This window comes from Camelus ferus, chromosome 16, assembly GCF_009834535.1.
Source record: "Camelus ferus isolate YT-003-E chromosome 16, BCGSAC_Cfer_1.0, whole genome shotgun sequence".
Lineage (NCBI taxonomy): Eukaryota > Metazoa > Chordata > Mammalia > Artiodactyla > Camelidae > Camelus > Camelus ferus.
In genome coordinates, this window is record NC_045711.1 from 8195482 (window position 1) to 8267356 (window position 71875).

The 71875-nt window shown below is 43.0% G+C and overlaps 1 protein-coding gene and 1 long non-coding RNA gene across 4 annotated transcripts; one reads left to right on the forward strand and one right to left on the reverse strand.

Moving 5' to 3' along the window:
- Nucleotides 1–19859: 19859 nt before the first annotated feature.
- On the reverse strand, nucleotides 19860–30337 carry LOC116669283. Of its 2 annotated transcripts, XR_004326643.1 has the most exons (3): nucleotides 29307–30337; nucleotides 21630–21815; nucleotides 19860–20502 (listed from the first exon to the last, which is right to left on the reverse strand). It is a non-coding gene; the product is annotated as an uncharacterized LOC116669283 (long non-coding RNA). The 2 variants fall into 2 exon arrangements; XR_004326642.1 differs by lacking the exons at nucleotides 19860–20502; nucleotides 21630–21815 and adding an exon at nucleotides 25943–26659.
- MMD (monocyte to macrophage differentiation associated) lies at nucleotides 28914–55138 on the forward strand. 2 transcript variants are annotated; one of them, XM_006178146.2, is made up of 7 exons: nucleotides 28916–29220; nucleotides 36382–36463; nucleotides 40300–40460; nucleotides 43721–43795; nucleotides 45416–45517; nucleotides 47427–47496; nucleotides 53227–55138. In XM_006178146.2, exons 1-7 carry the CDS (start codon nucleotides 29195–29197, stop codon nucleotides 53425–53427), a joined length of 717 nt encoding a protein of 238 aa, XP_006178208.1. In that variant the 5' UTR covers nucleotides 28916–29194; the 3' UTR covers nucleotides 53428–55138. The 2 variants fall into 2 exon arrangements, with proteins under 2 accessions (XP_014409166.1, XP_006178208.1); XM_014553680.2 differs by lacking the exon at nucleotides 45416–45517 and having other exon boundaries at nucleotides 28914–29220.
- Nucleotides 55139–71875: the final 16737 nt, after the last annotated feature.

The following is a 71875-nucleotide window of genomic DNA, read 5'->3' on the forward strand; positions in this document are numbered from 1 at the left end:
GTCCAGTTTTCCCAACACCATTTGCTGAAGAGACTGTCTTTATTCCATTGCATATTCTTGCCTCCTTTGTTGAAGATTAGTTGACCAAAAGTTTGTGGGTTCATTTCTGGGCTCTCTATTCTGTTCCATTGATCTATATGTCTGTTTTTGTACCAATATCATGCTGTCTTGATGACTGTAGCTCTATAGTCTTGTCTGAAGTCTGGGAGATTTATTCCTCCAGCCTCTTTCTTTCTCTTCAGTAATGCTTTGGCAATTCTAGGTCTTTGATGGGTCCATATAGATTTGATTATGATTTGTTCTAGTTCTGTGAAATATGTCCTGGGTAATTTGATAGGGATTGCATGAAATCTGTAGGTTGCCTTGGGCAGTTGTGACCATTTTAACAATATTGATTCCTCCAATCCAAGAGCATGGGATATCTTTCCATTTTTTAAAGTCTTCTTTAATTTCCTTCATCAATGGTTTATAGTTTTCTGTGTATAATTCTTTCACCTCCTTGGTTAGATTTATTCCCAGATATTTTATTATTTTGGGTGCTATTTTAAAGGGGATTCTTTCTTTACTTTCTTTTTCTGTTGATTCATCATTAATGTAAAGAAATGCAACTGATTTTTGAACGTTAATCTTGTAATCTGCTACCTTGCTGAATTCTTTGATCAGCTCTAGTAGTTTTTGTGTGGACCTTTTAGGGTTTTCTATATATAGTAACATGTCGTCGGCATATAGTGACACTTTCACCTCTTCTTTTCCAATTTGGATCCCTTTTATTTCTCTCTCTTGCCTGATTGCTGTGGCTAGGACTTCCAGGACTATGTTGAATAGGGGTGGTGATAGTGGGCATCCTTGTCTTGTCCCAGATTTTAGTGGGAAGCTTTTGAGTTTTTCACCGTTGAGTACTATGCTGGCTGATATATGGCAATCTTAACAGTTGTTAACTCTGGATGTTGGGGACTTGGGTGATTATTTTACCATTCTCTAAACTTTTCTATATATCAGAGCTTTTTTAAATTAAAATTTATTTTTAAAAAATCTAAGTCAAAATTACAACAACAACAAAGCATAAGTGATGTTTACAGAGTGTGTGCTATGTGCCAGGCAGTGTTCTCAGACTTTATATTAGCAGTTCATTTAATTTTCACAATATCTCTAAGAGATAGGTTCTAATATTCTCACTTTAGCGATGAGGAGCATATTCAATTATACAGTACAGCTCTCTCAAGGAAAGAACATGGGGCCATTTCAAGGCCAATTCCTGACAGTGAATTTTCCACTTATAGTAAATGCCAAAAACAGACATGATGCAAGTTCGAGATGAAAACCACCTGTATTCCAAATTATTTAGTGCTCTCCTGACGCAGGCAACTCACGTCTTCCATTTTCACCCCTTAAGCATTCACTAATGCAGCTCCTGATACAGCTAAAACTCCATCTCTTAGGAAGCTGTTTAATAAAATGACCTAAATTCTGCCAGAATCTTGTTCCGTTTTTAATTTTAGGGGTTAACTTGCTCTGTTTTGACAGCAGGAAAAGGAAACAGTCAGGTGGGCTCAGCACACTTGGCCTTTGATTCCACCTCTGCAGCTAATAGCTGGGGGACTTGGGGGTGTAATTTTACCTTTCTGGGCCCTTTTCTTGTGAAATGAAGAGTTTCGCCACAAAATGTGTAAGATTCTTTCCAACTTAGCCTTGCTGTAAACCAGACCTTAGGCTGGTCAATTTCACAACCAATCTGTTCTATTCTGTTCAATTATGGAATTTTTTTTTAAGCAAAGTTGCTCAGGGTTGAGCAAATCACTTCCCTTCTAAAGTTTTATGGTTCTATTTAAACAGTGTCCTCCGTGGCCGCTCTGTGACCTCTTTTTTTACCCCAAGAGTCTGTTTATCTGATAATCAAATGTAGACACCCCTGGAGATCTGAGGCAAGAGCTTCAAGGTTCACACAGTGAGGCATGGTAGGGGGACTTTAAATTGCAGGCCTGTCTCTGAGGTCAGAAATGGTCTGAAATGCTAGGCTCAGTCCCAGCCTTTTTCCCTTCCTCACTTCATATTCCATCAACAGTAGGAAATGCACTATGTATATCTTAAACTACCGACGGTCAGGAACTGTTCGATGGGTAAGTGGAGAGCACAAGAATTTTGCTAAAACCCCTTTAGTCTCCAAAACTGACCAGTCAAAGAGCCTTTCCATCTCAAGTTCAGTGAGAATGACCAAGGCCAACTTCTTCAAGTGCTTAGAGGTGATATAGATTCTAATCCTCTACCTGAATTGTCAAATGGGTTTGAGTTCTACAAATTTGACACAGGTCTGCAGTTTCCCTCAAATTTCAGTGGAACTCTCCAAGCCAACTGCAATACAGATGAAGATTCCGGAATCCACGATGAGAAGAACTGCTGTCTCATCCACCTGCCCACCTTCCACGCATCTTGCTGCCACCAGCCTCACCCCGGCTTCCCCTTGGAGTGCTTCCTCAGCATTTGCTAACTTAGGAAAAAACATTTTTTTTAGCAAAAGTAATTTTGCATTGATTTTTTTACATTTATTGCACACAAACACTAAATATATACGTATATGTATGTACATACATATATATATGGTAAATGGAGGCATTTCAAATTTTATCGGAAGGGATTTAAGGTGCCAGTATTGTTTGTTGCCATTGTTAGTTTTAAAGATATGTACTGGGTATATTGTTGACTTCAAGATGTGGCACTAAACCCAGAGCCCAGCAGAGTAGGGGGAGTCCCTTCTCTACCCACAGCCAGTAGCCGTGAGAACTAGACCTTGCTGGTTGCCAGGCTCGGGTGGGAATGCGGAACGTCCTTGCCCCACAAACAAGATTCTGCCATCCTTGGCTGAGAGGCTGACCTCCCTCCCTCTGCCTGGGTCATCTGACACCAGTATTTCTAAATCAGGACCAAAGGCAACAAAGTGTAAACTCTACATTCCATTCCTTCTGCAGGAAAGTCCTGTGAAAGGCTTCTTGGAAAGAGGGTGGTGGAGGAAGGTGGGGGAGCTACCCTGGGCTGCCTGCTTTCAGGGCAAATCTTTCCATCCCCCCGCAGAAGGTGACTTTGAAAGGAGACTGGTTCAGGTAAAGCATCACACCCCCAAAAGTGGTCCATATACATTCTGTTACCAAACAATTTCATTTTTAAATAAGATTGGGGAATAATGCATATTACTCACTCAGAGATTCATACTTTGCATTGATACGTTACACGTTCTGAGAAAGAAACCTGTTTATATTTAGCGCAAGATTTCCAAAAGCTATTTGACCATACAGTTTTTCAGAAAAAAACTTCCTTTTATGCAACACTTACCAACATCCGTTCTGAGGAATGCAAACAGGGAAACGCTGGTTTAATGGAAAATCATGACCTTTGGGTGTCAGCAAATCTAGATTAGAATCACCGTCTCATCCTTTATTTGCTGTGGGACCCTGGGAAATTTACTTAACCTCTCTGAGTCTCTGTTTTGCCATCTTTAAGAGTAAGCTAATAATTCCAACCTCCTAATGGCACAGTGAGAGTGAAATAAGTGAGGTTTCTACTCGGCACCTAATGGGAGTCCAGTAGATGGTAATGGCCATTTGTACAAATGACACCTATGGAGTGGAGGTTGTGAGGCACTTTCCAGACCCCCTTCCAGAATAAAAAGGAATTGTTTCCCCAGCTGCTGGGACTGCTGGGGAGACAGCCTACAACTCTCAGCCTTCTTCAGGAATTGTCCAGTCCCGTTGACACACCCCATCCTTAGGGCTGCTGTGGAGGGTTTGGGGGTCACAAAGGTCTGATTCCTCATCCTATCTGGGGACAAATCTGAAGGGCTGTCTCAGCTTCAGAGCTTCCCAAGGGGTCAGCTAAGACTCCTTTGAGACCAAAGTCAGCCTAGGCTCTCCTCCTCCCATAATCTCACTTCCCTTTCCTCCCCTCCCACCTTCCCTTCCACAGGTGTTAATCCAAGACCACTCCCTCATGAACCTCCAGCACACACATGTCCACTTCGGAGGCAGCTTCCTGAGGACCCACCCAAAACTGTGATTCTAATATTCCACCTTTCTTCGGGACTTTGATGTCTGGAAAGAGACAGCAGGGCTCAAAGAGCCTCAGCAAGACCAAGATGTATGCACCTAATGAAGTGTGAGTTCCTTAGAGAAATGCATCCTACGCCAGGCACAGGTCCTCCCCTCCCCAGAGATGTCTCTGACAGGTTCCCTCAGCAATGCAGGCGACGGTCTTGCTCATCAAAGTGTGGCCCGTCAGCATCACCTGAGCAGCTTGAAAACTGTGGGGCTTGTCAGACTCGCCCCAGACTGTCTTAGGAGGCAGTTTGGGATGACACTGGGAATTAACATTTGTAACAAACTCTCCAAATGACACGAATGTGGGCCTTCCTTGGACCACCCTTGGAGAATCAGTGCTGCAAACTTTCTTCCTTTGGCGTGGCAGGCCAGATAGCCTCTGTCATAACTGCTCAACTCTGCTGTTGCAGCATGAAGGCAGCCACAGACAACATGTGAGATGAAGGAGATGATTAGATTCCAATAAAGCTTTATTTACAAAAACAGAAAGCAGGCACATGGGGCTTTAGGCCATGTTTTGGCAAGCCCCACCTTAGATTCTTATAATTCAAGGCATGGTCCGAGGATCATCAACACGGACCCTGCTGGAAAATGCTGATTCTCAGGCCCAGTTCCAGAATTACTGAGTCAGAATCTGCAATCGACAAGCTGATTGGGTGATTTCTAGTACATTTGAGTTTGAGAAGCAATGCTGTACAGTGTCCACTGGAGCAAGGTCATAGATCTCTATCGCCATGAGCCAGTTAGCTTCTCTCTGGTCCATGATTATAGACAAAAGGTTGGAACCCAGGCTGCTCCAGCTAGCTACCTTGCAAAAGTGTGCTCCTGACAGCAGGTTGGCTCCAAGTGCCCCTGTCCAAGGCAAACCAAGTAAATTCTACCTAACTGGAGGCCAGTAGTTGATTAATGTGAAAGACACACATTTGTAAAAAGATATAATCAAGCCAATAAGGGGGCGGGGGTGGGGAAGAAACCTTCTTATCTTTGGGAGCAAGTAGTGTGGAGATCATCCTGATTGCCAGACGCAAGAGCTCATCTTCCTGACTCATGCCGTCCTGTGTTTCCAGTAGAGACTCAGTAATATTGCATTAGTCAAAAGATTTCGGCAACATCATTTAAATGACATCAAATGTCTGCTTGTGTCTGAGCGTGATTCTGAGTATAGACTTGTGCCAGCCCATCTGTTTCTCTGGAGAACAGATCCAGAATGAATTCTATTAGAAATAACAGGCTTGTTTTGGCAGGACAACCCTAGGAAGTGCATATGAAAGACCTATACACCGAAGAATTGTCCTCAGAAGGGGCAGCACCATCATAAGAGCAGATACACCTTGTCCTGCCCTCCACCCATGCCCTGACAAAAGCCCAGAGATGCTTTTTTTAGTTGGATTTAACCACTTTGTCCTCTAAAGCAGTGGTTGGCAAACTTTCTGTAAGGGGCCAGAGAGTAAATATATTAGGCTTTGTCAGCTGTAAGGTCTCTGTTACAACCACTCAGCTCCACACAAAAACAGCCATAGACAGCATGTAAAAGAATGAGGGGTAGGGGGCTTGTTTAATAAAACTTTATTTACAATAGCAGGCAGTGAGCTGGATTTGACCTATGGATTTTAGTTGCTAGTTCCTGCTCCAGAGTCTGGTCCAGATCACCGCTTCTCAAATTTTAATGTGCATAGGAATCAGCAGGGTGTCTTATTAAAATGCAGACTCTTATTCATAGGTGAGACCTGGGATTCTAAATTTTTAATCAGTTTTCATATGATGATGATGGTGGTGGTCTAGGACCATCTTTTGAGCAGTAAGAATTGAATTTAGACCAGCTCTCAACCTTGGATGCACCCTGGAATCACCTGGAGAGTTTTAAAAACACTGATACCCAAGAAGAATGACCCCAAAGCCTGATTCCCACTCTCACCTGGTCCCAAAGTTCTGGTTTCATTGGTCTGGATGTGGTCTGAGCATCCACTTTATTTAAAGCTCCCCAGGTAAGTCTGATATACAGCTAAAATTAAAAATCATTGTTAGGAGAGAAGCTAGAAGTTGGGGCATTTATGTCAATTGTTTTATAGAGGAAGAGCTATTCACCAAGCAAACACTTTCCTGAGCATTTAGCATGAACCAGGGAAGGTCATCTGCTGAGTGCAGGAAACGCAAGTGGAGTAAAGGACTTCAAGAGGACGGTGTAAGTTCAGAATAGGTTCTCAGAACACTAGGAGAAAATGCAGTGCAGAAGAGAAAGGGATTTCCCAGTGCTGTAAAGGGCTGGTTGCAGTTAGAGACATTTTCCAACTGAATAAAAGGAAGAATTTGCTGACAGTAAAACTGTCCAAAGTTGTCATGGGCTCCCATCGGAAATGGTGAACTCCCCGTCACTGGATGATTTCAACCACTGGTGAAATCAGCACTTTTCATGCACAAAATCTATGTATCAACAACCACTGAGCAGGGTGTTCCTACTAATTTTGCCTATTAGGAGTTAAATGGCCAACCTTTGCAAATGAATGACTTGAAAATTATATTTTAGAATATAATCAAGCCTGTCTCTGTAATAGCATCCCTCTTCGCTCTTTTGCATTATTGATTCACTCTGTGTGAAAGAAAAAGGCGTGGCATGAAGTTAGTGCCAGGAATTGCACACAGCCCACTAACTGTCTTATCTCATTAGCAGAGGTGGAATATCTCATACGTAGCATCACCCAGCAAGTGTGGGATAGTAGAAAAAGGGGCTTCCAACTGCTGAGCCAGATGGTACCCTGGTAGAGGGGGACCCAAGAATTGAATTCGGAGTGAGGATGTGGAACCAGCAGCAGTTAAAAGTCCTTCCAACTCTGATGTTGGGTGATTCTAAGAAAACACCTGTGCTTCTGTTTGTTCTTTTGGTTTGAAAGTAAAAGCTTCATGTAAGGGAAGAATGAGTCACTACATAAATTATTCAGGGCTTGAAGTCCTTTGGAGAATTGCTCTCTGGTCTTTGATTGAGGCAGGGATCTTCTCCCACAGCCCAAGTCTGGGTCAAGGCTGCATTTTTTTTTATTTCTCAGATGCAGAGAAAGGCCACGCGTAGATAATTAGGCCATAGATAACTAGGCCTCCTGCATGTCATCTCTTTATGATTATCAAAAGTGTTCCCTTTTGCATAGTTTGCAACAAATTGTTTTCCTCAAAGCCCAGAATTGTTGTTTAGTCTAGATTAGGTTTTGCTGCAAAAGGATTTCATAGCTAGCAAGATGCAGTGTGACACAGCAGTATGCCTGGGTTTGTAACCGAGCAGGACCCTATTGTCATCGGTGACTATATGATATCTGCAATGCTGCTTGACTGTATAATGGTTTAAAGAGTTTTTCTCATGCTCTTGCCAACCAGGGTTAGGCTGGAGAGGAGGGAGGCGTGGGTGGTCTGCCCAACCCCTTCATGGTGCTGCATTCAGGGATCATGCTTAGTGTCTTACTTTTGATCCCAGTGCTCTCCTCTTGAACCTGACACCTTGGAAATGACAGTTGGGTGTTTTATGCATCTGTTGTTCATAACTTGCCCCAACTGTACATGTCTGCAGTTGTTTTTGGCCCCTTGTGGTTTCCTTGTATCCTGTTGTTCGAAACGAAGGCCTCAGCCTGCAGCAGGAGATCCCAGGCCTCAGCCTGCTTAAAAGGCTAAAAGCATTTATCAACCTGACTTTAAATTTCACAAGCATTTCTCTAGAGCTCTTTTCCATGGGCCCCCTTCCTATGCATCCTTTGTTCTAGATACAAAAATATTAAAGGTGTTCCAGGGGTGGGGAGGATATAGCTCAAGTAGTAGAGCACATGCTTAGTATGCACAAGGTTTTAGGTTCAATCCCCAGTACCTCCTCTATAAACAAGCAAACAAACAAACCTACCTAATTACCTCCCCCTACACCCCAAATTTTTTTTTAAAAGAATCCCAAAGCAGAGGTGAACTTCATACCCAGCAAAGGCAAAGGGATCACTGCATATGCAAAAACAAGAACAACTTTGCAACAATTTGTTGCCCTGTATGTGATCTCTATGGAAACTAGGCCTGTTCCTTGAACTTTTGCTATAAACCACCCCCTGCCCACACCTCCCCTCCTCAGCAGGCTCACAGTCTTGGAAGCATTAGCCCACTTGACCTCCTTCGTCCAGCAAAGAAATAAAGCTGCCTCCTCTACTTCATCCAAAACTCTGTCCTCCAGTCTCAATTCAGTAAGCTTAATAAGGAGGCTGTGTTTTGGCAACTGGTTCATGCATCAGTTTTACGACTTTCCAGGTGGTTACCTTATCTAGGTTGCTTTCTGCTCAGTGCCAGCCTCACTGTATTAAATGAAGATAATAGTGCCTACCTCAGAGGGTTACTATGAGGGTATAATACAAGTCAAGTGCTTAGATTAGCCCCCAGCAGGTACAAAGGTGAATTCTTAGGCTACATGAGTTACTATATAATTTCTGCCTTCTAGGAGCTGACAGCAAGATACACTTAAATGGACATGTTTCTATAATACATACGGCCAACAAAACAAGAACAACATAAAACAAAAACAAAATTAGACCGTGGATATTTTATGACTTTTCTTTTTATAGGTTCTACTTGTTTGTAAAATTAAGTGTCAGCTCTTTAGCTTGGCATCAAAGTCCATCGCAATCTGATGCCAACGTTTCTATACACGTAACACATTCTTCCCCACTGAGTAAATAACCTATACTCAGACCAAACCAGGCCATTAACTGTGGGCTCAGTGGACTCTACATCTGATCTCTACAAATCTATTCACGATATTTACTTAATCTGTATATAAAATACTTTTCATTCACATTTATTGGTAAATATCTTCTCATCTTTTTACCAACCAGGCCAAACGACTTTCTCCACAAAGACTTTCTTTTTTTTTTTTATTGATTTGTAATCATTTTATGATTTTGTGTCAAATTCCAGTGTAGAGCACAATTTTTCAATTATACATGAACATATATATATTCATTGTCACGTTTTTTTCTCTGTGAGCTACCATAAGATCTTGTGTATATTTCCCTGTGCTATACAGTAGAATCTTGTTTATCTATTCTACAATTTTAAAATCCCATCTATCCTTTCCCACCCTCCACCCCCTTGGCAACCACAAGTTTGAATTCTATGTCTATGAGTCTGTTTCTGTTTTGTATTTATGCATTGTTTGTTTGTTTGTTTGTTTTAGATTCCACATATGAGTGATCTCTTATGGTATTTTTCTTTCTCTTTCTGGTTTATTTCACTTAGAATGACAGTCTCCAGGAGCATCCATGTTGCTGCAAATGGCATTATGTTGTCGGTTTTTTTGGCTGAGTAGTATTCCATTGTATAAATATACCACTTCTTCTTTATCTGGTCATCCGTTGATGGACATTTAGGCTGTCTCCATGTCTTGGCTATTGTAAATAGTGCTGCTGCGAACATTGGGGTTCAGGTGTCATCCTGAAGTAGGGTTCCTTCTGGATATATGCCCAGGAGCGGGATTCCTGGGTCATACGGTAAATCTATTCCTAGTCTTTTGAGGAATCTCCATACTGTTTTCCACAGTGGCTGCACCAAACTGCATTCCCACCAGCATTTGTCATTTGTAGGAGGGTTCCCCTTTCTCCACAGCCTCTCCAGCATCTGTCATTTGTGGATTTTTGAATGGTGGCCATTCTGACTGGTGTGAGGTGATACCTCATTGTAGTTTTGATTTGCATTTCTCTGATAATTAGTGATATTGAGCATTTTTTCATGTGCCTATTGATCATTTGTATGTCTTCCTTGGAGAATTGCTTGTTTAGGTTGTTTGCCCAATTTTGGATTGGGTTGTTTGGTTGTTTCTTATTAAGTTGTATGAGCTGCTTATATATTCTGGAGATCAAGCCTTTGTCAGTTTCATCTGCAAACATTTTCTCCCATTCCATAGGTTGTCTTTTTGTTTTACTTATAGTTTCCTTTGCTGTGCAGAAGCTTGTAAGTTTAATTAGGTCCCACTTGTTTGTTTGGTTTTTTTTCACAAAGACTTTCTTTAAAGCCCCAGCAGACAGAATGTATCTACCTTCTCTGTAGCATTAACACTTTTTGCCTCCATTATCATATTTATCATATATGCTCTTGGGTTAGAGTTATTTTGTGAAGCGCACGAGGTTTCAAGTACCTGGATAGACAGAAATTGCTCCTTATTGGTCTTTACACCATCCTTAGACCAGGCTCCACCATCACCATCTTCACAATACGCACAGTGCAGGCTACCGTGCCTTATACACTGCAGGCATTTGACAAATATGAGTGGGGTCTGTGAATTGCTGGGATGTAGGAAAGTATAAGTGGAATGGAGATGGGGAAGAATTCCTTATCCTGACCAAATGGGGAAAGAAAAAGTGGGTGGCTATAACCCAGGGGCTGCAACCACTTATTAAAATTAGATCTTCAATGTCTGAGAAAAAATTCTTGCACGTGCTTGGTATTAGGTATATTTCAGGGGCTGGCTACTCTCACACCCCCTTCTAAAAGAGCTGCCTCCCCTTCAGCCCCTGATGAAGTGGTGGATGAGTCAACTATGTTTGTTCTGCCATAGTCCACTCTCCAGCCTGGGTTAATTGGATCAGGGCAGCCAATTCACAGGAAGCCTGGTTACGTGTAGCCTCACAAAACAAGATGAGTTCAGTCAATGGCTCTTCCACTGAGAATGTCAGATTGGGACTTGCAGCAAGTATTCAACCGGGAGCTATAAACACCAGAGTTTCTGTAACAATAAAAACAACATAGCTATATTTATCCAGCATGTACTGTGTGCCATGACTAGGCTGTGTATTTAAGGACAGTATCTTACTTACTCCTCACAGTATTCCGTGAGTTCAAAGCCATTATTAGCTCCCTTTTATAGATGAGGAAATGACACAGAGAAGTTACATGATAAATCAGGAGTCAAACTTGAGCAATCTTTCTCTAGAGTCTGTGCCCTAACCTCTGTGCTGACATATTTGTTTCCCCAGGATGGGGCAGTGTGGGACAAAACATCCTGAAGACCCAGAGATGGGGCACCCCTTTGAAGGTCATGGACAAGACAAGGAGTAAGTGGAGGAAGGCAGTCTACGGAGGAAAACAAAGCAAGTAGGGCAGGAGGAGGGTCAAAGACAATGTAAATAAAAGATGATGAAGTCACAGATAGACCTCATTTCCCGGCAGCTGTAAAATTCCCAGGGGCTTGGCAATACTGTGTTTCCTGCCATAGGATTTTGTAACCCGACTGCTTATGATAAACTGACTTGTGTGTGAGCTAAATCGAGGGGGACTTTGCAGTGACAAGAACTCGTGTGCACTTGCTCAAATCCTGTGTGTTTCCGCATTGAAACACAGTTAGTTGTGGACTCAGAAGTCACAGTTATTGCCCGGCCCCCAGCTCAGCTCTACTCCAACTCTGCAGGCCCTCCCTCTCAGGAAAGAATTCCTTACTCAGAGTCAGAGGACTTGGTTGGAGTTCCGTCTCTGCCATCTTATTACCTGTGTGACCTTGAACTGGTCCTTGATGTCTTTGAACCTCAACAGCTTCATTTAGCAAATGTGCGGGGGAGGGGACAGCTAATAACAAAACATTTGCCCTGCCTCCTGCCTCCTGCCTCTAGCCAAGAATCGTGACTGCAGCTTAACTAAGACAGAGTAGGTGAAGAGGCTGTGCAAATATGGAACTTTTTTTTTTTTAAGCTTAGCATTCCTTAGGGCTTGGGTGTAAACTATGGCTTTCATCAGTGGTGCTGGGCTAGTCAGTAAAGGAAAACAGTAATGTTATCACCATCGCATTTCCCTTACTCGTGTCTCTGTTTACAAAGTCACAGTTATTGCCAGAAAATACTCACATTCCTTTGTTCTCATTGAGTCAACTCTGGAAGCACCAAGTCTCTTTATCTGTAAGATGATCTGTTTTTCCTCTGCTCTTTTATTCATGAGCAGAAACACCCTCCTGGGCTGACTCTTAGTCTTCCTCTGTTTCTCTGCTTCACCAAAGCTTACCTACTCTGCCCACTTGGGCCTAAATGGCCTCCTCCCCACCTGCAATGAAGGGGTGTCTGTGACTGCTGTCTAGGGGACCCTAATTGATTGTTGGGGAGAAACTTGCTTGGCTACAAAGAGATGGGCCAGATAGATATTAGCTTGAGAACCCAGCCAACGGTGTGATTCTCTGATACAAGTAAGATCAATTGCATCTTGTAATACAAGACACAGAGGGGTTTTGAATTTAGTGTAATTTCTTTGATGGGTTTGTTTGTAAATGAATCATGTCTCCTTCATAAATATCATTTTGTGGGGTTTTCCCAACTTCAGAAACTTTTAGTGTCTCATCAAAACCACAAAACTCACTAAATGATAGTCTTCCTTTTGTAACTCATACAGACATAATCCAAGTTTACTATAAATAAATTATGAGATAGTTGATGCTTGCTTTATTAAGTTTGGGAGTTGGGAGGGTCCTGAGACACAGGAGCCCTGAGGTAGGCTGGCAGATAAAACACAGGACTCTCAGCTGAGCTGAATTTGAATTTCAGATAAATGACCAATAAACAACTAACTGTGGATGAAGGATGTTGAGGCCCTCAAGCCATCGGCCACTCTAGCTGTGCACCCAGAGGGGATTCAAGATGGAGAAAAACAAGATACTGGTCCTAGATAGTTAAGGTACATATCAAAGGAATGATTTCAGTGAGCCCAGGTTCTTGCATCTTCCCACACATAGAAAAGCACTAAATTCATTCTTCTGAGATGTTTGTTTTCCTTTAATTAGCAGCAATGTTTTGATATTCTGACTACCCTAGTTTTGTTTTGTTTATTTTTGTTTTGTTTTGTTTTTGCAAAAACTTCTATATATCCTGGCTCCTCCCTTACCTCTTCAGAATAGTCCCTCAGAGTTATCTGAAAAGCTGTCTCCTGGGCTTAAGTCCGCTGAATAAAACATAATTCTCAACTTTTAGGCTGTGCATTTTTTCCAGTTGACACAACCACTACTAAGCTTTTCCAACAGGAACGCAGAAGGGGGCTGGGTCATTCCAGGAACATGGCCTTGGGCTGCTGGAAGCCACAGAGTGTTGGTCTCTAAGTGTAGGGATTTGGATGGAATCCTTGTGTGCCCAAAGCTCTTTGTAGTTCTTGCCTTCAAAAGTGCCTGGCACAGGAAATTGTGCTTAACAAAAATAGTCGTCCTGTTAACAAGTTAAATGTGAGCCCTAACCCCGACCCCCAACCTTGGAGCTCTAACTGAATCAAAGCCCCCTGGCCTGGTGGTCAAGGAGTTCTTTCTTGCTCAGGTTCATGCTGTCAATTATGAAACTGAGTTTGGTGCTAGCAAAACAGATGTTTATTCAATGCCAGAGAGTGAAGAAGAAGAGCTCAAGCTCTAAAGATAACTTCTCCATGAAGAGAGGAAAAGGCGGGGGGGGGGGGTATTTTAAGGGGTAAGAGGCAGGTGCAACATCAGAAGCTGAAAAAAAAAACAGAGCTTTCCAGGAACAGATGGCATACACAGGTCCTCAGGCCCCCTTTTACATGGCACAAATTGTCCCTAGCAGAGTACAAATCCCCTCTTTGGATGGGGATCTTAACATGGTAATGAAGCAAAAGCTGCTTTCAGATGCTTCCAGATTTCATCTGCACAGGTGCATTCCTGTGGTCAAGTCACAGCTGGTTTGGTGCAGTTGACCACTGTATATCTCTCAAAGCAAATATCTCTCAAAGGATAGCTGCAAAATATCTCTGCTAAATACCAGGTAGTCTTGAAACAAGCACATAGATAAACCAAGGCAATGAAACTGGGGACCTTTATCCTACTTTGCTTCCTATCTTGGATCTAGATGGTTAGGTCTAGTTTTGTTGCCAGCCTTTCTGGCATCCTGCAGATAAAACACAACTGGCTTGCATAGTCAAAAACAACTTCTGTCCCCTGGAGCTTGGGTTGCATAGCATAGGGGACCATTTCTTTATTAATTCAAAATACTATAAGATCTTTCATAATCAAACTGTATCCAACCAGAATTTTTTACAACTTGTGTGTAAACAAAGGTCTTTTGGCAGGGGTGAATTTAGCTCAGCTGTAGAGCATGTGCTTAGCATGTGCAAGGTCCTGGGTTCAAACCACAGTACCTCCATTTAAAAAAAAAGGAGGGGAGGGAGTTTTTGATGCAAACTTTCAATGTTAAAAAAAAAAAAAAGGGACTAGGAAACTTGTTTAACTTGCTTAAAATATCATTAACTCTTAGGAAATTGTTCACAAGCAATGGACATGCTGCAGTTTAAAATGAATCTCATTTTTTCACTGAGCCATATTTAAGACTTGCCATCAATGTTTTTATTGACGTAGAATTGGTGATCCATATGCACAAAATACACATATTTAAATTAGTCTATAATTTGTACCATACGTTAGTTCTTAGCTTGCCCTCCCTTAGTCCAAAATACAAACATTTCTCAGTTTCTGAATAGGTCAAGGTACTTCGTTGATTTAATTATATCTATATTGCAGCCAGTCTGAGCTGGGTCTGGAGAAGAATGTGTGTCCTATTTTTGTTTCTCTTTACTCATTAGATTTCTATTTTTAAATGGTACTGCATTGTGAGTTTAACTTAATGCCCACAGAAGCAGCCATGGATGGAATTCTATTCCTCCTTGAGTTTTCACAGATTCAGGCTTTGTATAAAGAGCCCATTTATCCTTCTCAGATTAGCTCCTTTCTCTTTACTCTGACGGCATTACCTTAGTTCTGACCTTCATCACTTCTTGGCTGGATTATTCTAATCATATTTCACCTGGTAATTCTCTTTCCAGCTTCACTCACAGTATCTTATATGATAACCCGCATGTGACAGAAGATCAGAATAAGAGTGGCGTAAATGAGATAGAACTTTACTTCTCTGGTGCTCAAAAGTCTGGCTAGAATGGCAGCTCTCGACCAAAGCCATGGGAGCCCAGCTCCTTCCATCTTGCTGTTCTGCTCAGCCACATACTCCCCGCATTGCAGTTCAGTCTTTGGGGAAGGGGACATGGATGAGGGGGCAGTACAACTTTACCTTTAAAGGCATAACCCAGAAATTGCACTTCATCTTACATCCCATTGCCCAGAACTTAGTCATATGGCCCACCCTTAGTTGTAAGGTAAGCTAGAAAATGCGATCTTTATTTGGTGCCCAGCTAAAAAATTGGGGTCTCTATTAATGCAGATAAAGAAGAGAAGGATATATAATGGCGCTGTCCAATATGGAAGCCACTAGCCACATGTGGCTATTTACATTTAAATTTATTAAAATTAAATAACAGCATAAATTCAGTTTCTCAGATGCACTAGCTGTATTTCAAGTGCTCGGTGTTGTGAGTGGCTACATGCCATGAAATTGGGCAGCACAGATAGAAAACATTTCTATCATCATTGAAAGTTCTACTGGATAGAGCAGATATAGAAAACCAACAATCTTATTGTCACCCCACCAATTCTTCACACAGAATTTCACATAAATCTAATCTCCTTGTTTGCGTGTTTAAAGAGTTTCAATGGGTCTCTACTGCTTTCAGCATAAACCCCAAATCTCCCTAGCCTAGAACATCAGCCCTTTGCTTAATCTGAGCCTTTCTTACCACCCCATCTTCATCTACTACACTTCTCCATAAATGCCTTTTACTTATATCATGTGGCATTGCAGGTCTTGAAACAAATCATGCTTTTGCACATGCTGTGTTCTCTCTGTTACTGGAAAACTGGGTTTGCCTCTTGATGGGTGTCAAGCCAAAAGACCCCCCTACCTTATCTGCTTACAAAATTCCCCCTTGATATATTTCACTGTTAAGTCTAAAGGTCTATCTTCTGTAATTGCTTTCTGCTGAGAATGGGTGTTGTAGTCTCCCTGGTTAGAAGAGTGGAAGTCTGTCAGTGCTAGAGCTAGAAGAGTTTTGGGGTCCACCAAAGTATTGTCTGAACCTCGCTTGAATAGCATTATTCTAGCAGATGTGGGAGAGGCACAGCAGGAGAGGAAATTAGCAGCATCTTTGCAATGTCATCAGCAAAGACTTGAGGCAAGGGCGCCCTAAACCAAACCATTTTCCTAATATTTTCCCAAAACTAGGAAGGGGATCATTCAGAGAAGAGATTTGATTTTTCATTTGCATCATAAGGTGAGCCACATTAGAAGACTCATCAGGTATAAAAAACAGCATTTGGGAAGTTTTATAGTATAAGTTCCTCCTTGAGAGGCTGTTAAGACATCAGGGGCCATGTAGTTTTTGTAGGACCATATTTTTTATCTGAGAAACATTTGTGTTCAGCTGATTGGCAGCCTGATTATTATCTCTTTAAAGCTTGCTGGGTAAAATTTGTTAAGCACTCTATGTGAGTGATGATGTCCTCTATTTTTTATCTCTAAATGCATCCCTCTTCTCAATGGCCAAACAGATGTACAACGCATGTTCAACAGTCCACAAAACAGGCCATTCTGGTCAGTGTAAATTTAAATCATGTAGCAGTCAGAATGACTTCCCCATACTTCAACTGGAATTTTTTTTTTATCATTTCCCCTTTTGATTGCCAATCTTTTGATAGATCAAAATATTTTTCCCTTAATGACAGGGTGGTTGCTGCCTGCTATGGGTCCATCATGTCATGTCCGTTGGTGCTAGGCCTCCTTTTGTTCATATATTTACCTAGTTATCCACATTGAGGGAAAGCTAATCAGACACAGTGAACAAGTTCAGAGTTATGTTAACAGGGAAATGTGTTTTATAAGCTGTACATGTTACCAGTTATACCAAATTGTCACACAAATGTTATACATGTGCTTTAAGCAGTAGACTTAAATCAAGCCATGATACATATTGTGAGTAGTTAGTTATACTTTGTGATAATTTCACTGGAGAATTTCCTTTCCGTCCTAAACCCTGGGGAAACTTTCAGTGTTAATAGGGAGACAAACATTTGATAAACACTTCAGTTAAATTAGTAGGATGGGTCTTAAAGTTCTGGTCCAGATTTTTGGGTCAACTGCCTGCCACTGCTGTTGTCTTTTTCTCCTCCTGGTATGGGTGTCTTAAGGCATCAGCACTCCTCTCTATAGACCAGTCCAATGCAGAGCTCTTTGTGCATAAGGGTCTGATAAGGGTCCTTTTAATATCTCAATTAACCTTTACAATAATATAACATAATAGCAAGGAGATATCTTGAAAGTGAGTCTTAGGCAGTAAATATAGACCTCAGTTAAGAAAACCAGAATTTAATATCCACCGAAGCATAATCTTGTTCCCTCTAAAATTACCCCCATTTCTACCAAATACAAATAAGACTAATTTGTTTGCGAAATAAGTCTGGTTAATGGGCCACATAGGCTCTTTAAATTGGCTATGCTGGAACTTTTCATAAGGTTCCAGCACATAGCATTTCTGTTAATAGTCTTATGAGGCCATCAGCTTTTGCATTAGGACTCTTATTTTCTTATCCAGTTCCACAGTGTGACCTGAAATTTATCAGAAACCTGTACTTGTCAAAAGTTCTTCCTGTGAATCTTCTTGAAGATGAAGCATTTTTGCAAAACATCAGAGTAAAATAATAACTATCTATAAATGACAAAAGACTTAAAAGTCATGATTAAACCCCTGATCACAATGCAATTGACAAAAAAACTTGGTTACCATAACTAGACTTATGACTGATAATATTTTATAAGGACATACCAGATTTTTTGGAATTCCCCATAGTTTTTAGAAACCTATATTAAAAACATTTATCCATGCAGTATGACCTGAGAAAGCTTATTACCACTCATTTGACAATGCTTCCCATGTCATTTAAAATACCAAATAATCCTATTTAATTTAGTCTCTCTCTGAGATGCCTTGGGGTTCCTTGGAAGAATTTTAAAGTTAGCTAGAGGTCAAAAGAACTTCAATTAGTATTTGCTATTTGGGAAGTTCATCAAAAATATCAAAAATTTTCAAAATACCTGGTCAAATAAGATCATAGGTCACTGTGAAATAACCATTTACTTAACCAAAGTGACAATAAAAGATCTCATAGGCAAATATAGAAAGTTACAATCAGATCTCTCAAAAGGCAGAGAAAGTCATAAGCTATTATCAAAAGCAGCTCAACACACTAAGAAAACTTTGCTTTCCCAGCCGAGACAGAAAACAAATTCTAGTCTTGCTTAAGACTATTTTCAATAACAAAATTCATTTACTTCATTATGTTTAATCTAATCTAAGCCAATCCTGACCATGTACAGAACTCTTTTCTCAGTAATCCTTCTCCACAAACCTTCTAACTTTTTGTATCCATATTATTTTGTCCCTTATTTTCTTTCCCATTTGGAAACAACCAGCTCTTGGACAAAACTACCTTTTTTCCCTTTTAGCAAAATACTTTTCCATTCCTCATACCTTCTTTTACTGAAAATATGTTTCCTAGTTTCCTTACATACTTGTTACGGAAACGACAGGCCAGCCAAGAAACAAGCACCACTCGGAGGGTTGGAGTACTCAGATTTATTACGCCAGTGGGCTCAGAGGGGCTTCTGCTCCAAAGCTCTGAGCACCTCCAAGACGTGCGCATGAGGTTTTATAGGGTTAATTATAAGTATGGGGCTATTAGCCAATAAGGCTCAAATAACAAAAAGCAAGGAATCAGTACACTGAAGCTTATCAATTCGGAACAGATCATGTTACTGACACTTGTTGAGCTTGGATTTACGAGTTAGCTTGTTAGCCCAGTAAACTGACACTAAACTTCAGATTTACGAGTTAGCCCAGCAGAACTTATATCAGTAAACCGACACTTATCACACTTAGATTTGTGACTTAGCTCGTTAGCCCATCTGGGCTTTTCCTTCACATACTGAAACATTTTCCCTATTATTTTAGTAGCTTTAACTACATATATTACAATTTTAACCCTTAAAACCCCTAATCTCTAGCAAAAACCAAGAAGCAAGTAATTGTGAACTGTTTGGCATACCAGTACTTCCTGGCTGGCAAACTTATGAACATACTCTATAACTATAGAAACACACATTTTCTCATAGCAGCATTTCTTCCCTTAACGTGCTACAACACATGCATTTAATAAAGCCAGACATCTTTAGTTTCCCTCCTGTAAGATGACAAAAGTGGTAAACTTAGACCTGCTTAGCAATTAATGTTCCAGTATTTTATCTTATTTGAAATGACCTGGATAGCCAGTGAATTCATTTAACTTAAGATAGTTTCAAGTTGCCAAAATCTGGAAAGACTATTTTTAATTATTCATAAAATGCAATTATTCCTAACAAGTTTACCTTAAAAAAAGCCTTCATCTCATTTATATTTAATTTACCTTAAAGTTTCATCATATCAAGTTATTTTCCTTGCTGACAACTTTACAACAGATATAATTTTATTTGACTTCTAGTAAACCTAGGTGCAATAAAAGTATTATATTTAATGTTGATGACTCTAAAGACGTGTTTATATTAATTAAACCAACAAGCTTTTTTTTTAACATTTTTTATTGATTTATAATCATTTTACAATGTTGTGTCAAATTCCAGTGTAGAGCACAACTTTTCAGTTATACATGGACATATATATATTCATTGTCACATTTTTTTCTCTGTGAGCTACCATAAGATCTTGTGTATATTTCCCTGTACTTTACAGTATAATCTTGTTTATCTATTCTACAATTTTAAAATCCTGTCTATCCCTTCCCACCCTCCACCCCCTAAACCAATAAGCTTAAGCTAGCTTCAAAACTAGATATTGATTTAATATTAAATATTTTCCAGATCACATAAACCCTAAATTCATTCTAGGCAGTTTTTTTTATATTTCTGGGAATTTATATAAGCACTCAATTTCCCTTAAGACTATTAAATAGAGCTCATTCCCAAATTAATTTTGATAATACTATCTGGATGTAAAGACATTTCATATCTATAATGAACATAGACATACTTACATCCACATATACACAGAGATCTCATAGTTCTGCTTGAGTTTAAAAAGGCCTTTTTTTTTTTCAGTCTCAGAAATTAAGAATGGTCTAGAGGAAGGTTCCTGAGAGCCTGGGTAGAATATTTACATCTCAAAAGCACAGGGAGAGATATGCAAGTTCCTCCTATAAAGCCAGTTTTTATTAACCACAAAGCAAAACGAGTTTTAGAATGTCAAAGGAGCCTCATCTCGGCCATGTCCAAGGGTGAGATTTCCTACTATCTCTGTTTTCTGATCCTCATTTGACGTGTCCCCTCTTGGAGGGGGACCCTTTCAGGGTGCCCACACTGAGAATGCGGCTCCGGTATCTAATAAAAATTCAAATGGCTTTACTTGACTTGTAAGTGAGGCTCCTCAGGGGAGATTGGGATGGCATCTTGCGGCACGCACTGGGGAGCCCCAGGCCCCATCAGTCCTCTTCTTCAGCTCCTGGGAGCTGAAAGGAAGGATGCTTAGTTCAGCCTTTCTCTCTCTGGGGACAGTGAGGGCGTTCCCTCATCCAATGTCCCTCTTTCCTGCAGTAAGTGCACTGACTAGGTCCTAGTTTCATTGGAAGTCTGCATACCCCACGTTGGGGGCAGGGGGCACTCATCCACACCTGGGGTGTTCTGCTTTTAGTCCTTTTCTTTTTTTTTTTTTTTTTTCTTCTGCCATGTCCTGGTTATTGAAAACCCTAAGGGCCACTTCAACTAGTTGGGAGGTGAGGATGCTAGGTCCCACCATAATCTTTCGAAGTTTGCAGCAAATATCTGGAGTACTCTGAGATACGAACTAGGTATTTATTACCACTGCACTTCTTGGATCCTTAGGGTCCAGGGTAGTGTATCTCCTAAGCCAGTCTCTAATCTTACCCAAAAAGGCAGAGGAATTTTTATTCTTTGCTTTTACAAAACTGAAAAGTTAGAAAATGGTGTTATAATTTAGTGAGCCATTCTCTATTTCTCCTGCTCACCTAGCTGGTATTGTGGCCAGACAGTATTGCCAAAAAAAAAAAAAAAAAAAGTTGTTTTTATTTTTTTTGTCACTGAGGTATAGCCATAGAGTTTCCAAAAATTCAGACTACACCCTAATGGGCTGTCAGAGGGGACAAATATATTGTCCCCCATATCCTCAGATCTGTTTGGTTGAAGATTTGTCCCTAACCAAGAGATCTATAATAAGTGTTGGTGGAGGCACAAATTCAGCTGTTCTTAGCCCACTGAAAATTTCCTTCTCTAGAGAGTTGGTAAGTAAGTTTTTCCAATTAATAATTTAAAAGTGTACACTCAGGTTGTTCAGGTATACCAAACTAGCACCCCTCTACAAGTAATTCTAGTTACCAGGACCCCCTAATGAGGGCCAAAGCCAGGAGAGACATAGATGGTCTCACTGAGGCCTTTCACAATCAGGCCTCCCTGATCAGCCTCCAAGACTTGGAGGACAGGGTTGTCCTACAATCTCTCAGACCCTCCAAGCTGACCAGACCAGATCAGATTAACTGTGCAGTCCCTGGATTGTCCCTTCGTTCCCCCTTGAGATGGGGACAGAGCCCTGAAGCTGATTTGCGGGGTAAATGGCACTCACCTCTCCAAAAGGACTACTTAGATGTGTAGAGTGGCTGCTGAGTCTGTTCTGTGAGTTGGGGTGTAGGCACCCAACAAAGCAGGTGCTAAGACAGATTCTCCTGTACCCATCCTCTCAGGTCCCCCAGCAACAAAGACAAATTCCCCCAGGTGAGCTGCCACAGCCCACCACGAAGCCTGTTGGGAGCTGGAAGAAACCAAGAGGTTAGCCAAGATGTCTTATCTAGGTTGCCAAAATTTGTTACCTGAAAACTGGATTCCCCTCTTGGTGGGTGTAGAGCCAAAAGACAAGCCAAAGAGCAGGTGAAGGAAGTATTTATTACTTGCAGCAAGTAAGGAGAACACCAAGGATCTTCCCCAAAGCAATGTCTCCCTGAACAGCAAAATTAGGGAAGTGGTAAGCTAAGCACATATGCATATTCATGAAAGGGCTTAAGCAGAGAAGAATTCAGAGTAGAATTGTGGCGAAGGTTGACAGAATCCAAGCTTTAGTTGATTGAGATCATTAGGGTCAGAAAAGTTCTACATCATCAGCTCTGAGGTTCTGGTTGAGATCTGTTGTGTGCGGACACAACGTGGGCGGTAAAAGAATTTACCAAAGACCTGAGGAATGTTTAGGAAAATTTAATAGGTGCACTGTTACTGGCAACAGGGGGCCACATGGATGAGATGTGCCTGCGTGAGCTCCGAGGGTGGCCATGCAGGGTCTTTTATTTGGAGGGACAAGGCTGTGACCACAAGGAGCAGGGGTGGTGTCATCAATTCACGCACAGGTACCAGAGTGGTTGTAAAATCTGTCAGGAACTCCTTTTTTTTTTTTCAATTGAAGAACAGTCAATTACAATAGGATTTATGAATTGATAAGGGCAGGAAATGAGTCCTGTCCACCTAGGGGATTGTGAGATGGGCTATTTCTTGGGGCGATTTAGCTTCGTTAGGATAAACACACATCAAGAGAAGATGTTTTTATCTTGCAGAAATGCAGGGACAGGAAGAGTACTGCAGTGGGCTGTGGGAGTTAAGATGTCAATAGGCTCCAGGCACAGAAAGCGCAGGAGTGGGGGTTTTATGACTCCCAGAGAGCACTAGCCTTCTCCACATGTTGGTTGAGTGCTTGCGGGGGAGGGGGTGGTTTAAATTCTCCACCACAGCTCAAGATGGTGCTTCAGGCTAATCTTTCCCACTGAAACAGAACTGGGAGTCTTTACAACTGATTTTTTATCTTTGCTATTGTTACTTCTCTTGCCTGATAACAGTCATTTGTTCTTTTGTTCCCTTAAGATCATTATTACTGAGACCTGTTTAAGGACAAGCATGATGGCCAGGCTTAGATCCCTGGATGGGTTAAGCCAACCATAGCTTCTCTTTGGTCAAGAAAGCCATGCCTGATTCCCTTTCTCCAGGGACCCACTACCTTATCTGCTAACAGCTCTCCATTGAATGTCAACTTCTTTACCTTCCTTGTTTAGCTTACTCTGTCATCTAATCACTGGGTACTAAGTTCCTACGTCATCTCCTCTTAAAAGCCTTCCTTCCTGCCCTGCTTCAATATCATTAGTGACTCTTATTATGTGTCATTGAATTACCATAAGCAATGCTGCATCAGAGCCTTCAACACACTGAACAGTCATTTATGGTCAACTGTCTTTCTCTCCCACCGTCTGGATTTTCCCTGCGGATAGGGCATTTTGCTCTACTTTGTATCTGGCAGCTAGGTGCTCATTAAATTTGCAATAAATGTTTGTTGAATAATCATATGATAGAGAAAAATAATAAATTATTAGTTATTTTAAAATCCTTCCTTTCCTGCATCTTTCAAGGAAGTTAGATCTCCACTAAGAACTTTGGTTTTGCACAGCAGAGTGATTCTTGGAAATGCAAATTATAGGAGCAAAAACAAAAACAAAAACAAAAACAAAACCAATTTCTTTGCTTGAGAAAACGTACAGCCAGACCTTCTGGAAGTGGAGTGTTTTCCCCACTGGCATGGAGAAAAAAATGTTAGATGGGAAAATGGGGTTGTTTGGCAGAAAGAGAAATGGCAGCTCCCACAAGATGTAGAATTTTGAAGAAAGAGATGTTTAAGAGTGATACATGTGGATAAAAAAAGGTGTTGCCTGCCATTTCAAGTAAACAATGAATGTTGCCTGCTGTTCCGGTAAACAATGAATTATGCCTGCATCAAGCCGGCAGTCTCTGCAGCCAGCCGCCCCTGATCATGTGCCCTGAGGGGAATTCAGGATGGAGAAAAACAAGCTACTGGCCCTAGATAGGTAAGATGCACATCAAAGGAATAATTTCAATGACCCCAGACTCTTGCATCTTCCCATACAGAGAAAGGCACTAAAATAATTAACTTGAGATACCTGTCTTTTGTGATTAGCAGTAATCTTTGGATGTTTGACTACACAGTTGTTCTTTTTGTTTTGTTTTGTTTTTTGTTTTGTTTTGTTTTTTTTTCCCAGCAAAAACTCCTATATTTCTTGGCTCTTCCCTTACCTCTTTGGAACAGTTCCTCAGAGCTATCTGAGAGGCTGTTTCCAGGCTATTGTCCTCAGTAATGTCTCTGAATAAAACATAATTTTCAACTTTTAGGTTGTGCAGGCTTTTTTTCAGTCAATATACACAATGTCAATTCCCTTTTCCATTTTCACAAGAACTTTAGTAACAACTGATAATACTTTTCTATTCTTTTTAGAGGATCATTTGGGATCTTGTGTTTCTTCCAAGTATAAGAAATTTATACAGCAGAAATGGACAAACAAGGGGCTTATCCAAGGAGGTCTAGTTGCATTTGGTTTACAAATAAATGAAGGATGACGGCTCTGGACACTCTACAGAAGCAGGTGAAGCTTCTGAGCAGCATCTTTCAGTGCGTGCAAGTTAACAAGTGCTCGTGGCCATTCACACCAACACACTCTGCTTTTCTCTCGTCAAGAGAAGCTGTGCTTCAACTTGTCAGCACCTCTTATTTATCATGAACAAATAGGATAGCTGAGCCCATACAAACACCAAGAACCCCTCAAATATTTTCAGTTCATGGTGGACTTCGGCAGAATAAAAGATTTTACGATTGACTATCTCCATGGGTTTAGGAAACCCGTATCTAGGTAAATAAGAATCATCAAGATAAATGACTAAATGACCCCAATTAAGGAGGTATCTGCATTTTGTAAAATATAATTCTTTATTCTTTCTGACGGAAGCGAAGCATAGACATGAGCTTTCATACAGACCAATATGACAGCCCCCAGTGTAATCTTGTGGCTTCTGAATCACAGTTTGGGAACCGCTGCCACCAACTTTCATTCTGTTCCCATTTTGGTCTCTTGGGATCCTCTTTGTATTCACTGGCATTCCCATCCTGATTCTCATCACCTCTCAAGCCTTCGCTGGAAGAAAGAGCTGCAGCAATCCTTACCCTCTGTGCTCAGCAGGGACTTTAAAAACATCATGAGGCAGTCAGAATGTTCCACATTCATACAAAGTTCCTTTTGGGGGTGGGGGCAAGGGGAAACAACCACAACAGCCAGAATAATGTTATTTATTGCTTGTCCACTGGGAATAGAACATGGCTGGCTGTGATGAGGCATGGCACATACTCATATACTATGATGAGGATGGAAGGGCAGAAAGCACTGGGGCTTGGGGTCGGAAAACCTAGGCTCATATCTTGACTTTGTCATTTATACTTACAAATTTCAGTAACTCATAAAACCTCTTTAAGATTTCACTTCTTTATCTACAAAATAGATATGATATTATCTACCTCACAGGAGGGTTTTAAGGATAAAGTGAGCTACTAGATGTAAAAGTTGCAGGACATTGAATCTGTGTAACTATTGCACATCCCTCTTCCATGTGGTTCAGTCTCTAAAAGAAGTTGTTTCAAGTAAATACAACCAAAGAGCCAAGAATAATTTAAAATAAGGGGTGGGGGGTGTAGTTCTAAACTTGCAAAATATTAGAGTATCTGGGTCATACTCTTGGCAAAATTTCTCACAATCCCTTTCCTATTCTTCTCACATCCCACAATTCTAAGAATCTTCTTACTTACCTAAATCCCTCCCCATCTCACAAAATACCTTTACCAATATCCCCCAGATTATGGAATATTTTTCTCTTGCTCATCTTCATCATGTAGACCAATATAGCATATCTGCCAACGCGTCTTCTTTCTCTTTGAATCTCTTTTTTTTTCCCCATTGTTTTCATCATGAAAGTTTAGGAACTGTGCATGAAAGAGAGGCACGCCTCAAAAAATCAGATGTCTTAGTCTAATTGGGCTTCTATTTAAAAAACCCCAAGATTTGGTGGCTTATCAACCATAGAAATTTATTCATCACAGTTCTGGAGGCTGGAAGTCCAAGATCAGGGTGCCAGCATGGTCAGGTTCTGGTCAAAGCCCTCTTCTGGGTTGCAGACTGCTGACTTCTTGTGTCCTCACATGGTAAAAGGGACCAGGGAGCTCTCTCATGCCTCTTTTATGAGGGCTTTAACCTCATTCATGAGGGTGGTGGTCCACCTAATCACCTCCCAAAGGGCCCCCTCCTAATACCGTCACATTGAGCATCATGATTTCAACACATGAATTTTGGGGTTCATAAACATTCAGACCAGATCATCAGGGAATGTGGACAAAAGACTAAGAACTAAGACTAAGATAGCATCCCTCTCTTCAGGAAAGGGAAAAGGCTGGCAGCATTTATATTTTAATAACTGCTTGACTTTGTCATACTTGGAAAGAGACAGACTGAAAGCCAGTCACAGAACAAGACTTGCAATCAGAAGTTCAGGCAATCTTCCTGGGCATCTGGAGTCACAGTCTGGAGCAGAGCTGCTATTTTCTGATTGGAGGATAGCAGATGAAGGTCTAGCTTCCAGGTGCTTCCTCATATGGTCAGCATCCAGTCCAGGAATTCTGTGTCCCTCAGCAAGCAGGACAGGTGTTCTCCCAAGAGATTCCACTGCAGCTGGCATCTGCACGGTCACAAATCCTTTCTTCTAGGCATAGGCTATGCAAATACTTGTCTGCAGTTTTGCAGAAAGAAGAACTAGTGAATGTCTGAGCTCATCAAAAATGTCACATCCTGCTAATGCAAAAACTTTCCGTTTTCTTGCACTCCCAAACTCATCTCTAGGTCAAATTTAGCACCTCTTTTCTGAAAACATACTTGGGATTTCTCCTCAAAACCATTCAAATGGTCACCTCACTGAAAAAAAAACAAAAAAAAACAAAAAAAATGTGGCAGGTGTTCACATAAATAATCTCAGGCTGTTTCTTTACTTTTCTTCTTTCTCTCTTTTTAAAAAATCTCTTGAGAATTGCTTTCACTTCTGGGGGAGAGTCACCAACAATGAGGTTGATTTAAATTTTGATCATATTGTTTCCACAAGCCATTTTCAGTTAATATTCCCACATATAACATTCCTGCAATATTTCTGTGGAAGAGGCCACTGTCAGTCAAGGTATTTTATTCTATCAATTCAACCTGATTTTTATCTGACTAATTTTTTTTTCTTGATTAAATGCCATTCATACTGATGTTTCTAAATCTAGGTGGCCACATACCAATTTTCCCCATACTGACCACATCTCCTTGTTCAAGCTGTCGTCCCGTATGAAAGGCTGTGTGCCAAGTCATGCCCATCATGTCTTTCAAAACCCATCTCCAAACTTCCATCTCTCATGCACTCCATTCCCCAGTTAGCTCCACCACACTTTGATAGCTTCTTACAGACTTCTGCACATTCTTAAGTCATCACTAGGATGTGACTTTGCATCTGTTGGTTCATTGTCATTTTTTTTAACCCCTCCTATGCTATTTCTATTTTTTATTAGTTATTTCCTTTGCAACCTTTCCCTTGCTTACCAATTTATTTAGCCCAGTGGATGCTCAGAGTAGATTAGTAAACCTTCAATCCATGCTCATTTTTCTGATTTCCAGAAAAAAAAATTTTTTTTAAAACAGACATACCACTTTAATGAAAACACATGCTTTGCTGGTATTGTTTCCTGAGTGGGGCATAACTAAGTTTCTTCATTGATTTTGGCTTGGATGGGGTACCAGGGATTGAACTCAGGACCTCCTGGGTGTTGAACATGCGCTCTATCTTTTAAGCTATACCTTTCCCCCAGATACACTACTTTAAAACTTAGGGAGTGGCCCTTTCGTGCACTGAAAGGATCTGAAGCTAAAGCTATTGTTAGACAAAGCTAGGCACAATTCCTAGTTTTGCTTTTGACAAGTTTCTAAATCTCTCAGCCTCCTTATCCGTGAAATGACTAAGATAATGCTTGTCTCCTGGAGTTCTTGGGGAAATTAATGAAATAATTAAATAGCCACGGAAAGCACCCTTCTAGATCCTGCCAACTTGGAAGATGTTAAAGAAAAAGGAAACTAGAATTATGGGTGAGTTTCCAGTTTTCCAACACTCCACCGCATGCAGAGTAAACACTCCTAACAGGCTGACCTAATGCCCCCTTGAGAGTCTGAAGTTTGGGGTGTGGGAGACAGTGTGGACAGGCTACCTGGAGATGAGCACACCTACATTCCAGGGGTTATAAGGGAAAGGGCAAGAAATCAGACATTCTATTCAGTATCGTTTGAAACTCTCTTCCAGCAAGCCTGGAGGTTTACATTTTGCCACAGGACCCTGATTCAGATCTACTTTTTGGTTTATCTGGAGGCTGCCTGGACTAAAATAAATAAAGAATAACACATAAGTATCCCTGGGAGGGCTCCTCGTTGGCGGTTCTCATGGAATCTGAGTTAGACGATACTCCTCGCGTGACAGACAAGGAAAGGTTTTAAATCTGCCCTGGAACCTCACACAACAGCCTAGGGGTAGCTGGTCCTGCAAACGATGAAGAAATAAATGAACAGAGGGATGGAGAAATAGATCATGAAGAACGAACCAATGACACAGAGCCAGGACTAGATCGCAGACAGGGGTCCCCGTTGGGGGCTATTTTCTTTATAGCTGCTTTTATGACTCGTGCCCCACCTCCCCCTTTACAATTTCTCTTCCTCTGCCCTCTGCCACTTGTAATTTCACGCTCCAACTCTACCCCTTCCAGAAGTGTGCTGCCCTCCCGGCTCCTCCGCCCCTCCCTGGCGCCCCGCCCCTCCGCCGCGAGGCCCCGCCCCTCCGCCCCGGCCCTGAGGGATGAATGGCAGCTACGCCGCTGCTCCTCTCGGGGCGCTGATTGGCCGCCCAGCGCGGTGACGCGCTGGCGCCAGGGGGAGCACGCAGGCGGGCCGAACGGATGGGGGCGGAGCTGGGCTCGGGGCGGGGCGCGGGCGCCCGGGGGCGGAGGAGCCCGGAGGCGGGAGGCGGGAGGCGCCCGGGCCGTTTAAGCGGCCTCCCTCCCGCCCCCAGCTGCCCGGTTTGGCTTCGGCCCGGTCCCGACCCCCAGCCTGACCCATTCCATCCCTGACCCGCCGAGCGGTCCGCCGGGCACGCGGCGGCCTCCGGAGCAGCCCAGGCTCATGAGGGCCGCCCGCCCGGCCGCCGGCGCAGACGAGACAGAGCTCCCGGCCCCCGAGGACGAGCAGAGGATCAATGCGGTTCCAGAATCGATTCCAGCGGTGAGAAGCATGGCGCCCCCGCCCCTTTGCTCGTGCCGGAAAGGTCCTGGATCCCGCCTCCTGCGGCGTGGGTCCCGGCTCCTCACCTGGGTCCATCCCTGGTGGATCTGGCGCTTTGGCCGGGCACTGACATGGGAGATTCCGCGCCCGGCTGTCCCTGGGCAATCCTTTTCCTCCTAGCACCAGGATCTCGTGTCTGACCCCGGTACCTCCTCGCGATCTGCTGACCAGACCTCGGATTCCCAGACCTCAGACCCCGAGCCTGCCCTCCTCCCAGGGGATCTCATTGCTCACCCGGCTTCACCCTCTGACTGCTATCCAGGCAGGGCTCTTGCTTGCTCGGAGGACCCGACCCCCAGCCGCAGGCGCCACCCCTGGGTCTTCCAACCCTGGCATTGCCCTCCGTCACCCCTTGGGAGGCGCAGCGTGGGGGGTCTCTTGGGAGGCGCAGACCTGGGGCCGGTTGGCCGCTGCGCCCTGCAGCGAGATTTGTGGTAAACTGGGGGTGCTGGGCGTGTTAGGTGCTTTGTCTTTGAACGGCCTAGCAGCAGGGAAACTGAGGCACGCTCTGCCGGTTTAGCCTTGCCTGGCCAAGTGCGGGCCTTGTGGGTTCTCAGGTTTGGAGTCCCAGGGCATGCTATTTTGGGCGCTGCGGAGGGGCAAGTTAGCATTCGGGTGATGAGACCTGCTGTTGAGTCGCCTGTGTTAGGAAAGGAGGAGGAGGAACCGAGGAGGCACCACCGGAAGGCTGGCCGGCTGCTCTGTCGCTTGAGAGCTGGTGGGAACGCCAACCTGGGGAGGTCCCGTGGCCTTAATCCCGACTCCGGGTCTCTACCATCTAGCAATGGATGGAGGCTGGCCTTAGTTCCGAGAGGAAGCGCACGGCCGTTTTTTTTTTTTCCCCTTAATTCTTCGTTTAAGTGGGTGAAAGTTCACATCTCCTGTGTTTGTGTTAACTCCATCCCTTTGTCTGAAACAGGCAGCCATCCCCGCTCCCAGAACTTCACCCTGAGCAGGCTAGCTTAGTGTGCAGTGACAGAGGGGATATGAAAAAAGAAAAAGAATGCATGAAATCTTTCAAGGAGGTTATTGTTGCCTTTTAGGCACTGCCTTTTATTTCAAGATTTGAAGGTGCACTTTTTTTCTTTCCAACTCCCTAATCCATCGACGCACTCTCCCCCCTTAAGCATATCTCATTCCTCCTGTCCCTAAGGGTGAAGGAGTGAAATGAAATATACACAGGGAGAGTTGTGGTAGACTGTGCCACCAGAAGTGTTTGAAGTCTTGGGTCAACTTCTGAATATTGCTTATCACTCAGGGTGTTGAGTGCCTGGTAGTATTCCCCTAGTAGGAACATCCTATCAGTATTCTAAAGCAACCATGATGTTCTGGCTTTAGAACATGAAGTCAAGCAGTGAAGACTGGAGGGGCTTTAAGGGAGGCTATGACATCGGTTCAGTCGTGTTGGGAAAACCCTATGCATGTGGTTTGTTTGATTTGGTTTTGCTTCTCTGCACATCTGTGCTCTTCCTGTTTTCAGAGAACAGTGGCAATATTCTGTGAAATTACCGGGTTTTATTTGATTAAGGGTTTGTATTGCTTTCCCATCCTTTGAATTCTTCTCTAGAAAGAAAATAAAAGGATCTGTTTTATTATTTGTTGCACAAACATTTAAAGTGTTAGGAGAAAGGAAAAACAATCCAACCAACCTTCGTATAGGATCGTATCATCTCAGTTTATGAACTATCTTCTTTTTGCTGGACACTAGTCTATCCAGTCCTTATTATCACAGTTGTAATGTGACTTTGTATTCTATTTCATTCATTTAAAAATGAAAATTACAGGCGTTTTCTTTTGGTGCAGCATAGATGTCATAATTTTCTCAGTGGCTGCACAATATCAATGGATATTTAACAGTTATTTTCTTGATGACATCTAGACTTACCCTGATTTTCTATGATGACTGAATGGTCCTATAATTTCTTATTTTTCTGTTATAGGCTATCGTGGAAAGATAGTTTTAAGGGTCAATTTGAACTCTGAAATAAAGCCTGCAAATATAAAGTAATGTAACAGTAAAATTCTGGGTTTTTGTGGTCCATGCATTAAAATGTTGAGACTACTGTTCCGCACCTCTTAAAGCTGTTTATTATACATCTTTTGAGCATTCAGGATAGTTACAGGTAGGTAAGTGGCAGAGGAAGTGGAGGGAGGGACACTTCTTTGAACACATGTGCTCCTCCCGATATATGTATCAGGACTCCACTGAAGAGCACTTGGCTGCAGTAAAAACATTTCATTAGGCCATAGTTTGTGGCTATGTCTAAATGGTAAGAAAACCTGAACACCTTGCTGGTTTTGGTTCGTTCATAATGGAAACTTGGCGGTCACTGTGGCTTTGGACCAGCTTCCGGAGCTCTGCTGTACCTGTGGAGGGGGCCGTATGGACACTTAGCCCGCTGTCCTAAGTGGAGGGCTTTATGCAGGCGTGGCTTCTCAGAGGGCTTAGGGTGTGAAGAATCCCACCGGGACTCCTTTTATCTTTCTTGCTTTATCCCATCCACCCTTGATTCCTTCCCTCAACTGCCCCACCCCGGGGAGGGGGTCATTCTCTCCCTTTCACAGCATCTCGGATGAATTAGAATACCTGCTAACATTTATCTAGTGCCTACCTGTGCCAGGCAGTGGCAGGCTATCTGTAGATTACTCATCTCACCCTCAGCTGTAACCCTGGAAGGCAAATTGTATACTCATTTAGTAGAAGAGCAAATAGGGTCAGAGAGTAAAAGAGAACTTGCCATCATCACACAACTAGGAAGGGGCAGACTGAAGGGTTCAATTTCACATCCCTCTCTACTGCCTATGCAGCCATTTACCTGTCTCCCCGCCCACCACATCTGACAGCGCCGGGGCCTTGGACGCACAGAGCTTCTAATGTATCTTGTGGGTACATACGCATTTCTTCACCCTGGCAACCAAAAATCCAAGGAAACGGATGTTTCTTCAGCCCCATCCTTGTGACCACTGGTTAGCTTTAAATTGAATATGCCGTAAAGCATCTTATTCAAAAGCATTAGGAAGTCTTCCAAGACTGCCTGTTGTGTTTTTGTTTTTGTTTTTGTTTTTGATTTTTTTGCGTGTTCTCAGAGCATTGAATCATAGACATGAGGTAGTCTCCTTATATATGCCATCTCCCTTATTTAATAATTAAGTTAAACATCCCTTACCACTATCTCCACCTCTGGCAACAGACACTTTTCCTAAACATCGTGCTTATCCATGTAGGGGAGCTAATAGGTGCTGTGCGCAGGGATCAGCTTCTGTTGCTCCATCAAGTGATGTCCAAGACCTTGGAATGTCCATGGTCTTAATTAGCCTTTAAGAATTTCATCTTCACGAGATTCAGGATTCTCTTGGCTCTAAGACTGCTTGTTTTCCTTTGTTCCCAGACAGAATCCCCAGTGAAACCAACTGACAATGGGCTTTCTTGGTCAGGATAAAATGGTTCAGCCGCAGGCAGAATATATGTCTATTCATTCATTCAGCATTTATTTATTAAACTTCAGCTATAAGCTGGGCCTTGTGCTTGGGACTGGAAAGGACCTGGTGGACAAGACAGCCTTCATGGAATTCCCATTACAGAGGGGAAACGTGAAATAAGAAACAAGTTAAAAAAGTCAAATTCTGGGGGACAGATATAGCTCAGTGGTAGAATGCATACTTAGCTTGCATGAGGTCTTAGGTTCAATGCCCAGTGCCTCCTTGAATAAACCTAATTACCGCCCCCTGCCAAAAAAGTCGGATTCTTAGTAAGTGTGATAAGGGCTCTGGTCGAGTGGGGAGGGCTGAGGTGATACTTTGGGAAGGAAGGTGAGGAAAACCTCTCTGAGGAGGTGACATTTGAGCTGAGCTTGACAGGTGAGAAGAGGGCTAAGGATTCTGGAGAAGAATGTTCCAGGCAGAAATAAGCAGCAAATGTAGGTGCCTGGAGGCAGGCCACACCTTGGTGGTTTGAGGAGCAGAAGGGATGTGGTGTGGCTGGAGGGGAGAGTGAGAGGAAGGTAGCTTCAGGCTGGAGAAGTAGTGAGGCCTTGTGGCCCACAGAGGATCGCACTGTTATCTGAATCACCTTGGGAAGCCAGACGGGTTTTAACCTGGGCTGGGGTGTGCGGTGGGGATCTGAGTTGATAGACTGTTGCTACGGCTGGATAAAGAAGAGAGTCCTTCTGCGGACAGGCACGGAGACCATTGACAACACTTGCATTTGGAGTATGAGAAACACAGCAGAATCAAGGATAAATTCTGAGATTTGATCTTAGGCCTCTGAGATCTGTTGGTAGGTTGCAGGTTTACTTTTGGAAGGCATGCTGCTTTGGGCTACATTTGGAGTGTGCTAAGTTGTGTCCCTGGGTCCCCATCTGTTCCTTCCCTGCCCAGTTTTGAAATGCTGTCATGGGGAGAGTGTAAGGACACCGGACCAGGGGGAAGCAGGAGAGAGTGTTTAAAGAGAAAGTGAGAGGATGAATAAACCCTCCTTCACTAATAGCTTTGTTAAGTGTGGTTCCCACACCCAGGACTGACTCACCTTCCCCTAGACCCTCTAAAGCAGGCTGGAATCTCTCTTCCAGCACTAGCGCTGGGTGACCATCAGGGAGGCTCTGCTTTAAGCAGAGGCATCTTCCATAACCACTTGTGGAAATACCTGTTTCCCATAACTCTTGAGAATCCTCCTCATCTTTTTGTGGGGAAGAGAATAGACTCATCGTGGGGGAGTATATTTGCATTTTACATCTGCTTTTCCATTTAGATCTTGGGTGACTAATTTCATAGTGATTTCTGCAAGAGCCTGTATTACATACCCTGGGCGATCAGAGAGAAATGGGAAAGCTGCATTGTAAATTTCCCAGCAAAACCACATGCTGTCGGTCCCACGGGGTCCCAGACAGTGATCTGTGCCTAACATGCCTGCTCTTCCCCTTCCTTATTGCCCGATGGGAGACTACCTTTAAGACACATGGGTGGAATGTTTTCCTCTGCAACTTCTGAGTTTATTTTTAACCTGAGTGATTCCAGGTGGGCAGGGGCTAAGCTGTCACAAGCATGACCACCCAGCTTCTTTGCTTTTAGGAGAAAATGTGGAAGTCTATCCCTGTTGCTGTGTAACGACCTATTTTTAGATTGGGCGGCCAGAGATATAAATTGCTATTTTAGTCTGCAGCCTGGTGGTGGGTAGACAAATCCTACTTACTGTGCCCTACACAAAGCACTTGCAACTGCATCTACGCTCAACTATCCTGGAGCCGGGCTCTTCACCCTTTGCAATTCCTAATAGGGTATGCTACTTACAGCCCTGTCGTTATGTCTCAGGGTAATGACGAGGGAGGTCCTTGAATACTTGGGACATTTTTATAGCATTCTTCCCAAGAGGGTAATTATTTTCCTTTTTGCAAATAATTGCCGTATAGCAACACTCTCCTCCCTTAGGAAATTAGTCAGATTATTTAAAGGATTATCAGGGGAGAAAAGATTAATTTATCTTTATGTGAGAATAGCTTGGAATAATTCTGAAGCCGTGAACTGAACATTTCTCTCAAATAGTTTTTAAGCCACCTGGTGAATTCCATTCCATAAGTATATACTTTGCACACTGGTTAGATGGCTACCCACTGGTGGTCCAAGTAAGATGTCTTCACTGTCCCAAACCCACTCCCCAGTGGACTTTCCACCTGGACTCTATGTCTGGTTAGCAGGGAGTGCCGCTTGATTTTTGTTTATTTGCTCTAAGGATAACAGGCCCTTCTTAATTCAGGGAGAAATTGTTGGCTAATCTTTTGTTCATAAACTGGGCCTGTTTGGAATGGCTTGACCATGTGTTTCAGCCAGTTTTTGGCAGCCTGGCTCTGCCATTTGGTTTAGCCTGGTACCATTTTTTTTTCATCATGTTAATGAATAAGGTATGACTAGTCAGAACTCGTTAGTGACGAATAAAATCTCCTCTCCCACTACCTCCACCCCCTTAAACTAGCTCAAGCAGAAGGCTACTTTGTTGTGCAAAGCCTGTTGCCATCTTGCAGGCTCCGAATGCTGCCTGAATGCTGAGACCTGAATCCTGCATGGTGCCAGGGCTCTTTTACCTCCTTTGTTTCTCTGCACCTGCTTCTTTCAGGTAGCTGCCTCTTTTTTATATACATTCCTGAGTTTGCATCTCCCTCCTTCTAGGGAACACAGACTAAACCAGAATCCGTCATGAAACGTGGCACAGGTATGGGTCGGGGTTGGGGGTATCCTCACCCACAAACTGGAATGGAGGAATGCTCTTCATCTCTTTTGTTCCTGTGGTACTTACATGTCTCACTGTTTTTCTCGTTGCCACAACCTAGCCAAAGGGAGGTATGGAATATGGGCATATGTTTATATATGTAACAGATTTTGATGGTTAGATATATACACACAAATTTTATAGCCAATGTATCAGGTGCTAGTCATATATTTAGATTTTGAAGAAAACTCAATTCAGGAAGATGCAGGTGAAAAATGTACCTCCTGTTTCAGGTGGCCCGGAGGCAGCCGGGTATCATTTATTTAAGCTGTCTGGTGCCGGAACAGGTAATGTAATATAGGGAGACTAGTTGGACAGGCCTGCTATTCAAGAGATGGAGGGTTTAAAGATCTACATGTATAAAGCTGCATACATTTTGAGAGAGGAAATAGAAACCTTGCAGATGCACTGAATTTGCATTAAATGGCAGTTACCAGTGGTATTTGTAAAGTTTACAAAAATTACCTTGATTTTTTTTTTCCTGTTAAGATTTAAGAATTGATTGTGCCATTTAATTTTTTTTTTTTTTTTTTTTTTTTTTTTTACTGTGGGGGTGCCAGTTGAAGTGGGTGTATTTGGTTTTTGTTTGCCCTTGGCTGGTGGAAGGTTTTTCTTTTGTATACACTGAAAGATACTTAATCCCATAAACTAGGGCATTTGCTGTCGGACCATTGCTATTGGCTTGGTTTACACCCAGTTAGTGGCTTTGGTTTTGTTCCCGTAACTAGGTATTTCCAGGAGTCACCTCTTCAGTTAGAACAGACCAAACAACCACTGGCAAGCCTCCCCATTGTTCTTTACTCGCTCCGAGCTTATCCCACGTTGTGTCTCTGTCTCTACAGGTTCATGAACCACCCAGCCCCCGCCAATGGCCGCTACAAACCAACTTGTTACGAACATGCTGCTAACTGTTACACACATGCAGTGAGTACCAGTTTTCTGCCTTTCCTGTCCTTCCCCAGGGGCTGTGGTGGGAGGAGGGGCAGTCATCTCTGTTACCCTCAGCCCCATTAGTCAGGTTTACTCATTTCTGTGACCTCACCTACCATGGCATCAGTGCTGGGTCGTGTCACCAGATTCCGTGTGAGCGTGTCAGATACTTTGAGTGTTCTGACCTTCAGTCAGCTCTGTCCCTCCTGGACCTGCTTTCTTGGACAAGGGCTTCTTTAGAAGAATAATATGGTAAGTACCATAGTTATTAGGAAAACCAAAGAAGACTACTTCACAAAGACTGTCACCCCTAGAATGAAACAAATCGCCTTTTCAAGACAGTCAGCTGTGGTCATTTGTCAAGAAGAGTTCACAATTTGTTGGAAAAAGTGGCTTTTTTTTTTCACTACATGATTCCCTAAAACAGGTAGCGCCATCCTCCCCCTCCCCGCTGTGGCCACTGCTTCTCAGAGCAGATGTTAGTCCACACCGTAGAAGAAAAGGCTGATTTAATCCCTAAATTCTTACTTAATTTTTTTTCTTCCTATAAAAGCAAAACATGTTCATTATAAGAAGCTTAGAAAATACTGAAAAATATAAAAGAAAAACAAAACTACCTAGAAGTAAATTGTTAACATTTGGCTACATTTCTTCCTTTTGTGTATGGTGTTTGTGGATGTGTATGTATTTTCATATTAATGTCATTATTGGCATTTTCTTGTGTCATTATAAATTTCCCTTTATGATTTCATTATTCCCTTTGAAAGTTGCATTTAGTGAGACTTTTGAGGGAAAGATAATGGCTGGTATATCATCTGAAGACAAGAAATAGAGAAGAAGACAAATTTATTCCTTTAGTGAAGAGTGTTTAGAACAGGTGAATTTAATTATTTTAGACAATGTTAGTACAACATGTAGGTGACATATATATGCTATTAGAATAAAATTTGCTTGAATTCAAGTTGTTCCTTTTCATTTCTTTAATTCCCTTCTCCAAAGAATAGTTAATGTTTCCTGTAAAGGAATCACGATGCCAAATAAATGTGAAATAAACTAGTTTTTGGTGGATTCCTTTCTAATCTAATAGAACAATACCATTTCGTCGTTACTTAGTGGAAATTCAACTTATAAAGTATCAATTTTATGTATTGTAATAGTAGAATTCAGATACTACTTGGTAATACTAAAACATTATTCTCCTTTATCACTGAATGTTCTTTTTCCTTAGATGCTCAAGATTTTTATTTAAATAATTAACATGCTGAAATCGTGCTCCTTTTTTTTTTTTAAGAAGAAATTTTCTACCTGGCATGCCTACCCCTGGATTCCATAAAAGGGCTTCAGTAATGAAATTTGGAGTAACTTCACTAGTGGACAGTCTCCCTGGACCCGTGGCTTAGATCTGGTGACAGGAAGGATTTGGTGGAATTCTCTAGACTTGAGCTGACCCCTGTCTTTGCCTTCATGACGTGCTTTCTGAAGTGAGCTTCACAAAACCAGAGAGTTAAAATATTTAGAGGCCAAACTTGGTTTTAGAGAATGCATAGCCTGATTTGATTGTTGGCTATACTTGCCTAGATATCCATCTTTTATTCTTTTTTTTTTTTTAATTAAAGTATAGTTGATTTACAATATTGTGTTAGTTTCAGGTGATTCAAAGTGATTCGGTTTTATATATATGTATAATATATAGATTACTTTCCATTGTAGGTTATCACCAAGATACTGAATATAGTTCCCTGTGTTACATAGTAATAAATTCCTGTTCCTTATCTATTTAATGTATAATAGGTTTCATGCTCCTGATTTGTCTCTCCCCCTGCCCCCTTTCCCCTTTGGTAACCACAAGTTTGTTCTCTGTGTCTGTGGGTCTGTTTCTGTTTTGTATGTAGATTCATTTGTATTAATTTTTTAGATCCCACATATAAGGGATATCGTAATATTCATCTGACTTACATCACTTAGTATGATCATCTCTAGGTGCATCCATGTTGCTGCAGATGGCGATATTTCATTCTCTCTAGGGCTGGGTAATATTCCATCGTGTGTGTGTGTGTGTGTGTGTGTGTATACACAATATATATACACGCATACACACACCAATAGTCTGCTGATGGGCTTTTGGGTTGTTTACATCTTTTATTCTTGACTAAATGCCTGATGCATTTAACAGAGCTAAAAGTAAAGTTGCTTCTGAAGGCAGTTGTCCACAGGCTCCTAAGAAAATAAAGTGTGTATGTGGTGTTTTTTAAATCTAGGTCAGTATTAGGATAAAAGAAATATAAAAGTTTGAGTAAGTTTATATGGCTTGTTCCTTCACTTACTGTTCCAGTATGCATTCATTATTTTCTCCATTTACCAACTGCAAAACACTGATAAAAGTTATGAAAATAGTGCCTTGAAAGTTTTCATAACACTGACCAATAAATGCAGTCAATGAAGTGCTTAGTACTTAGCATAATATTGAGCATTTAAATATAACATTTTGGCCCTTGAGATACACAGCTCACGTTTAAGAATAATATTTGCTTCAGATAGACCTGAATAATTTCTTAGGTTATCTCTTCTGGATTGTCACAGGGAACACTTGTATAAACTGAAGTTAAGGAAAAACTGATAAAACAGCTACATTATTTTTTTAGAACAGAAAATGTCCTCATACTAAACTGTGTCCCTGATTTCTGGATTTCAGAGAGCAGTAAAATGTCTAAAATCAAAATAAAAAACTTCCATTTAGCGTCATCATTTCATTACAGAGAAGATATTTGAACATACTTTTAAAAAGTAGAAAGGGCATAATCTCAAAATAAATTAATTAAATTCTGTTTTATGAAAAACTTACTTTGTTGTCCTTAATTTTCTCATTTTGTTCTGGGCCAGTGAAAATGCCAGTCAGCATATGAAATTGAGTGTTGATCTCATCTGGGGAATTTAATATTCTTTTGCAAGAGGGAAAAAGTAGGTTGGTAACAAAAAAGATAAGTTTGCTAAAGCTTGCATTCTTTGCTAGGTATGTTTATTCTCATAACTAATAAAGTAGTTCATTTCTCCTGATGATTTCTGTTATTATAAAATGTTTAGTAGTCAGACTGATGTGACTAGACATTGAAATTTGTGTCCATATGTAGTATAAAATGTGCAGAAAGCAAAATTCTGAGATTCTAGTCTCCTGAAATTATTTGAATAGGTAGGAGTCGATTCCTCCTGCTTACTTGAAAGGTGCTGTTAAAAATGAAATAACCCAAACACCCTTTGACCCTGGAATAGCTCCCAAATGGGTGGAAGGCACACATCTAGAAATCAGGACATGAGACTAGAACAAAAGGCTTATTCGAGTGTGGTGTGCACATTATAATTCTTACTGACTTGATCCATTTAGTTACCCTTTGCTGAAATACTGGGATTTCATTAGCACATGGGGGAAACGGGAAAGAATATTTAAAGATCAGAACTTCCATGGGAACTTGGTGTATGCTTGGCATTTGACTACGTTAAGTGCCTTCCCTAAATCACATTGGAGAAGAGGCTGAAACGTGTTCTTAACTAACAAAATTAGGGTAAAGAGCATTTGTTTTGCCACAGTTGAGTAATGTTGCATTCTTACTGCTTGATCAGGTACCCACTGGTGGGCACGGTTCCTGGGCCCTGAACAACACAGTACCTGTTTTCTGGGCAGCAAACTGACGACTCCATCTGGCTCTTGTTATGATGATCCGGAAAAGGCAGATGTTTATTTTAAAATGATCTTCCTAGATTATCCCTGGCATTTTTAGCAAAGTCCTTAACTCACTGTTTTACTGAATATTTACCTTCCTTTCCCTTTCTCTCAGTTCCTCATTGTCCCGGCCATCGTGGGCAGTGCCCTTCTCCATGGGCTGTCTGACGACTCCTGGGAAAAGATAACAGCATGGATTTATGGGGTGGGCCTCTGCGCCCTCTTCATCGTTTCCACAGTATTTCACGTCGTGTCATGGAAAAAGAGCCACTTAAGGTACAGTGGGCGGTGTGCTCTTTCAACAGGTCGTGGTAGTTGTCCCGTTGGCCTCTTCGGCTGGCATGCTTTGGTCAGCGGAGGCAAAGAGTGCACATTTCCCTGCCTTGTAGACTGTTATGCCGTCCCATCTTTCAGGACATTTCCTGTGGATTGGACAGAGTTTGAGGACCCCCGTGTGAATCTAAGAGAGCAAGCCTTTGCTCAGAAACCAAATAAAACCACGTTGCTTCCCCAGGACTTACCGTCAAATCCTGAGACCTGTTTTCCAATGTGTCAGCTCGCTAAGGAAGAGCCCGGCAGCTGCAGGGTGGTGACCAGCACCCTGAACCTGGGCTCACCAGTTGGGCTTTGAGTCCCAGCCCTGCCACCTAGCCTTATGTAGGTCATTGACGTGGGGAACATTGCTTCTTCATCACTAAAATGAGAAAGGTAATGCCCAACCTGCAGGCTCTTGTGATAGGTAAATGAGACGACGCATGTGACATGACCTGGAAATCACAGATTACTTTAGGACTCTGTGATATGCGGAGGTGTCACTACAGCGCGGGTTTACTGTCTTACAAAACTCAGCTTTCAGAATTAGGTCCTGTGTATCTGTTCAAACAAAATTCACGTATTTTGCTACTGTTAGCTGTTAAGCACTTTCTGAACAGTACTGTGTCTTGAGCCTCCCAATGAGAAGGACATGAAAGCATTCCTCGTCTAATTTGGGGCAATACCAAGAGAGCAGCACACCATTCAGTTGCTTTTAAAATAGATTCTGCACAACCCAAAAGGGTAAAAATTCTTCTCAAAATAAAAGGAGAATTCAGAGCAGGCTTGAGAGTGATTTACTATATTAGACTATATCTTTTGGTTTTTAGAGAATGTAAAAAAAAAACCCAAATATTCAATCTAATATTAAAAAGGCATATTTTATTTAAGACCAGGATTTGGGATTCAAGAGATTATTTTACTGGTTTCCTCATATGTGGAATCATAGAATTTCGAGCTGGAAGGCTCCTCATGGATCATCTAATCCAAACCCCTTTATTTTCATCTGGGGAAACTGAGGCTCATGGAAGTAGCCTGAGTTGCCCAAGTCAGTGATTCGAGCACAATCTGGTCATTCCAGGACCTCCGACACCCAGTCCTGAGATTTTTCTCACCGCACCCTTCACAGTATTGCTTGTAGTTTGCAATCTGTTACCTTTGCCCATAAGGCGACAGTTCCCTAGGCTTAAAATAAAACCACAGCATTGCATCACACCAGTGCTCTGGGACACGCTCAAAAGAGAGCCTCAGAAGTACCTTCCTGCCTCTTTAGGACGCACTGTCGCGGAGGCCAGAGCACTTCATTATCCTCTTGGCACAGTCCAGTGCTTGTGGTTGCCTTGGCTGACTTGGCTCTGCTGTCTAGATTTCTGAGTTGATAGAGTTGTAGGTACCTGTTTCAGCATTCAGGGCCTCCCTGCCAGGGCCGGGGGACGGAGGTGTAATAAAAAACAGATTCTCCTGAACCTTGGAATAGCACTGCTAGAATCATAAGCCACATGTGGAGTTTTGCTCTGCATTCATTAAAAAAAAAAAATCCAAGTATAGCCTTAATTTATGTAATAGAGGACAGTGAACGAGGGTTTATTGAGTATCTACCATGTGCTCGGTGCTGGGTTAAACACATGGCTACAGCATCTCGTTTAATGCTCACACATGCTCTGTGATAGAAATGTTACTATTTCTGCTTTACTTGTAAGGAGAGTGAGGGTCAGAGAGGTGGATGGTGGATGTTGAATAAAATTGCAGGCCTGACTTCACCTGCTGCCACAGTGCGTAAAAGTCTAGAAAGCAGAATCAGAAAGGCCCCAAGCCTGGCTTGGAATCACAGTCATCCAAGGAGTTGAAAAAAGAGATTCTCTTCTTCCCTCCGCCTTCTGCCTCCTCCTCTAGCCCTTTTAAATTAGAAGCTTCTGGACTGAAGTTTGTGACTGTATTTTATGAGCTCCCCAGGTGATTCTGGTAGGCAGTCAAGTTTGAGAAGCATTCATCCACTGTTGGCTTTTTCAGACTTGTGACTTAAATTATTCTCACTTCTTTACTAACACGTGACTAACACTGTGACCACAACATCCTCAGTGAACTCTGGGCGACACTGTGTGTGCGGTGAGGCAGAATCTAATACTGGTGCTCCCAGACCATGGCCACTGTCCCCTTGGACATTGAAAACGGATCCAAGGGGAAGCAGCGCAGTTGTAGTTTTAAATCACCTCTGTAAAGGGCGGATTCTGTCTCATCCGTTTTCTGAACAGACCCCTGCAAGCCAGATCTCTGTTCACTTCCTGACTCTTCAGTTTGGAAGGAAGAACTTGCTCAGAAACCCAGGTGGCTACCCTCTTGGCAGCAAACAACGCTTTTTTTTTTTTTTTTTTTTTCCTTTCCTGGTTTGTGTTATTGCTGTTCCTAATTAGTTTCTAAATTTGCTTTATTACAACTTACTGTCTGCACTAGGATATTTGGAATAAAAGCTTCTTCAAAAGACATTCTAAAAGGAAAGAGCCTAGACAATTTTTGCTCTGCACTGTGGTATGTATGTGCAATCTTAAAACAATACAAAGCTCTTACTTGTGGCTTCATATCATTAAGAATAGCTGTGTATAGAGGGGGAGGGTATAGCTCAAGTGGTGGAGCTCATGCTTAGCATGCATGAGGTCCTGGGTTCAATCCCCAGTACCTCTTCTAAGAGTAAAGAAATAAATAAGCCTAATTACCTCCCCAAACCAAAAAGAAAAACAAAGAATAGCTATCACTGAAAAATCAAATAAATAAATAAACCTAATTACCTACCCCCTGCAAAAAATAGCTGTGTGTATACCTCAACTAAAAAAAATAAATAACTCTGAAATTTAAAAGAAAAAGCTATTTTTAAAAAAACCTATGTTAAAACTCAGTTTTTATAGTGTACTTCTGGCATCCTCCACTATTACTTATAATTTTCCAAGTACTTATATAATCTTATTTCTCAGTCTGTGAATGAGCATTTAGTCTGTTACTAGGTTCTTTTTAGTTTTGTTTGTTGCTATTCTGAATAATGTTGCTCTGGACATCAAAAATAAATAAAAACAAAATTAAAAAAAAAAATACCATGTGACCTTGAAGGCCAAGGCAGACTGGCCATGAGACACTGGAACATGAGTGGAGGTTGCAGGGTTAGTGGAGTGATAACTCCTACTGCCAGTCTGAAGAATTTCTGGAAACTCTGTCTAACTTGCGTTTCCCCCCAGGACAGTGGAGCACTGTTTCCACATGTGTGACAGAATGGTGATCTATCTCTTCATTGCCGCTTCCTATACTCCATGGTAAGACACAGCCTTTCTGTTTTTGAAGATAGTGTTTTGATGAGAGAATTCTCAGCCCTCCCTTCTTCCTGTCCCTGCCCCTAGGCTCCCCCCTCCCCACCCACAACACACATGCCTACATGCACTTTTTTTTCCACTTTGATTTACCTGGTTCAGACTGCAGGTTTTTAGGGGAGAGAGTTGCTGCTCTTCAGAACACCTATCCGGCATTGGATTGTTCGAGAGAGGTGCTGCAGACTCGTGTGCCGGTGGCATGCTCTTCTGAAATGTGTTACCTTTGCCTTCCAAATTCTCTCTGTATGTGTCCGCTGCTCTTCACAGTAGCTGGACATCTCATTGTTTACGTGGAAATGCTGTAAATGTGTGTTAGAAAGCAAGCTCACTTCTGAAACTTGTAGTTTGCCTCCAGTTCACAGCGCAGTAGCTGGAGTGCGTTTCTCATTTGTTTGGCTATATGAGAAAGAGATCTAGCCAAACTACTTAGTTATTTAAAACGCCTAGTATTCAGTTCCGTTTCCTTGACCTTCCTGCCCTTTTGGTATAGATCAGATAGAACTTTTTGCTGCTCTGAAGCCCACAATTAAAGAAACATTAGTTTTCCTCCATCAAGACATGGTCCAGTTTCAGACACTCAGAAATCCGCAGTATGCCATCAGCTGCTGTCGTCATGAGAAACAGCAGGCCTCTAGATCCTGACTAATGCAGCACCCATCATTCCAAAGAAACCTAATTGTCTGTTTGGAGTGAGAAGTAAGTGCCGCCTCTCTCCAATGCCTGTTACTAAATTATAGGTCTGCATCATGTTGGAACGAGAACACATAAAGGCTTTTGTGAAGTATACCACAATTTAAAATAAGTAAATAAAAATTTAAAATGTAAGCTGAAGAATCAAATATTGCAGTAAGCAAGTTGCTCACATGTAGTCGTCCATATGCACATAGTACGTTTTCCATTTGGAAATATTAATTTTGTAGTAATAGCCAATCAGAATGTTTTTTTTTCATGTTTTTTTTTCAAAATCATCTTAATCTGAATTTACCATAAATGAATTTGCAGCATTTTAAAATCAGGCTTCACAGGAGTCCACGGTTAAAGTCTAACAGAACATCTTTCGTAACGCGTTGGGCTAATTCTTCTCAGGTTCTGTCTTGGCGGAGAAATTGATGAGGGAGGCACTGGGTCTGTGTGTTAGGTACCCGCTGTGTGTGTGATCCGGTTCAAGATTTTGTTGAGTTCTCAGGGAGCTTTGTAAACAGCCTGCTCCCAGATATGATGTCAGAAGTAAGAAGGCGAGTAGCCTTTACAGCCGTCTGCCTAATAAAGTCAGGCACCACGGGTAAGCCGGGACTCACTTCTGCGTGTCTCCTTTTAGCTGGTTCTATTTTTAAACCACATTGGAACTAATTCTGAGTCTTAGAGGTTGAACGACAATTTTATCTTTGAGTTATTAATTTTACCCTGCCAGATACCTCCATGCCATGCTGAATGCTTTTTCTTTCTGGCCTTATCCTTGGACCTTCTCTCCCAGTTTTCAGAATTAGAGGAAAACACAGGTTGTATGAATTCCCTTCATTGGTCACTTATCACTTCTGTTCTTTGTTGTCATGTTTACATTTTTAGGTTAAATCTCCGTGAACTTGGACCCCTGGCATCTCATATGCGTTGGTTTATCTGGCTCATGGCAGCTGGAGGAACCATTTATGTATTTCTCTACCATGAAAAGTAAGAGAAAATAATTTTACATTTGATAGGTTTAAAATTCCTAAATTTTATCTGCAACACAATTTGTATTTGCATTTCAAAATAGTAGAAATACATAAACACAAGATATATCGTTTTAACAAATCTTCAGAACCATTCGGTATTCATTATTGGTGGACAGATTGCTGCAGAAAGAAATGATTGCCACCTCTGTGGTGTGATGACAGGGTGGACTTGTCCCTCATCTGAAATGACAATTTTAGAGTCTCTCAGACCTCATTTCACATCCTCAGCCAGACTAGCTTTGTCAGCAAACTAGCCTTCTCCTGTATGATTTTACAGTTACCACATGAGAAAAAGAACTGCTTTCCAATGTTTCTATGAAGGGTAAAGATAATAGATATTAAGCACCCAACACAACACTTACTCAGTTGTGTTGCACCTACTTAGGGACCCAGAAGATGTTCACCATTAGGGTTCCCTGAGAAAGGGGACGTTTGGGTGGGCATCTAAACTCTTAGTCTCCTAACCATGGGACACACTTTTTTTAACCCATTTTTCGTAGCTCATAGTCGTAAGTGTTAAGCAATCGAAAAAGGAAGCTTACTGAAATTTAGCATCTTATTCTAGAGGAGCCCTTCAAGGTTATCTATTTCCGCTTCATGCTTAAAAAAATGAGAGCATTTAGGACGTGCATCAAATTAGTGACTCATCTGGAATGAGGACCCATGTGTCCCAGTTCCTACTCCATGGCTCTGTTCATTATCTCACGTGCCTGGACTTAAGCAGCCGAAAGCCATGAAATCATTGTCATCGGATTCAGTTTATTAAATTCTTGATCTATTGTTTTTGGCAGAATGGCCGTCAGAATTGAACATAATTTGTGTTTATCACAAAGCATTAAATTGTTTTCCCTTTTCGGAGGAAAATGGTAGTTTTAGTCAACTCCTCTCCAACTTTGAAATTCACTTTAAATGCATTTTGACCATAATTAGCAATTCTGAGTGGTGTTATGTGTTGTGTATGTGTATATATATATATCTCTCCAAGAGAACAGTTTGCTTCTCAGGCTCAAACCCCTAATTTATACCCTTGGATAAAATAGGAAATAAAATAAGACAACTGTCTTTTCTCCTATTCTGGGCCTTCGGATGTAAACCAAACCCACATTCTTCCCCAGTTCCCTGAAATAGTTAACTTCATGGTGGACTTAGTATAAAATGCTACGAATGAGATGCGAGGCGCCCTTGGCACCCGCTTTGGCAGGTGTTAGGGAGGACCTAAATGGTGCCACGTACTGTCCTAGGCCCTGCGGACCCAAACACAAATAGCACGTGGTCCCCGCCTTTGGGCGGTTTCCAGTTTGATTAGGCAGAGATATAAGTTGAATTTCAGGATGGTGCATTTCTTAGCATGTTCAGACATTCTGCAGCCTAATGTGACGAACCTTAGAAATTGAATTTTATGCAGACGCAGAATAAAGAGACAGTCCAAAACACATGTCCTTCGTTCCTTAGGGCTCCCACCCCTTTGCCACTGAGAAAGTAGGCTGTACGCCGCTTCCCTGTGCAGCTTCATAGTCTCAGTGTCGCAGAGCGAGGACTGGGGTGGGGTGAGGGCAGACACCCTGGGGTTGGAAACGGTGAAGTGCATAGGGGACTGGGTTCAGTGATACCTATTTTTGGCAGAAAACATTTTCCAGGTAGCACATGGAATTTGATGCCTTAATCCCAAAAGAAATGCTAGTTCATTGTTACTCAGTGACAGTATTTCAGTTAGGAAGCCTAATGGTCTCCTACTGGAAAAATACATTTTCTTTGAATAGTTAAGAGTTTACATTTGTCTTTCCAAAAGAAAAAAGGGAACAACTGGTAAGGAAATGGTCTGTAGGGAATAGAGAAGTTAAATGAATGGTATTTCTGTTCTGCAGGTACAAGGTGGTTGAGCTCTTTTTCTATCTTACGATGGGATTTTCTCCAGCCTTGGTGGTGACATCAATGGTAAGAAATGGCTTCATAATTTTAGTTACTTCACCTTATTTCCTTTTAAATCTCTGTGACTGTTAATATTTTGTCTGCAGAGACAAGATGTAGCTTTTCTTTCTGAAGTTATGACATGTCCCTTAAAGAGAGACTCAAAAGAAAAAAATACATGAATTACAACGTGCCGCAACTTGTACTGGCTACTCTCTCCATTGTGGAAAAGCTGCACATTTAACTGTGTCCTTCCATGTGGCTTCTGCTGTATTTCTTCTTCTGTATAATCTTTCTGTTCACCCACCCCCACCCTTTTCCCAAAGAGGTGCGAAATGATGTGAAGGTGGGCATTTCTACTTGAATTACTTTTATCTTAACCCTAAATCCCTGGACAAGGGTGAATTTGAGGTTTCTTAAAAAGAAAATATAAATTAGTGACTTCTAGAACTTAAGAATTAAAAGGACCTCGTAAGTTCATTTGGTTCAATGCTTTATTGGATATTTTTCAGATCCCTTCACTCTTACTTTTCCTTTAACTTGTGTTTTTTTTGGGGGGGGGTAGTTAGGTTTATTCATGTATTTATTTATTATTTAATGGAAGTACTGGGCATTAAACCCAGGACCTCGTGCATGCTAAGCACATGTTCTACCACTGAGCTATACCCTGCCCCTTCACTTGCTTTTAAGTCATCTTATTTCTCTTTCTCAGGACAGTGCTTTTTTTTTTTTTTTTTTTTTTTTTTGTTTAACTTTGCTTGAAAATTTCTTTTGTGGACTTTGGGTGAAAGCATGGCATTTCCTGTAGTAGCAGTTGGATGTATGTGTTTTGTTCTCCCATTCAGACGGACTACTGTTGAGAAATCAGTGCTGTCAATTTGAAACAGTAACATAACATAACAGCTTCACGAGCCCGTCCACTGGTCACTTGTGCCTTTAGTTTATGTGTTCCCACGTCCTAGGCTGCATTCTTGGGCAATAGCCAGTATGTTCATTAAGGCACTCACAGTGTATTCAGTTTGAACTCTCTTCTCAGCCTGCAACAGTCTAAATTGTACCTGTAATTCAATCCTGTGCCCACAGGCCTGTTACAAGGATGTGATTTTGCTGTGCGTAGTTCTTGCCCTGGTCACAGAAAACACCTGTGCCAGGTTTAGGATTTATAGGTTTGCTTATGTTTTTTTCAGAGGGTATTGTCGTATGAGAATGTAACAAGGTATGTTCATTGAGGTTTATGATGGCTTAAATAATTACCTATCACCAAAAATACATTTATACGTATATAGTGTAGTTGGTAAAGGCAACAAGGGATGGTGAGGGCAGGGAGGTGAGTGACAGAATGAGAAAGTCTGCCTTGAAGGCCATATAGTTAGAGGGTAACAGAGGACACCCAAAGCTATGTCAGCAAGGTCTTTGTGGCCAGGTTACTAATCATTAGAGTGGAACTTCAAGTACATTCCCTCTGGGTATCATAAAAGCAAGTTCATCCAGTATTTGTACCAGCCTAAATCTTTCATTGACGTTTTCAGAAGTGGTACAATAGCAGGTGACTAATGTCAGTGATCCTCAAACAGGAGAAGCCCCACACTTGCCCGGATAGAACTTAGACTCAAGCAGGAAAATACGGTTCATGTAAAATAAGAAACTACTGTGAAGTTTTATAATGTCTTTGATTGGGGAAAGTGCAGCCCGCTGTGGGAGCTCATGACACAAGTACCAGAGGAAACACTATTTAAGCTGATTCGGAAAGGCAGGTAGGAGCCAAGAGATGGAAAGGGTGATGCACGTGGTACAGGTAGAGAATCCAGCACGAAGGAAGCCGCAGAGACGGGGAATGCACGAGCGTCTCTGAAGCACCGAAAATAGTACCTGTGTGAATCTGCACGTATGCGTGAGGGGGTGTAATTTTGCAGGCAGAGCAAGTCTTGTAATAAAGCCAGTGAGCTAGGCAGAGAGAGATCAGAAACAACCTCATAAGCATCTGAAGGAACAGTGAAACCGTGTTAAGTAATGAAGGCTCAAACCTTTGGTGTTCCGGTCAGAAAAATGGGTATCAGACTTACTGTAAAATTAAGAAAAGGGCAGGAAACAACTGTTTTTTTGGCGTTGAACACAGATATGTAGGACTGTGATTGCTGAGGGGAGAGAAAGCAGAAGACAACCTTCAAATGCACCGCAGTTTTCTCCCGAAGAGCACTTTCCAAACTGCAGTGGGAGGAGGTGGAGCCCATGAGCAGCAGCCTGGGTGGAGGAAACAAATGAGCGTCTCAGCTCCCGAGCCGGCTGCAGTTTTGTTGCCGGGCACCAGAGAGGAGCGGGCCTCTCCTACAGAGGAGAGTCCAGAAACCTACAAAGGGGTCTGCTTCAGTCCTTGCCCAAATACGAAGCTGCATTCGTGCAGGACAAGGTTCTGTGTGTGCTCTGGCTGAGATCGCTCTGGGAAGGCTGTGGAATAAATGGAGATGCCAGAGGGAGCCTGGTGCTGGGGAATAGCAGAGTTCCAGCCAGCCAGCCAGCGTGGAGAGACCATGCTGAACAACTCGGGTATTCCATGGACCCTAGCAAGACCACACCTTAGGATAAGAGCTGCTCTGGCCCTAGAGTGAGGGGGCTCTGGCACTGCCCATTACAAAGCCCAGAAACCTCAAAAGGATAAAATTGATCCCCCAGTAAATAAACTGCCTACTGGAACAAACAGCGTTCTTTTGAGGAAGACAACAAAATCTATACTCTTTAACAACTTGGCATCCATTACCCAAACAAATATTATGAGATAAGCAACAAGCCGGAAGGCGTGACCTACATACCTAAGGAAAAACAGGTCAATAAAAACAGAGCCAAAGATGACAGAGGTGTTGAAATAGCATACCGGGACTTCAAAACATAATGGAGTAAACAGTTAAGGAAAAGAAATGGAGCTATTAAAAAATTGAGCCAAGTGGAAATTCTAGATCTGAAAACTGTATGTTAAGGAAAAAGTTTATTGGAGGGGTTTAACAACAGATGAGATACTGCAGAAGAAATGAACTTGAAAATGGATAGGCAAGCCCCAGCCTGGGAGAAAACATTTGCACTCTCTATGTGTCTGACAAAGGTCATGTATCTCAAATATATAAAGGACTCTAAATCAATAATAAAACACTGATTCTGTAAAAATGGGTAAAACACTTGAACAGACACTTTACAAACAGAAAGGTACACAAGTACCCAGCAGCCCTTGAAGAAGCGCTCAGTGTCACCCGTCACCAGGGAAATCAAGGAAATGAAAATGAAAACCTCAGTGTGCCAGCAGTATACACCCTGCAGAATGGCTAAAATTAAATCTAAAAGACTGATGCCACCAAATACCAGCAAGGATGTGAAATAACTGGAATCCTAACACATTGCTGGGGACAGTGTAAAATGGTAAAGCCGCTTTGGGAATTTGTTTAGCCGTTTATTATAAAATTAAGCATACGTTTATGACTCGACAGGTGTTACCCAACAGAAATGAAGACATATAGCTACGAAAGGACTTATAAAATAATATAAGTATGAATTTTTAATTCATGATAGCCCCCAAATGGAAAGAATTGATAAATTATGTTAAATCAATGGAATGCTAAGTAATAGAAAGGAATGACCATATACATTAGCACATGCGTGAATTTCAAAACCATTATATTGAGCAAAAAAGAAGACAGACACAAAAATGTACATACAGCATAATTCCATTTATATGAGGTTCTGGAACATAAAGGCTTAGTCTGTGGCAACAGCAGTACAAACTGGTTGCCTTGGTGGAAGGGATTGTCCAGGATTGGGAAGGGGAACCAAAGAGCTTTATAGGGTGTTAAGATACTAGTGTATCTTGGTAGGGGTTTAGGTTACGTAGGTGTGTGCATTTATTAAAACTCCCTGTTCACTTAAGACCTATGCATTACACTATGTAAATTGACAATTTTTAAAATGACCACCTCCCCCCAACCCTCTGCCAAAAAAAGAAAACAGCGAATGTAATTTCAGGAAACTGACCACCTTGGTTCTCAGTTCAAATCCTGATTCTGACACTTAAAAGCTATGTGACCTTAGTCAAATTATTTAATCTGTGTTCTAGCTTTCTCATCTGTAAAATTGGGATAAAGATAGCACCTAAGTTAGGGTTGTGAAGATTAAATGAGTGCTTCAAACAGTTCCTGGTACATGGAAACACAGTAATGACCATAATTAAGAAGACATACCTGGTTCCGTTTGTTTTAGGATTAACTATGTCCTGGTTCTTTGAAAGTTGATAAGGCAGATGTGGTATCTTGAACTATTAGCAGAATGTGTGTCAAAACCAACCTGCAGGCTTGGTTTGGTCTGTTGTTTATTGTTTCAGCAGAGGAAAGAGTGATGTCTTTGTCCGGGTTACTTCGTGTCTCTGGCCTTAGTGTCTTCATCTCTGAAATAAGGGGGTTGTGTGGGATGAGTGACTCTCATCACTGGGAGTCAGATGCCCCTGTGCGATTCCCGTGAAAACCTTAACCCTCTCAGAAAAATGTCCCTAATACACGTACACAGTGAATATTGTGTAATTAATGGATATTAATTGCTTTAAAACCTTTAGGAAATAGTGTGTGGGGGGTTACGTTTTGCTGTATTTTCCTTTTTAAAGAAAATGAAATCTGGGGTGGTGAGATGTCCGGTCTTTGAATTGGCCCCTTCCTCATCTTTTGATCCCACAAAATCCATGGTCCTTATGAGAGCTTAGACAGTAGGGCTGATCCTCACCTTGGCCCTGGACCTCCCACCTGGCTCTCAGGTCGCGTCCTCCATGGCTGCCATGGCTTTGGCCTGGAGCCTCCCCGCATGCCCTGTTAGGCTTGGCCTCAGCGACCCGCCCTGCGGCTCACAAGGTCGCAGCTGTCAGTGCCCAGGCCTCTGGGACTTCCACACGCGTGTCCCCTCTCAAGGCCCTGCCGCGACCCAGCTTAGGCTTCACTCGCCCTGCGGAGCCTGAGACCTTTCTCTTCCTGGTTCCCAGGAATCCTGGCTTGTTTTCTCATCCGCTTCCTGAGCCCTGCCCCTGTTCTCCCCTCTCGTTCACACAGCCCCGTGAACCTTGTAGGTCTTTGAAAACCAAGGGCCGCCTATGGGTTCTCCTTTTTGTGCTGAAGCACACACGACGGTTAATTTCCTGCTAAGCTAAGAAACTCCCAGGCCCAAAGACAAAAAGGCCTGGCAGCATCTAGAAGGCTGGAAGTCCATTGTTCACCTCGCATCCCAGGTCGCACCTCGCAGTGACTTCCTGGTCAGCCCCGAGGAAGCTGTAAGCTCGCAGAAGAGGGAGGAGTCTCGGAAAAGGGATTAGTGTAGCCCAGTGTCGGAGGAGCACAGAGGGTGTGGGTTGTAAGTGGAGTGGCGTGGGTGCGCCTGAGTCGGGAAGAGAGCTCTTAAAGGGGGAAGATGAGAGGTGGGATTGTACTTTATTAAAATGAACCGTCCTGTCTGGCTGTGACTGCAGCCTGCTTACACCTGCGGTCGACGGCAGGTGGCGCTGCTTTTCACTGTGGAACCTGTGACCTGACTGCTTGGTCCAGTCAAGACTGCCAACCCAGGTAGGAATCCAGGTCGATGTATGAGATAGACTTCTCAGTGTAGCTCCTGTTTACAGAGCAGGATTCTGTCTCTGCAAAGCTACTTCATTGTCTGGAAACTCAGGAGGCTTAGGGGGAGTTACAATGAACTCTTTAGCTTTTAACCTCAGAGTGACGTCATTTTTCCTTCTGTCGACAGAATAACACCGATGGACTCCACGAACTTGCCTGTGGGGGCTTAATTTATTGCCTGGGAGTTGTGTTCTTCAAGAGTGACGGCGTCATTCCGTTTGCCCATGCCATCTGGCACCTGTTCGTGGCCACGGCAGCCGCCGTGCACTACTATGCCATCTGGAAATACCTTTACCGAAGTCCAACAGACTTTATGCGACACTTATGACCAAACTGTACTAGGTCTCCAAACCAGTATTGTTTCAATTATGGCACTTAGGAGTCGGGTAAGAGCTGAAAATTGCACAAAGGAGGAAAAACAAAAAAACAAAAAAAGAAGACGACTGCACTGACTTTCTTTGTATCTTTTGAATATAATTACTGTGAAAGTGTAAAGGCTGTGTTCTGGAATTTTTCCCCCCTCACAGCTAATAAGGCAGTGAATTAATTATTCATTCCATTCCACTATCATGAAGGACTCTGGATAGACTTGGCCAGTTTGATGTTTACAAACCAGAATTTTGTATTTTAATTTTACAGATTTTACTACATGATTTTTTCTAAATTAACTAGGTCAGGTTGTCAAAGTCAGTGCAATAACAAAACTTCCTTTTTAAGAGACAGTGGTTTCTATCACTTTCCCATTAGCTGTGTGAAGAATCATGGACAGAACTTTCACTGCTTTTTTTACCATGTTTCATCTTGGCATGATGTGGTTATTTTTTAAATAGAAACTTCAGTTTTTTATAAATTTTTAAAAAAATACTTCATTGAAGTGCATCTCTGTGGTTCCTCATCCTTGTGAATTTTTGCAGCAAGCTGTCAACATTCCACAAGTGAACAGACAGACCTCTTCTGATCGTTTTATTAAGCATGGAGAAATTGCCGATTTTGAAAAACTGCAAGTTTTCCAAACTTTTCTGCCAACCTCTGACTCTGAATTCCGTGCTGCTTTGGGCCACATACTTGACCTAGTTTGGTTTACCCGTGATGGAAAAGTATTTTGATATCATTAACTTTTTCAAAAGACTCAACTTTTTCTCCGTGTCTTTGCCATGTTTTCTTCAGGGTCTTTTTCTGCAGCGGATGAGAATTCAGTCTGGCCTGGGAGCATGTTGTTGGGCTGACCGTCCGTTGGACTCCAGTGAATAGTGGGAATGCCTGTTTGGTGCCCAGTGGTTACGTCATTGTCACTTAGCTTTATATTATCAGTTTGATATTCATTTTAAATTGTGGAACTAGATGCATAAATTCACATTTCTACCTTTCCTTTGCATCTCCTGATATACTTTTTTCCTTTTTTTATAGAAAAGTATTTAAAGCATTGTCTGCCAGGTAGAAACTCATGTGTCTACAGTCCATGGGTTATATCCAGGCTCAGTGGAGTGGTATTTAATATATTGTTTTGGTTTTCCCTCAGTGTCTTACATTAAGATTAACGTATTAGTTGCTTTGTTGATTAATCTCTTGTTGGTGTTTTAATAAGTGGGATAACCTTGCCTTTTACTTTTAGATCAGGTGCTGATACTGCCTGTGTTCCAGTAATGGGTTTGATCATTGGAATTGTTGGATTGACAATACATTGAATTCAATTCATTGAAATTGTGTGCTGTTGTGGCTTTAAATGAGGGTTTATTTTGTGGGTGTATGTTTAGAACTCTCTGAATTTGGTAAATTATACGGGAACAGAAGAACTACTTTTTGCTGGTGACTTCTTAAATATGCAAGGTGTACCCAGTGATGACACCGACCAGACCACCCCTGGCTGCATGATCCTGAACATCTGAATGCCTATTATTTTATTGAGTATATTTTATTTTTAATATATTAACTTTTGTGGATTCATTTAAAGTCTGCTCAGAAGTAACACTGTCAAAACCACTAAAATGTATGTAAAAAATTGTGCTGTAGACTAAAATAAAATTGTTACTTGGATTTGTTCCACTGCCTCTAAATTAGATGACTGTGAAAATGATAATATATTTTTGAAAGCTTGAGCTCATCCAGCATTTGTAATTCGTATACTGGCCTTTTTTTTTTTTTTTTTTTTTTTTTTGGTAAAGTCAGGATGGAAAGAAAAACAAAAGTGCCCTATCATCTAGAACTTTCCAGTCCATTTTTTTATGATAATGGAATTGCCAGAGCCAGCGTAAACATTAAAATCAACCCACATTTTCAGTTTAAAACATGCTGGTCTGGGCCTAAAGCTTATCAGTGTTACAGATGATCTATCTTTACCCAGAGAAACCTTTGGTTTAGTTTATGTAACATATTACACTATAGGGCTGAGGTTACAGGCTTTTCTGTTACCAAGCAGATACACATCATGTTGCAAGCCTAGTGTTAGATTGTAGTGTTAGATTTCCCTCTGCCTCTTCTGCAGGGCAGGTCACAGAGAGCGTCCACTGCTTCGTCCTTGGTCCGGGAACTGGGCCAGGAGCCCAGGTCTACATCCAGTTCCAAAGCCTCTTACTCCGTTTACACCACAGCATTGGTAGGGTCAGCAGAAACAAATGACTCGAAAAACTTCAGCTGAAAATTGGCCAGGCACGCACACGGAAAAGAAAACAAATATTCACACAGTTTAGAGCCTCCGTAAACCCTCAGGCAAGCCGCCGTCAAATCGTATTTTGAAGATTGAGGGTCCTGAAGTGTAATTATTCCCAAGAATTCTGTCCTCCGTTGCACCGGGGTAACCTCACGTCTTTCTGGACAGTCTGCCCACTTTGGCCTTCCTTGCTCCATATCTCCGGCCTAAATCTGTTTTCTGAAGGCCAGACCTCTCTGGTCAACTGCCCAGATGACCCCCGCACAGGCACAACTTACCCTGCCCCAAACTGAATTCATTCTCTCTCCTTATTCCCCACCAAACCCGCTTCTCTGACGTGTCCTGTCCTGGTTAATGCCATGGCTGTAGCCACAGCCGCCTGTTCATCCTTGATTTCTCCCACCCCTCAGATCCAGCCGGTCAGCCAGAGCTGCCACTTACGTTCCAGCTGCCAGCTCCCTGATCTGAGTCCTCGCCCCCTCCCCACTTCGGGGCCCTAGAAAGCCCTGCTTAGCAATCCTCAGATTCCTGCTGCTACTTTCTCATTTATCCCCCTGCCACAGGTTACACCTCCAGACACGTCCACCCTCCACCCTGCAACCAGGGTTTTCCTAAAAGAATCCAAGTTTGCCTCTCCCTGGCTTCAGAACTGCCATTGACTGTGAAGCCGACCACCTCCGCATGGCCTCTTCACACACGAGTTCTTCCTGATCTTCCTCTTCCCAGCTGAACCCCACAGACCAGCCTCAGCACACCTTGCCCTCACAGTGCCTTTGAAACTGCACTTCTGTCCCTGCTGCTCCTTGGCCTGGAATGCCCTTCCCCTAGCCCTTCCCCTGCCCTGGAAACGTTGGCTGGGTCCAGTCCTCCACCAGGACCACCTCTGCTGCGCAGTGAGCGGTGCCCTCCCCTGACTCTGCAGCCCTGACACTCCTCCGTGGCCCTGGCGTGTCACCCTGGGACGTGTCTGCTTGTCTGCCCCCTCTCTGGCCCGGGACTGACTTCTCTCCAGGCAGAAGCTGAGCTGAGGAGCATCCATGTTGGTCCCCAACACAGCGCTGGGCTCAAAGAAGGAGTGGAAAGAGGGCTTGTGAATGAAAGGAGAGCCAGATGGGCAGGTTGGAGGATGGTGTAGTGGAAAAGAGATTGAAAATAAAGTGGTTTTAGGACAGACTTGGTTTTCACCCAGCTCATCTGGTCCATGAAAGCCAGGCAGTTCTCACTGACTGGCGGGAGCCTGACTTCCAGTTCCTTGGCCTCACTGGCTTCCCTGACCCAGGGTCAGCTAGAACGTCTGTAGCAACCGCAGCAAAGCTGCTGAGAAGTTGACGTGGAAACATTAGACAGTGTGTCCTAAATAAGGAAGAATCCAAGCTTGTTTACTGAAGGGTTCAAAGAACCGAGTAGTTATGACTTAAAAGTCTGGAGTGGGGAGCACCTAGCATGCATAAGGTCCTGGCTCAGTCCCCAGTACCGTCTTTAAAAATAAATAAACCTAATTACCCACCCCCAAAACAAACCAAAAAAGCCCCCCTTCCCCCAGTGAAAGGAAAACTAATTTGCCTAGCCTGCCTCCCTCTGGTCGTCTTTTCTGAACACAATAAAATAACGAGGTAACACTCAGTTCTGCAACCCTTGTGCCTCAGTGCAGACTACACTCAAAAAGGAACAACTTGAACATAATTCTAAATACTATTTTGTATATTTTTACTCAAAATCATGCAACTATATAAAGCACTTTGGAAAATAGAGAACAGAAAACCAACAATTACACAGTTTACTCATCCTGATGAATTTTCATGTCATTCTCTTTATCCCTCTGTTTATGGGATTTGGTGTTGGTTTTAACACAGTTGTACATATGTCATATATGCAATTAGAAACAGTTTTTTTTTCCCACTTATAAACATTTAAAAATTATCATATAGTTTTCAGAGCCAGAATTTTTATTCGTTCCATCATCTTTCCAGACCAGACATGCAGCCTGTATTTTGCTTAGTCATTCACCTAACTTGTGGTTTTTAGATTCAGATTTTTCATTATTGTCATCAGTGCTGCATTGAGCAGCTTTGAGTAAAACTGTCCATGTTTCTGATTGGCTCTTGAAGGTAATAATGAGAAACAATTGAGGGCTTCCTGTGTTTGGGGGACTGGTACTATGCTAATTACCTGCATTATCTCACTTCATCTTTACAGAAAACCTTATGGGTAGATAATTCTATTATCTCCATTTCACTGATGAGGAAACAAGCACAGATGAATGAACTTCCTCGTCCAAGGTGAGTATCGGTCAGACTGAACCCAGGAAGCCTGGAGTCTCCGTGTTTTCATTCGCAGGAGGGGATTCCCTGGGTCAAAGGCTTGTTAATGGGTTTACCCAAAGGAAGACCTTTTAAAAATAAAGCTCGTTCCAAACTTCCACTTTTTACTTGGCATCTTCAGGTTATGTCTCCTCTTCTCGTGGGCCAATTAAATGGAGAGCGGTAGAGGAAAATCTCCAAATGAAACTGACCTTGAAGAAACTTGTTCACCTCCCTCCTTGGGAAGCAAAATAAAATTTCCCAAGAGGGCCCGAGGAATGTTTTTAGTTGAACAAGGTTAGGATTATTGCATGCATGTCTTTCTGCTGCTTTTGCTGGTTGAAACAGACAGCACCAACGCAATCTCACACACTATAAACCTTCCTCCTGTAGCCCCGCGATGTATGTGTGGGTGGGGTGATTGTCCCAGGCAACAGTGCACTCTAGCCGCTTTGCAAAGGGAGTTAAACTCTTCTCCTCAGGCGCCTGTTCCACACAACAGCACATTCTCGTTCTCCTACACAGCCCATCATCCGTCAGACATCACCACACTCCTGGTCAGAGGTCCCTTTGGTTCTGTGCCAGGCCAAACTTAGTACACCCAAACAAATGTGTCAGTCCCTGAAAAAAGCCAGAAAAATGTTTTCATCGGAAAGGTTTGGTTCTCTTAAAATCACGAGTGTTTTCTGAATCTCACTTGCGAGCTGCATGTGGAGTCGGCATGGACTCAGCCAGCCTGTGACAGATTGGCTGGTGAGCTCAGGCAAGTTCCTTATCACTTTGGGGCCTCGGTTCCCATCGGCAGACGGGGCCCAGCACCTCCCAAGGATCAGGTGAGACACCAGAAGTGTCTAGTCCATGTATCCTGCTGTATGACCAGCTCTAGACAAATGTTAGCTTCCTTCCCATACGGCTAAGCTTTTAAAATGATGGTTGTAGCCCACCTGCAGAGATATTTCTGCAGATACAACCTGAAGGAAGGGTGACTAGCACTCTTCAAAAAGTCTTGTGCAGTTTTTGGCTCTTAAAAATGGTCCTGGATCTTAGTATGGCCAAAGTTAAACTGAGATACATGTGGTCACCCTGGCTTTCTGATGATTTTTTGCTCTTTGTAACAAATGTCCTTTAAATATTCAATATTTCTTGAGACAGGCTGAGCCCTCCATGGACAAAGGGTGGACGAGGAAAGCTGAGTGGTTCTACGTCTGTCCCCAGGTGGGAATGAACATATTCCACTTGGTCAACCCAAAGGCCTTCAGTTAACTGGGCCCCCACTCTGGGCCAGTCATTTGGTCACTGTCTGTTGTTCTATGAGTGTGCCCCTTGGGAGACTCACCCATCAGCCCCACTTTTGGTGGCTTACTAAAGAATTGCTTCTGGGTTTGGGGAGGGTATAGCTCAAGTGGTAGAGCACATGCTTAGCATGTATGAGGTCCTGGGTTCAATCCCCAGCACCTCCATTAAATAAGTTGATAAATAAATAAACTTAATTACCTCCTCCCACCAAAAAATAAAAATAAAAAGGTTAAAAAAAGAATTTATTAAAAAAGAAAAAATAAGAATTCCTTCTAACCATAGGGCTACACTGTTTCCTTCATCTTCTTCCTTTCCCAGTGATGTTGTCGGATCTTCCTGTTACACATTCATTCAGCATGTTTAATGGGTGCAGGTCTGTGCTGGGGACTAATGTAGCACTGGGGATGCTGGAAAAAAGACAAAAACCCCTGCCTGTTGCTCAGGCTAGATGATCCCCTGGCTCTGCTCCCTTATCTGGTTCTGAGGCTTGGTGGGTCTTGGCTGACCTATTTTTTGGCACTTTGCGGATGACTGTGGGCAGCGAACACAACAATGGGAACAGGCACATAGAAACCGATGCTTTTCAACAGGGGTGACTTACTTTATGCCATAGATTTGTGTTTGCTGGGCCACCTTCGAATTCCCTGTCTGAAAAATCAGCCCTTGCCTTGGAGAGCACTGAAAGCAGCTAATGATTTAGAGGAAGTGTGTGTGGACTCTGCCTTCAGATGTGTGAGTCCCTGAGAAAGGGTGAACCGGAAACTCATTTGTTCACATGTGTCGGCCACCTTTGAAGCAGGCTTTCCCCAGCCTCCCAGGCAAGGGGTGAGGAAGGAGAAACCTGCCTTGGTGTGGACAGTGGCTGGGCTGCCTGGAGCCCCTCCATCACTCCCCCCTAGTCCTGGGGTGTGTCATCCACATGTCAGTGGCTGGGGAGACAGTACCAAATAAGGGAAGTCTGTGCCCTCCAGCCTCCCACGGTCTCTTGGGGAGAAGGACGTGGGAACAAATTAGCAATGATAATGCCACCTAATTGCAGTGCTTGTATTGGGTGCTATTGTTGGAGGAGAGAGTGATGAACTCTGCCCAGGGGAAGTGCAGAACCCTTGGAGGCAATTTCAGTTGCGACTTGAAGGATGAGTGAGGAATTACTAGGGAGACGAGAAGTGAGGGGGCAGTGGATAGAGACAGGGTGGGGGAAAGATAACTTCTGGTGTAGGGACAACACGGGCAGGGGCGTCTGGCAGGAGAAAGCATGGTAGGTTTCAGAAAGAGTGTGGGGTGCCCAGGGCATCTGTAAGGGGAGATGATGATAGCAGATAAGAAAGAACAGCTTATATCGACTGAGTGCCAATTAGGGGCCTGTTACACATGATCTCTCAGGAAGGGAGAGAAAGAAAGAAAGAGGGAGAGACACAGATGCATCTATTATTTTGGAGTGTGAAGAAGAGGATCTTGTATGCATGTGAATTTTTCTGCAGCAAACTCTGAATCCTAGAAGGGGTTTCTTGGTGCCAATATTTCTGGGCTTCCGTTTCCTTTTCTCTACCCCTCATAAACACACCACACCAGAGAATTATTATAGAAGGCAACTATTTCAAGGTTCAGCCGAGCTAATTTCTGTGTTCCTGTATCAAAAATGAAATACTGCATGGTAGAGTACACTGGGAGTTGGTGGGATGGATCCTCCATCATTGGGCATTATTATCCTCTGCTCTTGACAGAGATAATCTAGATCTGAGGGTGTTGTGGAGACTGTCATCCAGGCACCCAACTCATTCAACAAAGAATGAGCCTCTCCTAGGTGCCAGATGCTGTTCCAGGTATTGGGGATACAATAGTAAACAAACGAGACGCAAGTCCCTGCCTTGTGGGACTGATGTTCTCATTAGGGGGAAACAGACTATAAACAAAATGTGAAAGGAAAACATACAGCGTGTTAGATGGTGATCAGTGCTATGGAGCAAAATCAATCAGGAAAGAGGCAGGAGGAGTGCTGAGGGTGAAACAGAGCAGGACCCTGTGGGGTCCTCCCTGGTACGAATCTGTCCCCTGTTTCTTGGTTATAGGAAATAGGCTTCATTCAGCCTCGTCAGCCTTCCCCTGAGTTCCAAAGGGCAGGTTCAAACAGCTGCTAATTAGGGAAGGGAGAGAAAGCAGGAACAAGGGAGGAACAGTCAAAAACAATAGTGCATCCTTAAGAAACTAAAAATAGACTTATATGATCCAGCAATCCCACTCCTGGGCATATATCCAGAAAGAACTCTAATTCAAAAAGATACATGCACCCCAGTGTTCATAGCAGCACTATTTACAGTAGCCAAGACATGGAAACAACCTAAATGTCCATCAACAGTTGACTGGATAAAGAAGTTGTGGTATATTTATACAATAGAATACTACTCACTCATAAAAAAGAATAAAATAATGCCATTTGCAGCAACATGGATGGACCTGGAGATTATCATACAAAGTGCAGTAAGCCAGAAAGAGAAAGAAAGATACTATATGATATCACTTATATGTGGAATCTTAAAAAAAGACACAAATAAAATGGAAACAGACTCGCAGATATAGAAAACAAACTCATGGTTACTAGGGGGGAAAGGGGTGGAAAGGAGTAAAATGGCAGTCTGAGATTTGCAGATACTACTATATATAAAATAGATAAAAAATAAGTTTCTACTGTATACCACAGGCAACTATATTTAATATTTTGTAGTAACCAATAATGAAAAAGGATATGAAAAGGAATATATATGTACATGTATGACAAACATTATACTGTACACCAGAAACTGACACATTATAAATTGACTGTACTTCAATTAAAAAAAACACACACACACACAATAGTGCAGCCTTGGGACAGGGTCCAACTTCCTTTTCAAGGAATATACATAACAATGTCTTTGAGTTCTTCTGCAGGAACTAAGACCCCCATCCAGGTGAGGATGGTAACTTCAGGCTGAGCACAAGATTCCTGGGCACCGCCTTGTTACAGGGCACCAACCAATCTGAAGAAAGTCACATGCCCTGCAGTCCTCACACCAGCCAATCAGAAGACAGTCACACACCCTGCAGCCCTCACACCAGCCAATCAGAAGACAGCCACACGCCCTGCAGTCCTCACACCAGCCAATCAGAAGACAGTCACACGCCCTGCAGCCCTCACACCAGCCAATCAGAAGACAGTCACACGCCCTGCAGTCCTCACACCAACCAATCAGAAGACAGTCACACACCCTGCAGTCCTCACACCAACCAATCAGAAGACAGTCACACACCCTGCAGTCCTCACACCAAATGTTGCCTTTAAAAACTTCTTCCCAAAAAACCACTGGGAGTCTGGGTTTTTTGAGCATGAGCCACCCATTCTCCTTGCTGGGCCCTGCAATAAAAATTTTTCTGCTCCAAATTCTGATGTTTCAGTTTGTTTGGCCTCACTATGCATCGGGCACATGAACTTTTCGGTAACAAGGGCAAGGATTAACTTGGGCTCATAGACAGGGCCCTGGGGAGACTGAGTAAAGACCTGAGGGGCCCTGATTCCTGCTGGGAAGATGTTACTAAGAAGGCCTGAGGTGGGAGCATGCCAGGCAGGCACAGCAGGAGACCGGTAAGGAGTGACACAGGAAGAAAGGTGGGGCTTCATGCAGGAAAGAATTCAAGAGCAAGCCATAGTTGAGTAAAAGTAGATTTACTCAGAGAGGTATACACTCCATAGACAGAGTGCAGGGCATCTCAGAAGGCAAGAGAAAGGCCATGGGGAGGGTGGGAGGAGTTGGTTACAGTAAAAGTAGATACATACTCTGTAGATGGACTGCTGGCCATCTCAGAAGGCAAGAAAGAGAGTGACCACAAGGCGTGGGTCTGTTAGTTTTCACAGGCTTGGTAATTTCATATGCTAATGAGTAGGAAGATCATTCCAACTACTTTGGGGAAGGGGTGGGGGATTCCCAGGAACTGGGCCACTGCCCTCTCTTTGACCTTTTATGGTCAGCCTTGGAACTGTCATGGCACCTGGGGGCGTGTCATTTCCCATGCTAATACATTACAACGTGTATAATGAAGTTCAAGTTCCACCAGAGGTCAAATCTTCAGCCATCCTGGGCCTCAGGGTCCATTGGGAGTTGACTTTTCTGCCATCTTGGTGCTAACTGCTGTGTTGTTCCTTTAATGGCCGCGCCCTGCCCACTTCCCTCCTGTCTCAGGAGCATTTTGAGTGAGGGGAGAGCAGCCTTGGCCATGAGGTCAGGGAGGCTGACAAAGACTATCTCTTTTGACAAAACTTGAGTCAGGCTTCTTTCTGGGTCCTCCTTCTGACTAGTCCTGGTCTTGGACTCTGTCCTTGGCCTGTTAAGTCCAGTTTTAGCAAGAATCCTGCTAAGTCAGTTTAGTGGAGAATCCCTCACCCTCTATCAGGGCTAATGAAATTCCTCGTCCCCCACCGTTGATATCTCATAACCCTGGCCAGCCTTCAGGCCTTGGTATTTTCCTCTTAGTAATTTTCCATCCACTGGCCACCCCACCCAACCTCCTCTCGGCTATAACTCACCACTTGTCGTTGTTGTATTGAGTTGAGTCGAATCTCTCTCTCCTCTAAACCCCATGGCAGTAGCCCCCTGAATAAAGTCTGCCTTCCCGTCTTTAAGAGAGGAAGTGAGTGGCAGATGCCCGGGGCCTTGGAAGCCACTGTAAGGTCCACGGGTGCACGTGTGAAGCTGTTACTAGTGGCAGAATTCCTTGTGGAATCATCCATCTCCGAGGTTAGAGAGATCCCAGCACCAGGTTCTGAATTGAGTCCTGGTTCCTAAATAGCAGAAAGGACGTTGGCAAGTCCCTGAGTTTCAGCTTGTTTATCTTTAAAATGCAGATTTTCGTAGTTAAGACCAACCTTGGAGGGTAGTGAAATACCGGAAGTGTTCATTTAAAAATGTGGGCCTGACCATTCCCAAGCAGCCTTGAACTGTCTAAGTGCTGAGAAGGGAGATTTGCAATGAAGTCACTGGGAGGGAGCCAACCGGACTCCCTCCCCTCCCCACCTCCACCCTCCCTGGCTGATCTTTGCTCCTGAAGAAGAAAGCTTCTTTGTGCAGTATCTTATCACTCTTCTGCCCATTGCTTTAACTTGTTCTTGCGGAGGCCTCAGTGGTGGAAATCTCTCCTGTATCTGGCCCAAGTTCTTATCAGCTCTAGGAATTTGAGCCAGGGAGAGATAAAAGGCTGACTCTTCAGTGATTTGTCTTGGGGGCTGTGACCTGGCCAGTGGGGAGGAAAGAAATGAATAAGTGACTTGGCCAGGCCGAGCCTTGATTTCCTCAGCTGTAAAGGGAGGATTACGCTGTCACCTAAAGGGCTATGGTGAGATTATTGGCACTAAGGATCTACCACTGGACCTGACAATAGGTGCTGAGTTCCATTTCCAACTATTCTTCCTCATCAGAGGTGCTGTGGAGAATGTGAAATAGCTCTGGGCTAGGAATTGGGGTGAAGAGATACAGGCAGGTGGCTCCCCTTCCCAGCTCCGTTCATCCCAGTCAGTGAGGGGCGGCCCTCCCAGCTAAGGCTCTGCCTCGAGCCCATCAGCTACGGGGGCCTTGCTCTCCCAGCCAGGTCTCCTCATGTTTGGCCTTCATCATAATCACCCTCGCTAGGACTTGGCAGCACTGCCCATCTCCACCTCTGAAATCTTCCCTGACCTTCTTGACATGCTGCTTCCTGCTTCCCCCTGCATGTCTGGCCTCTTTTTCAGCCTTCCTTCCTGGATCATCCTGAGCCAGGAAGGAAGGGGGCAGGGCACAGCCATTAAAGGAATGACAGATATTAGTACCAAGATGGCGGAAAAGTCAACTCCCAATGGACCCTGAGGCCCAAGATGGCTGGAGATTTGACCTCCAGTGGACCTTGAACTTCATTATGCACATTGTAATGTATTAGCATGGGAAATGACATTCCCCGGGCGCCATGGCAGTTCTGAGGTTGACCATAAAAGGTCAAAGAGAGGGCTGTTGCCCAATTTCTAGGAATCCCTGCCCCTTCCCAAATATTCCCAAGTAGTTGGAATAATCCTCCCAGTTAGCATATAAAAACAACAATGCCCTCCTGGCCGCTCTCTCTTGCCTTCTGAGAAAGCCTGCGCTCCGTCTATGGAGTGTATATTTTACTTTAACCACCTTCCCCCTCCCCACCACACACACACTCCTTGTGACCTCCCTGCCTTCTGAGATGACCTACACTCTGTCTATGGAGTGTGAAACTCTCTAAATAAATCTACTTTTACTAAACTATGGCTCACTCTTGAATTCTTTCCTGCGCAAAGCCAATGACCCTCACTTGGCGGGGCATGTCCCAGGGACTCAACTGAGACCTGGGACATGGCCATCCTCTCTCATCCCATTTTTCACCAGTATCAGTCCAGCTCTACTTGATCTTAAATACTGTTTTTGTGGGGTCTTCTCAGCCCTCTTGCTTCCTCTTTCCCCCTACTCATCCTTCATGAGCCCACTGATGCCAATGTGAAGGGCCTCTAGCCCCAAACTCTCTTGGCTTCCAAATTCTTAAACCCTCTTGTGTGCTGGCTACTTCCATACAGATGTCCCATACTCATCTTGGTCTTTCCAAAGCTAAATAAACCATCTTTCTCCCAAACCTGATTCTCCTCCTGTATTTCCTGTGTAAGCTGGCAGTCAGATTATGTACAGTCACCTAAGTCAGAAACCTGGGGAGGGGGGCACTCCAGACATCCCTCCTTCACATCGGGGACCTTCCATCAGTCCCCGAGTCTCATTCTCTCTGCTCAGCACTCTCCCTCTGACCCCCTCTCCCTCCTCCACCAGTGCTGGCTGACTGAGGCTCTGATCCATTTTCAGCTGGTTCCCGTGACAGCTTCCAACAGGTCTCTGCCACCCACCCTGCTCCTTCAACCTCACACGTCCCCATTCTAGTCTCCACATGTCAGCAGAGTATTCTTTCTAAAAAGAATCTGACTCAATTCTCTGAAGTAGTTCCCCATGTCCTTCAACATAAGCCTAGTGCCGGATCTGACACTACTTATTGTCTGGGCTCCCCTCCTGCTACTGCACAGGTACCCTCCAGCCAATCAGAAGGCTTGCTGCTCCTCAAATGTGCCACTGCTGTATACGCCTGCATGCCCCTGCACATGCTATGCCCTCTTCCTAAACGCCCTTGCTCCGCCTGCCTTTGCCTTTATCCATGCACAAGGAGAATTCCTAGTTAGGCTTCATGTCCAAGTTCAAGTGTTCCCTCCTCCTGAAAGTATTTTCTGACTCCACTAGGCTTAGAAAGGTCTCCTCCTTCACAGTCTTCAAAGGCATTCCACTATGATAGTTCTTAATCACATCGCATTATACTCATCTGTTTCCTAAAACAGATGTCAAGGTGAAGGAAGCTTTCTAATCTTTGGACACCTGATCCTTAAGAAGTTCTTGACACACAGGAGCTAGTTGGAACATATATGCTTATTCAATAAGTGAATGAATGAACGATTAAATGAAGAATTGATGGTCAGTGGCATAGAAGGGGGCATTTGTTGGAAGAGCATCAGTAGCATTGAGGAGACGAGAAACTGGGGGACCAAGCTGTCAGACGAGCCACTTGAAAGTGAAAGCAAAGAGAAGAGAGTCTTGAGTCAGGCTTAACCCCAGTTGACCTTCCTCCTTCCACCCGACATTTGTCTGGGTCTCTTCACCCATTTTGCAAAGCTAAGCCTGAGCAAATAAAACTGAAGAAGGTAAAAAAAAAAAAAAAAAAAGATCTTATTATTGCAATGCTCGATTAAAATGATCACACTCTTTGAGATGACCTGCTCTTTGAGATTATGATCTGCCCCTTAGCATGGATAATCAACGACTGACATCATCACTTTCTCAGGACATTCTGCTTCCTGAAGCATCAAGCGCAAATTGATAACACCTAATGGGGTAAAAGCTGCATCCAGCCAACCAAATCAACCAGGAGGCATCCAGCTTCAGAAGACCTGAGGTCCCACCCCAGCCAGGTGAATCACTAAGGTTGTCTTAGCTTTAATTCCAGTGTGGCAGAGGTGCCAGAGCCCTGCACTATAGCAACCCAAACCCAGGTGATTCCAAGGGATGCTCTAATAATAACATCTCCCAGCGTAAGAAGTTCTACTTTAGAAATTTTCCAAGTGCCTTCACAACTATTACCCTGCCTTCTTTTTCAGTTTTCTTGCGAAGTCATTTGTTGGCAAATGGCATAATTCCTATGTTACAGTTGAAGAAAGTGAAACTCTGAGGCGGGAAGAATAACCCAAGATCACACAGTGAAAGGGAGATCAAGCCAGAACCTGCACCCGGGGGAAGAAATACCTTCTGAAGGGCCTCTTCACCGAGTCTTCTCTGAAGCATCATCTGCTCTTTATTTAAGTCTGGGGGAAAATTAAATTTGGGGGAAAAAAGAATAGAAGCATAATTAAAGGATCTGGCAAGAGAACAGAAAACCCGGAGGGAACAACGCATTCCTTTGTGCCTTTCTTTTTTAGCTGCTTGAGCTCACGCATTTTTCTTATTTCTTATTCCCAAATGCTCTTTTTTTTTTTTTTTTAATAAGGTGAATCTTAAAGCGCTGAAGCCCAAACCCTTCAAGCAACCTGACTTCCTGGGTCCTGACCTTCCCTTGATTCTCTCTGCCAGTGGTGGGGCGGGGGAGGGGAGGGGCTGACGGAGCAATTCAACTCCTTTTAGTTTTTTTAAACTTTTTATTATGGAAAATTACATCTGTATGCAAAAGTACACAGCAACTCAGCTCTAAACAGAAAGATAAATCATGCAAAGCAAAACCCCGAGGCCTGAGTATTGTCAGTCCATTCTCCCACAGCCCTGAGGTAGTGGTAAAGGAGAAATGGGGGGCTCGAGAGGATGGCCGTGTCCCAGGTCCCAGGTGAGTCCCTGAGATGTGCCCCATCAAGTGAGGTTCTCTGGCTTTGCACAGGAAAGGATTCAAGAGTGAGCCATGGCAGAATGAAGGTGGATTTATTCAGACAGACACACACTCCATAGATGGAATGCAGGCTGTCTTAAAAAGTAAGAGAAAGGGAGGGAGAGGGAGAGGGGGAGAGAGCGAGTGAGCCCACCCCACACCCCCGGGGATGTGGGGTGGGTAGTTTTATGGGCTCTATAACTTCATATGCTAACAAGTAGGAGGATTATTCCAACTACTTTGGGGAAGGGGCTAGGATTCCCAGTAATTGGACCATCACCCACTTTTTGACCTTTTATGGTCAGCCTTGAAACTGTCCTGGAACCCGTGGGAGGCCCATTTAGCACGCTATTGTGTTTCAATGAGCTTATATTGAAGCTCAAGGTCTACTGGGAGTTGAATCTTCCACCATCTTGGTGCTAGTTGCTGTGTCATTCTTTAAATGGATGTGCCCTGCCCTCTTCCCTCCTGTCTCAGTAGTATAAACTCAAGAATTGAAGGAAAATGTCCACATCCAGCTTTTCCTCTTCTGAATTGCATGGCTTTTGGAAAGATGCTCTGAGGCTTGGTTTCTTTGCTTGCCAAATAGGACCAATCAAGCCAACCCCACAGAATGGCTGTGACAGTGAAATGAGATAATGTCTAGGAATATGTTTTGTAACTTATAAAATGCTCTCATACTGTGAAGAACTATTATTAAAATTTCACAGGCCCCTGGGAACATCACCGTGCAGAAGCATGGTTAATATGCTCACAAATGTAGATAGAGTTTTGTGCAACAGGAGCTCTGCATGCCCATCCTCTGTTCAGATTTTGTCCTGAACCAGTCATCTCATGCCATTTTGCTTTTCAGCCACTTGACTACCAACCTTGCTGCCCACTACTTCTTTTCGTTCTTACTTCAAGGACAATGTATCCATCAGTCTTGTCTTCCCAACTTTACCCAGGTTTCTCTGGTCAACTGTTTCGGTTTTCCACCTGGACTACACCAACTCAGGCTGCTTTTGTTTAGAAAGACCTCTTCCAGATGGCACCTGTGACCCTCTTATTCCAGTGAGATGATGATTAGAAGCACCTCCACCCAATAGTCAGGACCCAGGCAGGAAACACCGAGGGCTTAGGAAGGAGGGCAGGAAGGAAGACCCCTGTTGCAGGCTCAGCCTCTCTCCTGTGAGTCAAGGAGAGATGCCACCCTGTTTAGAAGGTGGTTTAGGGGCCAGTGGTGAACAAGATGCATTCCACGACCTCATGAAGCTTATATTCCAGAGAGGGAACTGACTATAAATGAGTAAGCATACAAATTAAAAAGAAGTAAAATAAAGAACAGAGAATAGTTCGAATTGTGAAAGAAATAATGCAGAGAGACTGGGGCAAGAGATTGGAGGCAGGGGTGGCTAAGTAAGATGGGATGGTCAAGGTCATGGGTTGTGTAAGTGCCATCCCAACTCCACCTTATCAGGAACAAGGAAGCTTAAGTGCTCCACTGGGAGCTGGCAGCCATCCCATACCCTTCATGGTACTCATTATAGGACAAAGCCACCAGATAACAGAACAGAAATAGATAACAACAGAAAAAAGGAAAAATTGTGTCTTGATCCTGTGGTCAAGCCAATGTATCATGGAACCCTGAAATCTGCCTAACTCCTGGGCCTCCCAGTTAGGTGAGCCAACAGCTGGTCCAGGCCATTTTGATTTGGGTTTTCAATGCCCAGCAACCAAAGGCATGGTGACTGATGAGTGACCCTTGTGGCCTAAGCAGCTTATCCACTGAGCCACATACAACTCTTCCCATGAAAATTCTGGCAAACCTAAGTTTCTCCATTTCTTACATTTCCAGGGATGCCATTACCCAGATGAGGCACTTCTTCATGTGCCTAACATGTTAATGACACTTGACATATGTCTGTGGAGCTGCATTAAGTGAATAAGCCAGAGGGCTGCTTAAAAGTGGAAAAGACAGAGGAAGTCCGAGTCTTCCAACAGACAAGAATGTTCCAAGATAAAACCTTGCAGCCCTTTTCTGGGTCACAGAATGCTTCCACATACCTTCTATCATTTAGCCTTGTGCATCATGAGATCGTCAGTTTATAGATGAAGAAAGGGAGAAGGAGAAAGGTCAAGTTGAGGAGCATGGCAACGAGGTGGTACTCAAAGGTATTCTGATTCCCAATCCCCCACTCTTTTCTGAATTCTGAAAATGAGCTGGTTGATACAATAGGTATTTAGGCTCTAGTTATGACCAAAGATGTTCGTGGGCTTACTGACCTCAGAGAGCAAAGATTCTGGAGATGATGGTGTGGAAAATGTTAATTCAGATCAGCCAGACACTGGAGGGGCCACGTATCTGTGATAGGAACACAAGAGTTCTTTTCTGTGTTACTTCACTAGAACCCTGCTGATTCACAGGGAAAGTAGGGTAAGACTTCTGTGGTGCCTTCTTACCACCCCCACCCTTATAATACCGGCAATCAATTTACTGTACTTTTTTTCACTGAGCAATTCATCATTTTAAAAAACTTACTTCCTTTGCCATAAACTTTCTAACTTTAGAATAATTGTAGATTCACAGAAAAGTTCGGACAATTATATAGAGTTCCCATATACCCTCTCACCCAGTTTCTCCTATTTACATCTTACATTAGGACAGTATGTTAGTCACAATTAATGAACCAAAATTGACAAATTATTGATTCAGATTTCCCCCATTTTTAGTGGATGCCTGTTATCTGTTCCAGGATCCCATCCAAGATAACATCCAGTCATCCTGTCTCCTTAGGCTCCTCTTGGCTGTGACAGTTTCACAGTTCTGAGGAGTGCTGGTCAGGTATTTGTAAAATGGTCCTCAGCTGGGATTTGTCTGATGGTTCTCTCATGACTAGATGGGATAATGGGTTTTGAGAGGGAGACCACAGAGCTGAGTGCTGTTCACATCACCGATACCAAGGGTGCACACCATCAACACGACTTACCACTGCCCTGGGTCACCTGGCTGAGGCACTGCTTGTCAGTTTCCTCCACTGTGAAGTTACTCTCTTTTCTCCCCTTCCACTCCATGCTCTTAGGGAAAAAGTCACTGTGCACAGCTCACACTAAGGGGTGAGGAAATCTGCGTCCCTTCCTTGAGGACAGAATATCTACAGAAATTACCTGGAATCCTTCTGCGGGGAAATTTGGCTCTTCTCTCCCATTTGCTTATTTCTTCCATCGTTTATTTCTAACCGTATAGGCTCACGGATATAATCCAACACTATTTATTTTGTGGCTTAGATTGTTCTAGCTTTGGCCACTGGGAGCTCCTTCCATGGGCACTGATTGTGCTTTTAGCCCAAATATATGTTCTAATGTCTTTTTACCTAAAAGTAATGAAGCAAGACCCAGAAGAACCAAAGTTCTCCCCATGGCCTCCCGCTTCATCTTCACCACAAATTTGTGTCATTTTGGTCAAATCTCAACTCTTTGTCTTCACCGACACCATCTGCTTCCCTTCACCTCTGCTGTGGCTGTGAAGCCAAAGTGAGATGAAAGGGAGGAAAGGATGCTAGAAAAATTAAAAACAAAACATGCAAACATAT

What these genes read in the sequence shown, in the direction of transcription:
- MMD (XM_006178146.2), top strand. Translation starts at nt 29,195, where the DNA reads ATGCGGTTCCAGAATCGATTCCAGCG. An exon ending in GCCGCTTCCTATACTCCATG is followed by an intron (nt 43,796 to 45,415) that starts GTAAGACACAGC and finishes TTACATTTTTAG; the next exon opens with GTTAAATCTCCGTGAACTTG. An exon ending in GTATTTCTCTACCATGAAAA is followed by an intron (nt 45,518 to 47,426) that starts GTAAGAGAAAAT and finishes TCTGTTCTGCAG; the next exon opens with GTACAAGGTGGTTGAGCTCT.